The 72,089-nt window shown below is 40.8% G+C and overlaps 1 protein-coding gene and 1 long non-coding RNA gene across 3 annotated transcripts; one reads left to right on the plus strand and one right to left on the minus strand.

Annotated features, from left to right (window-relative positions):
- Positions 1-32,377: 32,377 nt before the first annotated feature.
- Positions 32,378-33,966, minus strand: LOC131694180 (uncharacterized). Of its 2 annotated transcripts, XR_009306427.1 has the most exons (4): positions 33,665-33,966; positions 33,542-33,597; positions 33,142-33,488; positions 32,379-33,075 (listed from the first exon to the last, which is right to left on the minus strand). It is a non-coding gene; the product is annotated as an uncharacterized LOC131694180 (long non-coding RNA). The 2 variants fall into 2 exon arrangements; XR_009306426.1 differs by having other exon boundaries at positions 32,378-33,075; positions 33,142-33,597.
- A 13,494-nt stretch (positions 33,967-47,460) lies between these two features.
- On the plus strand, positions 47,461-50,373 carry LOC131696335 (uncharacterized). Its single transcript, XM_058984882.1, has one exon. It carries the CDS (start codon positions 47,461-47,463, stop codon positions 50,371-50,373), a length of 2,913 nt encoding a protein of 970 aa, XP_058840865.1.
- The last annotated feature ends 21,716 nt before the right edge of the window (positions 50,374-72,089 follow it).

Consider the following 72,089-nt stretch of genomic DNA (forward strand, 5'->3'; position numbering starts at 1 on the left):
GCTTCGTTGTTAAGAACCAATATAGTAACACAAATGCGTTGAAAACAGTAAAATTCTCGTGCTTGAGCACAATGAAAACTCGAATCGAGTGCCCCTATTGTTGCGCTACCATTTGACTCAATGCGTTGAACAAAGATGGCAGACACTGCTCTAACCAACGGCTTCAAATGGGTAGGGTGATAATAGAAACATGGCGCAAATAGGCTCATCACCCTATCTAGAAGGTGCTACACGCTCATTTCAAAACGCCACATCGAAGAGTTATATTGCAGGTTAGCAGAAGTCGAATCATATTGAAACAAACTGTCGAACGAAATTTTATAATTGGATTCAGAGATGAAAATTGTTTTCGTTCGTTAGTTTACCTATGGCTATCAAAATGAGTGAAGTTTAATTTACTCACAATTTTTTAGTTATTTTTACATGAGGAAAAGTTTATATAATCACAGTTTGTTCCCTTTTCTAGTTGTATCTTCTCACAAAGAACACCACAAGCAAGTGGAATTTTATTTATATTTTTACTGCTTTTGAAAGAGTTCAAAACTAAGATTGAATAAAAAATTGTAAATGAAGCCATGCCATATAGCCTAAGTAACACTTTTAAATATGACGGCAAACTGTTACAAATATTCTCATTTTGATCGTTATTTAAATGTTATCGGAGCTTGCTTGTATTGTTTCGTAATCTATAATTTTCTAGCATATCTTGAACGATTTGCATTTCCGCTGTAGTACAAATCTTCGTTTAATTCTTTATGATAGAACAGATATGCACAGGGTATGAAAGAGCTGTGAACAGAGTTAAAAATAATCGAAGCTCTTTGTTGACGGCTGAAAATGAACCTGATGCGACTCGCGGTGAATAGAAAAAATATTCGTTCAAATATCCATGTTATTCATTCAGTTGAATATCGTACAATATATTCATTTCGGTATTTATCTAGGAAAATGTTTTCAAATGCTGGTAAAGCATATGAAACAACAATCATCGCTTACATTGTGCCAGGGCCTACTTTGATGCGTTTGATTCGTTGCTGGACGGGCGCTCCGTGTAATAATCGGAGACGAATGAAAATCTGCATGGGCGGTTTGGTCGTTTGACGTTTTCAGCTGCGTCACTGTATATTGAAAATGAATGCGTCTGAATATGATCAATTTTCATTCAATGAATTTGAATATTTTTAACTCTGGCTGTGAACGCTGAGACTATACAGATGACTTGGCAAAATGACGCAAAAGGTTGAATACGAAAAAATCGCTTAAATCGTGTCGGAACTTAAGGGAGGTTGTGTAAGGTATTATCGGCAAAAAATTGGATACTTTAATTTTTTTCGATGCAAAGATTCTTTGTCTTTTCAGTCAGGCGCCACATCGAAATTTTGTTTTGCGGTATACACCATAACTCAAAATATACTGGACAAACGTTGAGACATTTGCACAGTTGTTTTTCACAGCATTTCACAAATAATTAAGGAAGCTTTTATTTTTTGGTCGATTTTCGATTTTTTTCGTAGTACTTTGAAACCAAAGGAGCCGTTCATAAACCACGTAGACTCATAGGGGGGACGGGGGGGGTCTAGCAAAAGTCTATGTTTGTCTACGAGGGGGAGGGGGGGGCTTTGAAAAAATCTACGTAGACTTTTATTTTTTGTTACTCTTGTATTACTAATTATAAATAGGATTTAAAGAGAGTTGTATTCACAATATCGGTCGGTACTCGTTAAGCGACCACTCAACCCAGAACCCACAATTTTTCGGACCACCTCACACGTTGTTGTTTCTTGCGTATATTTTGACATAGTTTTGATCTAGGAATAATACAAAATGACAGTTCTAAAGTCGATCGCCCCAAAATACCTCTCGACGGAAGATTTTGACTGTGAAATCATCTGAGACACCACTAGTTAGCAGACATGCATGGACCATTAAATGCATGAACCATAAAAAGTTCAAAAATGGTCAAAGTTAAGCATGAAAACCATCATTGTAACAACAAAACACCCGATTTTTAACAATAAGTGGATTATTTTTTTTACTTTTTATTAATTGATTTCGGTGGTTAAAGCAGTAGTGTAGTTAAACTTCTACAACAAAGTGTTTAGTCGAGTTAATCAGTTTCTCTTGCAATCATTTACACTGATTTCAAAATCTTTAAAGACCCGTTAAATTTTATGTCTTGACCCTACGGAACTCCGTGCAAACCGGTTCTACTATATCTTCGAAAATATTCGGAGTTAAGCTTTGATACTCTGCGATAATACTTTCAGATGACATGGCTATTAATTACAAAAATAAATATTTTTGGGAAGATTTGAATAGTTTCGTTCCCTTAATCAAATAAGGCAATTTAGATTATCTTATTATCTTAGAAATATTGAAATTTGTTCACGAAAAGTGAAATTTGTGTACATGTTTGGTTTATTATTTTAGTCTAGATGATAGTACACATTAGGGTGGGACAAAAAATAGATTCCAGCTCCGAGCAACTTTTTAGGTACCATTTGGGTCCTAGAATAACTATGCAAATTCTTAGCTCGATCGGTGAAACTATATTTTTGCGCCCACTGTTTAAAGTTTACATGGGATTTTGTATGGGAAAGTTAACTTTTACAAAATAATTCCTCCAGGAGTCGCCCATTACTTCCCAAAAATAAATCGTTATGTGGCTTGTATAGGAAATTTAACAAAGAAAAAAAGTCTCGAAAACCACAAAACAATCTGATGCTTGATAAAAAAGTTATTAAGCAGAAACCGATTGATGCTCTGACGATTGATAAAATATTCGTTTTTTCTAGCACCACTGCTGTTGGTTGTCCAATAGACCTTTCTCGTCAAAAAATTTTATATGATAGGATGCTTCCTTTTTTATCCCCAATTCGTTACTGCCGATTGCCGCGATGATTTGGTACCTCGAACTATTGAAAAAATAAAAAATAGTGCAAGCTACTCATTTAACCCCATATTCTGAATACCTATCTTGCCTTGTTTCCCCGTATTTTTACACCATTTGGATGAATTTCCTGTGGGGAATACTAAAAGGATGCCAGATCTGCATATATTAGTAAATCTGCAGATTTTGCATTTTCACTGCAGATGTTTTGCAGATTACAAATATTTAGCAGAACAAAGCCTATGCCAGCCAATTTATACACAAGCCTTCAACATTTTTGATCATTTAAAATATATACATACTACATTTCTATGTCAAATTTATTGAAGATTTTTGTATCAATCTGCAGACTTTTATATTTTCACTGCAGGCGTTTGTTTAAATAGACCTGGCATCACTGATGCTGAAATGATTCATTCATATACCTGTCAAAAACATAGAGCATTGCATGAAAATGTATAACCTCACTTTTCTGACAGTTCAGTGTGCTTGTTTACCTAAGACTTGTTTACATGGACTTTTAAAATTTACATTACTTGAATACTTTCGATGCTCTTTGAAAGACTATCAACTCAAGAGGGATGAAGATTGGAACAATGGGAACCTGGTGCCACATTATGCAACCAATTCGAATCGACCTTTTCACACAAGCTTGAATACAATAAACCTTTCGTTTCGAGATGCGTAATGTCACCCCTGGTTCATACATTGACCAATCGGCGCTGGATGCAAAACCCGGTGGCATATGCTGAAGCATTGGGCTATAAAACGATTGCTTTCTGGATGATGGATAAGGATTTGTACACATTTCCACATAGATCTTTCATTAGGGCCTAAATCGCAAATGTAAACAAACTGCGTTTTCGCTATTATGATATTATGCAACAAAAATACTACAAGATTGAGGTGAAAATTAGTTAAAATGGTTTTTAGTTCGATTTATAATTAAAGAAAACAAAACGGCGAAACATATATTTTCTTCAAGGTTTCGACTTAGACCCTTCTTCTCATATAGAATTTCGCAAATGGTGGTTGCTGAAGTGCGAAATCACGACTGGGATGCAAATTGGGCGTAAGCATTTTTTTAGTTTCTACCCACTAAAAGCACATAGGAATTAAATTCTTTGTTATATTGTCATAAGGTTCAACCAAAGATGCTTCCGGAAAAACATGACCATAAAGTAATTTATACCTACAATAAAAACTATTTAGAAAAGCGTCGCCGAATATTGAAACTGACTTTTCTCCATTTGAGTACATTGCGACTTAGGCCCTAATGAAAGATCTGTGTCGATTTGTTTGTTTGTCCACCAGTCACAGGTGGAGGAAAACAAATCGAAAATAGCTTTTCGGTCGGATTTTTTTTATGATGGAACCTAACCAACCGGTATAGACTTATCCAGCTGCGTTGGTACTGTTCCGTTTTGACGTTTGGATTGGGAGGAAAACAAACCACTCCTGCCCGGTTAAACCATTCGGAATTTGATTCGGAATCCTGAATGGAGTCAGTATGGATTCCAAATCAAATGCAACAACCGTTTGATGCATTTGGTTTGGAATCCATAATGGCTCCATTCAGAAATCCGAACCTGTTCCGGAATGAGTTTAACTGGGTGGGCTTAAGGGGAGGGCGGTAGTATAAAATTGCGAGATCTTGGTGTGCGGTATTTCAAACGTCAGATATCTACACAGTACGTCTCATGAATAAGTTTTACAGCGACACAGCATTTCAACACCATTATAAATACTTCAGGCGAGCTAATTCGAACGTTTAAATTGGCCGAGTTTTGTGTATGTCAGCTGGAGGAAAACAAAACCCCAAAAGTGTGTGTGAAAGGAATTGCATAGAACTCTACAGCGACAAGGTCTACCCTAAAAAAGTTTAGGCAGACTTCAATTGGACAAAAAATGATTAGAACGGGAATTTGAAAAATATTCAATTCTCTTGTATTGTTGGACATACAAAACGGCGATGAACACGGTATGGATTTTAGTTGCATTTCTCGCTCATTTGTTTATGTACTTTCTCACATTCACAGTTAAGTGGCCACATTCCTCCCACATCTCCGACAGGTGTGGTTTCTGCGCTGGCCTATGTAAAGCACTCTTTCGGCGCGTGCTTGCCGTTACAGAAGAACGAAAGGAACAAATCAGGTGCACCCTGACGATGCCAAATTTCTCCATTGCCTCGCTAGTGCAATCTAACTACATTACATGTTACAAACGCCGCCGAACCCTCATACAGCAGATAATTATTTCCGAAAGCTGCTTTCAGATTTGGCCTAGCGCGGAAGAAGTTGACATCCAAGTGGATTCAGAGATAGTACACGAGGACGCGGACGATGAGCGATCAGATATCGAAAACGCTGTGGAAGACGCTGATGAATTAAACATTTTCCTTTGGAACCAAAAACCGAAATGCGCATCAAGGGAGAGAATGGGAAGATTTACGTTATTAGCGGGATGGGAGAGGAAAAAGTTGAAATGGGTGATTTGCAGAGCGTTTTCGTCGATTTATGGATCCGGATCGCAACATGAAACAAAATAGTTCAAAGGGAGAAAAGGAATCTACTGGTTTGCCGCTAAAGAAGGATCGTTCATTACCCATTCGGAACCGATGTCCATATTGTAATAGAGTTTGCGGACAAGTACCTGATGACGACGCACATTCGATGGCACACGAGTAGGTTAAGGTTTTACTTATTTTCTTTTCTGTAAATTCCAATTATATACTGTTTACTGTTACAGGTAAAAAGCCCTTCAAATGTGTTCCCACTGTTCGAAAACATTCACTCAATCGATAACGCTGAAGATACACGTCAGGTTTCACACCCGGGAAAACATGAGAATTTGCATGCCACCGGGAAACTGTTCGATTGTCGCGATTGTGGTAAAAAGTATAACACATATGTGTCCAAACGCAAGGTTTCTAATACAAACGTAAAGGAAAAGATGTACTCGTGTAAAATATACAGCTAAACATTCAAGCATCAGCAAAGCAGGGTGTACCACATGAGCAACAAAACCAAACACAAACGGTTCGACAGAGGTTTTGAGAGGTCTGAAGACGGACGAAGGAGAGGGGATTTGACGAAGCTAAAATAACTTTCTCGTTTCCAAATTGTTAAAGCTACCAAGCACAACACCGGACTACTTGAGCAATTTGTCCTGAGCATGTTTTTGGCAAGTGGTGAGGATAGTGTATCCGTTTATTGGGTAGTATTTGGCGCACCAACATTAGTAGCGTAAATATCCAGCGCCAGACGCAGGTTCCGTTGATGGATTCGATGGAATCGCTATCGACAGACTCTTCATCATCTCGACTTCCATGAGCTCATTCAGTACTTTATGATAAAATAACAATAGTCTAGACAGGCTACGGTCCGACCCGGATGTAGAATTCAACTAGATACATTCGACAATAATACCACGCAAGACTGGCAGTATACTCGACTGCTGTATGCTTTTCAAGAGCAGCTGATTTTTGGTGAACTATCGGAAAGGATTCAAACGAAATGGCATTTGCTTACATTTCAGCATGTATCAAACAATTGAATTCAAATAGTTTGTACCTTTCCGATTTATTTGAGGCATGATTTTCCTGGAAAGACAAATACCAACAGTATCAAAATAGCGCCGATTTTTTAACGTGGCGAATGAATTTTTTAAAGTCACGTAAATAAAACAATCAATCAATCAGCCGAATTTCAAACCTTAACATTTTTTTCGTTTTGGCAACAAATTCTGTCAAAACACATCAGTTTCGCGTACGGCGTATTTTGCTATCCTGAATGAGCAAAGCACGTTTGTCAAACTTCTCCATCAACAAGTTTGACAAATTTCTCTATTAACAAGTTTGACAAACTTCTCCTTCAACAAGTTTGACAAAATTTTCTATCGACAAGTTTGACAAACTGCAGCGTTACGCTGTTTGAAGTTTTGACAAACTGGTCAGTACACTGTTTGACAAATAGACAAATAATCGCTTTGACAAACACGAATGAAATATTTGGTAAACTGTATTTGATCAAATATTTGAAGAGCCAGTACACAGCAGTTCAAATTTATTTCACGAAAGATGCGAAATATTTGACGTTATTACAAACAGTGTACTGGTAGCTTAACAAGATGATCCGATTTATTACTCATTTTTAGGTGGTGAAGTTTACCTGAACTTTATAGGTAACGAATTCGGTCGATGATAAGTTGAAATGATCGTTTAATGCCCATACCGAAAAACGTTTCCATTGGTCAGAATGCCTATCAGCGTATGATAGCTGCAAACATGAGGACAACAAGGTTATCGCTTTCGAATGGAACAATTATTTATTATTCGTGTTCAAGTTCCATTACAGCAAAAGTTTCGTCGATTGACGATTATCGCATTGTCGTTGCTGCTGCTACTCTATCAGTCTCCTAGCTGCTGCTACTCTATCAGTCTCTCTCTCGACTGAGGACTACAATTTCGGTCGACCAAATTGTGCTATGAAAATTGTACTTCCTGGAATTTCACCTAACGAGATCGATTCATTGTGAGGAATTTCGCTGCGTTCCAATATTACTTGCCTCTGTAGGTAATGATGTGTGTGGATTCACTTCGGCAGCCAGGTCTTATGTTTTGGGTAATTTTGCTATCTTATTCTGCTGAATAAATCATCTGGCTAAAGCCTCTACGTTATACTATGGTCACTTTAAAAACGCATTGCTATTTAATCTTGTAGCTCTTGGCAAGTCAGTCCTGGCACTGTTCTCGACTAATCCTGACACTATACCGCTGACGTCGCACTTATTACGGTGATCAAACTTGGCGAGAGCGGCAGTGGTTTCGTCGGAATTGTTCACTCGACAAGCAGGAAGTGCAAGGACTCTGCTACTTATGCCTGAGCCCCTCGTTGAAACCTTCGTCCTGTCGGAGTGTTAGCTTCGTCCGATACCGGAGCGTATTGCTGAACCGAAGCAGTTTGCTACTGGCGCTGCTTCCTTCGAATCGGAATCGCTGAATATTCCCGTTAGCCGAATGTCCAACGTGGCCGAAGGCAAACCGATTGCAGCAACACCACCCACCGTAGCTGAAATTTTGGCCTTTAATCCAAGTCCTTGCCATTGACATAGCGACAGACGAGTGCGGCGCAAGTTGGACCATCGGTTGATTCGGTGCCGGACAGGGCGAAACAGCTACAACAGGACCGGACCTAGTATGGGGTGTAAAGGTCATCAATTGCCATAGATCACCAAAATGCTCAGCGACTAGCATTGTGAACAAAACAAACCAAACCAAACGAAATTGATCGCAACAACGATAAAATAATCTAAATTCTACCCAAACATTTGAAAAGGAGAAAAAGGCAAAAGAAGTTTTAGTCGAATTCATTATAATTCTATTTAGAAATTGAATACTGTTTTATTTAGTTTGATTGCGCATATTGTTTACATCAGACACACCCCTTAATTCATTGAGTACGTATTTCACTGCCTTTATAATCCTTTTGGAATCAGTTACAAAAATCCTTTATAATCATTTTATAATAAGCGTATTGCTAGTTAGGACTTTTATATCAGCCGGGCTCTTTTATAATTTGTTATAAAATCATTATCAAAATCTTCATAATCCATTGTTGCGTAATGTTTATGTACATAGCCAGATAGATAGTTTTTAACTGGGACGGAACGTGTGGATACGAAAAAACCTAATGTCAATTGTAGCCAGGGGGAGCTGTCAAATGCAGCCAAAGGGAACCGTCAAATGCAGTCATGGGGGACTGTCAAATGTAGCCAGTCCATTTAAAATATGTGAGGAAGAAAGAGTGGCTATGCAAGACAAGAAATTTTTTTTTTCAATTTGTTTATTTGATAAGGCACGTATGCGTTAGCTTAAAGGTGCCATTTTTTCATTGTTTTACATTTTGAATTTCTTAAAACTAGGGGGATACACATTTCAATATTATTTTGTTTTATATAATAAAACTAAAAAAAACTACAGCTAACTTATACATATAAAAGAGGGTATAGTATAATATTCCTAAGATTTGGGGGACGGGTCATTTGTGTGTTCTTTGTATAGTAATTCACTTTATGATTTTTAGAAGGGAGATTGTAGAAAAAATAATTATTAACTAAGCGGAACATTTTACAAGCTTATTAACTAGAGATAACTAGAAAGAGTGGTTCAAGATTAAGGGGAATTAATTAGGACTATTTTAAAGTAGTGGTACTGTTGCGCATTTCTTAACGAGATTAAATATTGTTCAACTAAAACTAGAAGATAGGGGGGCACATAAATTTTGGGAAGATATTCAAGGGGAGAAGGGGGTGAAGTCATACATCTGTGTATCAGAGACATGGGAGGGTGGGTTGGACAAGGCTGAAGGGGGGGGGGGGGGGGGTGAGATATAAACTTTCAGTTTCCGGCATCAGGAATTAACGGCCAGGATTACAGATTCGAATGGATTGATCAACTAACACTAGAAGATAGGGGGGCACATAAGTTTTGGGAAGATATTCAAGGGGAGAAGGGGGTGAAGACATACATCTGTGTATCAGAGACATGGGAGAGAGGGTGGACAAGACTGAACGGGGGGGGGGGGATATAAACTTCAGTTTCCGGCATCAGGAATCAACGGCCAGGATTACAGATTCGAACGGATGTATCAAGTATTGGGACGCCGGGCGGTTTTCCTCGAGCCGGCAGGGGTTCCTCCAGACGATTTCGTAGTACGGCTCAGATACGGATCGGGAACACACCGCGCTGCGCGTGTGATGTTGTACTGTAGATCTCGTGTTGTTGGTTCATTCGACAGATGTTTTGTCTCGTCTTGGAGTCGTATCAAACCATCGTTGGGGTACGGTAGGCGGAAGAGGGCACTTCTGGGAATGATAAGAGAAAAGATAGGGGCATTTAAATTTGGATATTGATGGTTTTGAGGAACGTGTATATAAGGGACATGTAGAGAATATCGCGGCTTGCTAGTACATCTCGAACCGGGACATTGGGTGATCTTCCTCGGGCCCGAAGGGAATCGAATAGTTGAGATCTGGCAGAACAGTACTCGGCACATGCCCAGACAACATGTTCGATTTCGTGATAACCGTTGCCACAAGCGCAGATACCGCTATCCACGAGCCCAATACGCCGGAGATGTGCGTCCAGCGTGTAGTGATTGGACATGAGCCGAGACATCACGCGAATGAAATCCCGACCCACATCCATCCCTCTGAACCAAGGTTTCGTCGATACCTTAGGGATTATCGAATGTAGCCACCTTCCCAGTTCACCATTGCTCCATGATGTTTGCCAACTTTCGAGAGTTCTCTGATGAGTAATACTGAAAAATTCGCTGAAGCTAATTGGTCTTTCATATATGTCACCTTGTAAAGCGCCCGCCTTAGCTAAAGAGTCCGCTTCTTCATTACCTGGAATGGAGCAATGCGAGGGAACCCAAACTAAGGTAATCTTGTACGATCTTACAGACAAAGCACGCAGGCGCTCCCAGATTTTCCCCAGAAAATATGGAATGTGCTTTCTAGGTTTCATTGAACGGAGAGCCTCGATTGAGCTGAGGCTATCCGAGACAATAAAGTAATGATCGGTGGGCAAAGTATCAATGATCCCAAGGGTATACTGAATAGCAGCAAGTTCTGCGACGTAAACTGAAGCAGGATCATTGAGTTTGAATGAGGCGGTGAGGTTTTGATTGAATATACCGAAGCCAGTGGAGCCGTCGAGGCTTGACCCGTCGGTGTAAAACATCTTGTTGCAGTCGACTTCTCGAAATTTACTATGAAAGATGCTTGGGATCACTTGCGGGCGTATGTGATCCGGGATTCCACGAATCTCGTCTTTCATGGATGTGTCAAAGAAAACAGTTGAATCAGAAGCATGAAAGAGATTGACACGGTTGGGATAGTATGAAGAAGGATTGATATTTTGTGCCATGTAATCGAAGTACAAGGACATAAATCGGGTTTGAGAATTGAGCTCGATAAGCCTTTCGAAATTTGCAATTACTAACGGGTTCAAGATATCGCATCGGATGAGCAATCGATAGGAGAGTTCCCAAAATCGATTTTTCAGCGGAAGGACGCCCGCCAGCACTTCTAAACTCATCGTATGAGTCGAGTGCATACAACCCAAAGCAATACGCAAACAACAATATTGGATTCGCTCTAGTTTGATGAAATGTATGTTCGCAGCGGAGCGGAAACAGAAACTCCCGTACTCCATCACCGACAATATTGTTGTTTGGTACAGCCTGATCAGGTCTCCTGGGTGGGCACCCCACCATGTTCCGGTTATTGTACGGAGAAAGTTGATCCTTTGCTGGCACTTCTGTTTCAGATACCTAATGTGACATCCCCAGGTTCCTTTAGAGTCGAACCAGACCCCGAGATATTTGAGAGTTGAAACCTGAGCAATAGTTTGACCCATTAATTGAAGCTGTAGTTGCGCTGGTTCACGCTTCCTTGAAAATACGACTAGCTCAGTTTTCTCCGTGGAGAACTCGATACCTAGCTGGAGGGCCCAAGCAGACAAATTGTCCAAGGTATCTTGCAATGGTCCTTGCAGATCGACGGCTTTGGGACCTGTAACAGAGACCACACCGTCATCTGCAAGCTGCCTTAGCGTGCAGGAATTGACAAGACATTCGTCAATGTCATTCACGTAAAAGTTATAGAGAAGGGGGCTTAGACATGAGCCCTGGGGAAGACCCATGTAGCTAATTCGTGATGTCGATAAATCACCATGCGAAAAATGCATATGTTTTTCAGACAGCAAGTTTAGCAAAAAGTTGTTTAGAGTCGGTGAAAGACCATGCTGGTGCAGCTTCTCAGAAAGAATTTTGATAGAAACTGAGTCAAAAGCCCCCTTTATATCTAGGAAAACTGATGCCATCTGCTCTTTGCTAGCATAAGCCATTTGAATTTCTGTTGAGAGCAACGCAAGACAATCGTTCGTCCCTTTGCCTTTGCGGAAACCAAATTGTGTATCTGACAGTAAGCCATTTGCTTCAACCCAATTATCGAGGCAAAACAAGATCATTTTCTCGAACAACTTTCGGATACAGGACAGCATCGCAATCGGTCGATACGAGTTGTGGTCGGAGGCTAGACAAGAGATAAAATGAACAGAAAAAAAGAAAAAGAAAACATCTATCCACAGGTTCTGTCCCAGGATTTTAATAGAGAACAGAAATTCGATTTGTTTGCATTTGGCAGTAGACCTTTTTCAACTGTTTGGCTAGAAATTCCTTGCTTCTTCACTGAATCATGTACAAGAAAAGTAAAAATGTTAAATTTAACGAAACAATGTATGATGCCGACATCAATTAAAAAATACAGCTGAGCGACCTTGTTGGGAAAGTGTTAACATTTGGCAGCGAACCAAACCAAGTTTCTCATACTATGATCGAATCAACATAAATTCCAAGATCATGTAAACAATCTATTTGAACTGTCAAAAAAGTGAGGTTAAACATTACCATGCAACGTTCTCCACCGAGAGGTTCACTTAAGTTTGTTTACATAACCAATGAACTTTGTACCGCGACTCACCACTTCATTTGCCGCGTTGCCAGGAAGCCAAGCAAAAATATACAAAACAGTGCTGCCCAAACACATATTTTGAGTCCCACCATTCTTGCAAAGGTGAAAAAAATACTCAACATTCTTGCATTTTTCAAATTTAAAAAAATCATTAAAAAATCACGATAGCTCTAAAAAGTCTCATTTCAGCGGAAATATTCTTAAAAATGTGTAGTCTTTTGAATAAAAATAAGAAAAAAGGGGGTTAGGTCGGACGAGAAAGGTCTATTATACGCAATAGACCTTTCTCGTCCGACCTAACCCCCTTTTTTTCTTATTTTTATTCAAAAGACTACACATTTTTAAGAATATTTCCGCTGAAATGAGACTTTTTAGAGCTATCGTGATTTTTTAATGATTTTTTTAAATTTGAAAAATGCAAAGATGTTGAGTATTTTTTTCACCTTTGCAAGAATGGTGGGACTCAAAATATGTGTTTGGGCAGCACTGTTTTGCATATTTTTGCTTGGCTTGCTGGCAACGCGGCAAATGAAGTGGTGAGTCGCGGTACAAAGTTCATTGGTTATGTAAACAAACTAAAGTGTACCTCTCGGTGGAGAACGTTGCATGGTAATGTTTAACCTCACTTTTTTGACAGTTCAAAGAGATTGTTTACATGATCTTGGAATTTTTGTTGATTCGATCATAGTATGAGAAACTTGGTTTGGTTCGCTGCCAAATGTTAACACTTTCCCAACAAGGTAATTGATGTCGGCATCATACATTGTTCCGTTAAATTTAACATTTTTACTTTTCTTGTACATGATTCATTGAAGAAGCAAGGAATTTCTAGACAAGCATTTGAAAAAAGCCTACTGCCAAATGCAAACAAATCAAATTTTGATGTTCTCTATTAAAATCCTGGGACAGAACCTGTGGATAGATGTTTTCTTTTTCTTTTTCCTGTTCATTTTATCTCTTGTCTTGCATAGCCACTCTTTCTTCCTCAAATATTTTAAATGGACTGGCTACATTTGACAGTCCCCCCTGACTGCATTTGACGGTTCCCTTTGGCTGCATTTGACACCACCCCCTGGCTACAATTGACATTAGGTTTTTTCGTGTCCACACGTTCCGTCCCAGTTAAAAACTATCTATTTGGCCATGTACATAAACATAACGTAACAATGGATTATGAAGAATTTTGATAATGATTTTATAACAAATTATAAAAGAGCTCGGCTGATATAAAAGTCCTAACTGGCAATACACTTATTATAAAATGATTATAAAGGATTATTGTAACTGATTTCAAAAGGATTATAAAGACAGTGAAATACGTACTCAATGAATTAAGGCATAAGTAGCAGAGTCCTTGCACTTCCTGCTTGTCGAGTGAACAATTCCGACGAAACCACTGCCGCTCTCGCCAAGTATGATCACCGTAATAAGTGCGACGTCAGCGGTATAGTGCCAGGATTAGTCGAGAACAGTGCCAGGACTGACTTGCCAAGAGCTACAAGATTAAATAGCAATGCTTTTTTAAAGTGACCATAGTATAACGTAGAGGCTTTAGCCAGATGATTTATTCAGCAGAATAATACTACGTTCACACTACGAGTTAAAACGTGTTTTAACGCTATCTTGATGACATTTTTCTTGTTGCTAATTATTATAACATGTTTTAACTCTGTAGTGTGAACGTAGTATAAGATAGCAAAATTACCCAAAACATAAGACCTGGCTGCCGAAGTGAATCTACACACATCATCACCTACAGAGGCAAGCAATATTGGAACGCAGCGAAATTCCTCACAATGAATTGATCTCGTTAGGTGAAATTCCAGGAAGTACAATTTTCATAGCACAATTTAGTCGACCGAAATTGTAGTCCTCAGTCGAGCGAGAGACTGATAGAGTAGCAGCAGCTAGGAATTTTCTTTCGAAAGCTAGCAGCGGTTTCGCGTATCCTGCGCTAAGGAGAGAGCGTTAAGACATATCTCCGAAACATGTCAAGTGCTATCAGATGAAAAAAAAAAACGTCGCATCTATGACCAGTACGACAAGGACGGTCTGCTGACCAACGGTTCCGTCCGGTACCACCATAACACACGGCACCGGCGACACAAATATATTCACAACATACTAATTACTTATCCTTCCGAAAAAGTAAATAAATTGACTATGCAATTTATCATTCGCTGCCTAGTTATTTCCTGCCAATTTGAACACGACAGCAGTTGCAGAAAGCTTTATTGCGGTGCAAAAATGATGGCAACTCGGGATATAATATAAATTTACATATAATTTCTCCTCCCTGATATTCTTCCAGAATGTATAATGCTCTGCATTCTTATCACTCCTATCAAATCCTTCTTACTTCTTATCGTCAGTGCCGAGCACTGTTTTGCATTTGCCGGCTAAATCAACGACAATGCGATAATCGTCAATCGACGAAACTTTTGCTGTAATGGAACTTGAACACGAATAATAAATAATTGTTCCATTTGAAACCTTGTTGTCCTCATGTTTGCAGCTATCATACGCTGATAGGCAATTCTGACCAATGGAAACGTTTTTCGGTATGGGCATTGAACGATCATTTCAACAACTTATCATCGACCGAATTCGTTACCTATAAAGTTCAGGTAAACTTCACCACCTAAAAATGAGTAATAAATCGGATCATCTTGTTAGGACTTAACCAAATGAGCAAACAAACAAATGTGTACAAATCCTTATCCATCATCCAGAAAGCAATCGTTTTATAGCTCAATGCTTGATCTTACGATTCAGCATATGCCACCGGGTTTTGCATCCAGCGCCGATTGGTCAATGTATGAACCAGGGGTGACATTACGCATCTCGAAACGAAAGGTTTATTGTATTCAAGCTTGTGTGAAAAGGTCGATTCGAATTGGTTGCATAATGTGGCACCAGGTTCCCATTGTTCCAATCCTCATCCCTCTTGAGTTGATAGTCTTTCAGCATCAGCATCGAAAGTATTCAAGTAATGTAAATTTTAAAAGTCCATGTAAACAAGTCTTAGGTAAACAAGCACACTGAACTGTCAGAAAAGTGAGGTTATACATTTTCATGCAATGCTCTATGTTTTTCACAGGTATATGAATGAATCATTTCAGCATCAGTGATGCCAGGTCTATTTAAACAATAGCCTGCAGTGAAAATATAAAAGTCTACAGATCGTTACAAAAATCTTCAATAAATTTGACATAGAAATGTAGTATGTATATATTTTAAATGATCAAAAATGTTGAAGGCTTGTGTATAAATTGGCTGGCATAGGCTTTGTTCTGCTAAATATTTGTAATCTGCAAAACATCTGCAGTGAAAATGCAAAATCTGCAGATTTACTAATATATATGCAGATCTCCTTTTAGTATTCCCCACAGGAAATTCATCCAAATGGTGCAAAAATACGGGGAAACAAGGCAAGATAGGTATTCAGAATATGGGGTTAAATGAGCAGCTTGCACTATTTTTGATTTTTTCAATAGTTAGAGGTACCAAATCATCGCGGCAATCGGCAGTAACGAATTGGGGATAAAAAGGAAGCATCCTATCATATAAAAATTTTTGACGAGAAAGGTCTATTTTGTTTTAATCCTCTCTTAACGTATCTAAATCGTTTATCTATACTATTTGGCCACTTCGCAAGGTTTTGAGGGATAAATTGAGGCTTCTTTTGTACTCATCAATCTTCAGGGCATCAATCGGTTTTTGCTTAATAGCTTCTTCCACAAGCATCAGATCGTTGTGCAGTCTTCTAGACTTTGTTTCCTTGACAAATTTCCTATAAAAACCAGACATCTGTTTATTTTTAGAAGATAACGGGCGACTCTTGGAAGAATTAATTTGCAAAAGACAATTTTCCCATACGAAATCCTATGTAAACTTTAAACCGTGGCCACAAAAATATAGTTTCACCGATCGAGCTAAAAATTTGCAGAGTTGTTCTGGGAGCTAAATGGGACCCAAAAAGTTACTCGGAGGCAAATTTTATTTTTTTCAGATAACCATGTCCCACTCTAGTACACATCGACAGTATTATTTTGTAATTGTTTCTTATATTTTAACAATTTTGAATGCACCAAAAAGTGTTTAGCAATTCTGCATTGTTGGTGTAGGTCGCACTTCGGTCAAAATTTGAACTAGTTATAGCAATACACTGCTGGTCAATAAAATAGGTGTGTGATAGATTATTTTGTTTTTCTCTCAATTACGCATACCAAGTTGCAGCAGTCTCAGTCACACCTACCGCACACAGAAGCCTTGGGATCTGTCAAGTTACTAGTGGGTTGTTGGCGTAGATTATATTTGCAATCTTTGTCAAGATGCAAAACAAGACTACCGCAGGCTTTTTCGTGTGGTCAATATAATAGGAGTGTGAAATATATTAACGTGTTATTATTTCACATGATTCCATTATACGTTTTATTTGGTGAAGTTTGAATTCTGCGTGTTAATAAATGTATTCAAATGTTGAATAAGTCAAAGATTTGTTATAGAATGGGTCGAGCATCTTACTGTACTCAAGTAGAACGAAGTACAGTGCTAAGAAATTTTGTTCAAGAAGATAAGACGTAAAAATAAATCGCGAATACACTGCGGTGTTCCGAAAACTTCGTTACAAATGCCTTAAAACCTTTGAAAAAAGGAAACACGCAAAAAACCCAAGAAAACATCTACAGCAGCTGACCATCGTATTGCAATTTTAGCGAAATCTGATCCATTCGCGTCATCCAAAACCAATTCAGCACAAATTGGAAAAGTGGCAGGTCCGAGAACAGTTCGCTGTAGGCCGTAAAATTCCAATCTTCCAGAAAGAATTGCTAAGAAGGTTCCACTATTTCGAAGCCAAATCCTTTGAAGAAAAATGCAATTTGCTTTTCAACAGCGTTAATAGGCCTGGTTCAAAAGGAATCAAAAAATGGCGACATATCCTTCGGAGGGACGAATCAAAGGTAAACCTGTTTTCCTCCGATGCACAACGAAACGTTAAACGTCCAAAGTGTAAACAGTTTGATCTGCGACACACGCAAAATATGGTAAAGCACGGAGGCGAGAACAATGAGGTTTGGAGCTTGCTTCTCGTGGAATTGCGCAGGTCCTATTCAATGTCAAGACAAATGGATAAAATTTGGTTGAATAAGGGAGTTTACACAGGTTACTAGTTGCTAAAAATGTTGAAGTCTTAAAATCATTGGATTTGAAAAATTTTAATGCAATGGATTACAATACACCTATTTCATAGACCAGGTACTTTTTTAGATTTCATAGAGAAGAAAGAGTTACGATAAAGCATAACATTTAATTTACAAATAAAAGTGTTCTTTTTCATATTTACGACTGTGTCTAACTATAAAATATTTGAATATAGAAATATTTTTAGAGAAAACTCAAAATTTCATGTATTTTTATCTCACACCTATTTTATTGACCAGCAGTGTACTACCCATGATCGCATAGTTGTCCCGTTTTCTATGGGATTTCCTATCTTTATGGGACTGATATGCGATCATGGGCAGTGTATATCTGTTTACATATACTTGAGTGACTAACCTTGAAAAGAAATATTCCGCTACACAAACGTTGGAAAGCATCTTGAATTGGCGTCAATTAATTTGATCAGTCATAGACAAAAAACCTTTCTTTAATATTTAAAAAGCTTGAAATACATCTGAACGCTAATTTTAATTTGAACATTATAATGTGCTTTTTGCTAATTTCACATTTCCCGCGAATAAAAAAATAAAAGTCTACGTAGGCTTTTGGCGCGGGGGGGGGGGGGGTTAGTAAAAGTCTACTAAGGTCTACTAGGGGGGAGGGGGGTTAAAAAATCTCAAATTTTGGTCTACGTGGTTTATGAACGGCTCCAAAGTCCGATTATTGCTAAAACAACGATTAACACGTTATTGTAAAATAATAATATTTAGCAGTTTGCAAAAAGCTCTTATAGTTGCCTGGGCAATGATGTGAAGAAGAATTGTGCAAAATTCAGAACGATTGGTCCAAGAAATTTTGTCTGCATCCAGTATCAGGTTCAATTTGTAAATTTATAATTGTCAATTCATTATCAGACAGATGGCAGACTATAAGTAGTAAATAATTATAATTTTTATTAATTAAAATTACTGGACTTTTGGTATTCCAGGCATGATTGGATAATCGTGCTGATAATTTGAATTGCTTCATTTTCAGCAAAGTAGGTCTGCCAAATTCTATATGCATGATTAGTAGACTAGTTGGGTAGGATGGTATAATAAGCCCCACCAGGCTAAAATTTCAGATTTCCATTCCATGGACGACATAGTTATCTGAAGCAAATAAATAATTTTTATGGCATTTTTCATGTGTTGCAGAACAGTAACTGATACAAACTTTTCAAAAGATGTAAGCTTCCACTCTTTTTCTATAAGCATTTGATTTAATTTGGAACAGTCAGATTTGGCTGAACTGACAAACTACTAAGTGTAATGTTAGAGAAGCTATTCAAGCCCTTGGAGTGGCTAGCGCCTAACAATACAACTCTATAACGTTCTCGATAGTATGCACCATTATTAGCAAAAAAAAACTTTTTAGTCAATTATGGATCTTAAATAATAAATTGTTTAAACGGTTACTCCACTGTAGAATTTTAAAACAATCGATTTTTTATTTATTATTCTAAAATGTGCTTTAGGATGTAAAAAATTATATCCCAAAACATGGAGAACGAAAACAATTCAAAAATATAATTTTCAATTTTGCCGCAACGCTTCTTATGTATAACCCATGTGTACTGCAAACTTTAACCGCGTTTTTCTCGAAACCACTGGCCGGAAATGTAACTCGAGCAAATGATTTTTGGTAGTTTTGAAATTTTGACAGTACATTCAAAATTGATTTTTCTAGTCACGTACGCAGGATTAAATTTTTTATTGCTTACCTTTTTATTGATTAACGATTTTGTCACAGAGAACAGACATCCATGATCGAACAAAAATATTTAAAAAACGTGTGTAAACATTTGAATTAATATACTAAAAACACCAGCGCCGCCACACCAACCTATCCCAACTATCCGTCAAATCGATTCCGGAACCGGTTCGAAATCCTGGATGGATTCTGCATGGAATCTAGCTCAAAGAAAACAACCGATTCCGACTCTATCGGTTGACGCATTTGAGCTGGAATTCATGCTGGAAGTCCGAATCGGTTCCGGACTAGTTTGACTGGGTAGAGGAATAACCGCTGTCAATTCTGTCGCACTCAGCCACAAAAAAACATGACGACAGTAGCGCACCTGGTTTAGATATCCAAACTACCTTCGAAACCGTTAGAGATTTTACACAAGTTGAATGCTGAAGATGGACGTCTGTTCTCTGTGATTTTGTGTAGATTTTTATGACATTCTCTACGTTTTTTCACTCAAAACTGCGCCATTTCGCTTAAAATCAAAATATCGAAAAATCCTATGTACATCGCTATTGACATAAGGAATCAGAAAAACTTTAGTTTTTGGCGCTAGGTAAAAAATCACGGGAGATAGATTTCCGACCGTGGAACCCTTCCAAAAAAAACGCGCATGAGGTGAAAATGCTGCAGAGCCGCCATCTTGTGATGAAATTGCTCGAAAAAATTATTTTATTTGATACAATACTTATGTTATAAATCCCATTCAACAAGATGTCGATTCACCGTTTTATTGAGCAATAAAAAATTCTCGATATAATCAGACTATTAAATGGCATAAACAGTGAATTTTAAATTAACTTTATTGTACAGTTTTTTAACATAGCCGTTTATTGCTGATCAGAACGCAGCAATGCAAATGGCAGCATCATGTTACCGGAAGAAGACAAAAATATGCAAAAATTTGTCATGCTTCTCTTGCATACATTTCGTTATTTTCAATCCGCTCTTGGGCTTTCTTCTGGATAAATATCTCTTTGCTCGCTATAAAGATGGCAATAAATAAGCCAGTTCATCAGGTAGGAAAGACAAGCACTGTCGAACTACACTAATAAAATAAAATACCAATTAATGCGTAGAAAACTACGCATTTTCAATAAAAGTGGAACAACCCATTAAGTGGGTAAAGAGTTCGTATCCATAAATGAATACAGCTCTTGTACGTCAACTTGGGTATGTTTTACCCTTTTTTTTCGCAGAACTGTTACAACAAAACGCGTGAAAAATATCCATTCATGAAAATCGCGCCAGAATGAAAAATACTGTCAATACAATTATTTCTGAATTAAAAACGCTTTTAATCCACCTAACAGTGTGATGAGACATTTCTTATAACTCTTATCACTCTCTTCGGATATTATATCGTTTGAGAACATTTAGAACTTGATGCTTCGCGATGTTTTTGATAACACATACTACATGGGATAGTGGCAGGACTCAGAGAATCGCTCAAATCAGCATAGGACAACATCAGTGCTAGAAATCTCAAACCAAATCAATGGGAAAGCGAAAAAATGGCCCATAAAAAAGACATACCAACGAATTATTGTTAATGCTCTGTTAATAAAATATCTAAATTGTGGTGGGAAAACTGAATTTTCCTAAAGGGGTTATATATTGTACTGAGCCAAAAAAATCGAATTTTTTTTGAATCGATTTGAAGTTTATACTTTACTCAAATTTCCAACGCGACTGAGAACTAAGAAATCAACGCTTTTTCTTGAAAAGGGCGATACTAGCAGTGATACCATTCAAAGAAAATCAACAGTGAATATTTCCAGACTTGGTTTTATTTCATATTTAAGAACTATTGTGTTTTTACATCCTAGATTACATGATTCAGTGATCGAAACCCAAAACTTCATGAAGTATTTGAAATGATTAAATTAAAATTTGTTTTTGCTATTGAAATTGACAAAATGATAGTATCGCCCCTTTGGAGATTGTTTACTTTTTCGATCCCACCTATCAGCATTGAAGTATCGCCCTTACGGTTTTTAACAATAACTACCGTTCTACACCACCGATTTCGTCCGTATTTTTTCAATAGCGATCATTGTTACTATTTACAGCTGGTATCAGCTTGATAATCCTAAAAAAATAAGAAAATAACAGTTTCGCCTCTAAACTGCAAGCAAAAAAAGTATCGCCCTGTTTATTTGCATGGAGCGTGGAGGGCAAAACTTTAAATAAACAAACAAAAATACAGTTTCGCCCGTTGTATTTTTTGCTTTAGTTTAAGAAAGCAATAGGTTTGTTCCAGTACCAGGAGAAACTGGAAGTACCCCGGAGCAAACACGGAGAAAATCGTTCCTGTACTATCTTCTTCTCTTTTTTCTTCTTTTGGTGGCAAGCCGGAGTGAAAGAGAGCAAGAATTTTTTGCTCCGGAGCAACAGGGAGTAACTTGCATGTACTGGAACAAGCCTAATATCGTAGAATCAAAATTTTTAGGTTAATTTGTTGCGTTTCAAAGCCCTCATTCGCATGTATGAAAAAAGCCTTATGTTTACATTTGTAAGTATCGCCCTTTTCACAAAAAAGCGTTGAAATGAAATCGCAGCTTCTGATATCACGCTATCTCTGAAGTGCATGCGTGCATAGTTCCAAATTTTACTTTGACATCGACTTTTTCTAAAGGTGACTTCCCAGTAGTATCCTTGATTTGAATTATTATCGCTAATCCTAATGTCAAAGAACAAATAAAAACCTCTCGAAAACGAACCGTTTGGGAAAATCATCATCATTACTGGAATTTTCATTTTCACGAAACTTTTCGATAACCTTCCGTCACTTGGGTAAATGCACTGGGTGCACAGTGCTCTGAAAATCTAGCGAAATCGTCTTAGGGCACCAGCGGGTCTAATTCAGAGCTATCTGCGCGGCGAGTTTAATCTGTAAAGAATACTAAAAATTAATTTCTATTCCATAATTTTCAGTTCAGCAATTCGAGAGATCGTGCTCACCGCAGGCCATGAAAAATAGACTACGTTGTGAAGCGATGGTCACTATTTATTAAAAAATCACGGTTAAATAAAAAAATACACTATTAAAAAATTTCAAATAGTTTATAATTTTCACAAACTTATTAGGAAAAATTGTTTAATAAGCTTTCGTAATATTGTGTAGGAAAAAAGCTGAAAATTTCAGTATTTTCTCTATCTGCAACATATAAACCCTTAAGTATACAAATTAATTGGTATACGAATTGGAATAGGTTCGCCAAATTTTGGAAGAAGTCATTAAATAACCCTTTGAAAACTACCTAAAAATTGTTGTAGCTCGATGCAATAAAAAATCCCCAAAAATGAAATGTACCTATTAATGTGAAGCACAGTGACTAATACATACAGACCCATTTTTATTAATCTCATGGTGTATTTTAGGCTGACAAAATGGGGACATTGACTAAATCGGGCAATTTTTTTCTTTATAATAAACTGAAGCTGTTAAAATATTCTTCCCGTCCCTTAATGTAGTCTGATAACTATCTCTGATTATGATGAACTTTTTATTTTTGCATATTTCCATCTTCGTGATAAGGAAAACATGCTCAAGAAAGGATTTACTCGAATTCAGTCTTGTTCGTCTGCTAGAGCCCATCAAACATATGTTCATATTTGGCTGATAAAATCGGGGTTTCAATGTATTATAATAGATATTCAGCATTCGAAGAAGTTTCTTGTGAACGAGTGTAGAACGACTTTGTTTCTACTTACTTGAAGTCAGCGGCGTAGCCAGAAATTCGGTTTTGTGGGGGTTTGATGAAATTCGATCATACTGTCCAAACGGCATAATTCCGAAACCGTAATTTTTGAAGTTTTAAAATTATGCAGAATTAATTTTTCAGAAAATAGTGACAGAGTTCGTGTCTTTAGCGAAATTTTTGAGACTTTATTGTAGTCATGAATATTAACCTGAGAAAATTCACCATAAATACTTCTTGGACTATATACTGTCAAAATTATTTTATCAAATGATGCGCTGTTTAACGTTTGTAAAACTCATCGAAGATACTAAACCTCCGAAATTGGTGGTTTCAAAATGATGCTATCTTGACCTTAAATTACTGTTTTTAAACATTTGACCTATAAATATAATTGGTCATATAACAAAAATTAAATGCTCATCAAAATCGATCAGGAACTGCTAGAGTCGAATGGAAATCGTCATTTTTCATAAATTTCTCGCTACATTCGGAAAGTGTTATCCTCGTTATTAATCATATTACGTTTTCGTCTCAACTCGACGCATTCCCAAAATAAAAACCTGTTTTAATCCACCTAGTGGTGCAATTGTGCTTGTCTCATTTGTCCAGACTACGATTCCATGGCTGGTTATGTTCAATACAATGGTGGAAATGAATATTACATGTTCAGTACGATTTGCACATACATTCAATGGATCGACAGCCACGATCTTGAGATACTATGTGATACTGAAACATCGCTTGAAACCAGCGGCAGATCATGGAGAAAGATCCGGGAGGTCCAGGTCCTGCCGAAATTTTTCAATTTTTCAAATTTTTGAAGATTTTTAGGGTGATTGCATAACCTTTCTATATGAGAAAGGCAAAAATGTACCAAAGTCTAAAAAAGTCAATTTTTGTCAAACATCTCAATATTTCATGCATTTTAAAGTCATTTGGCATCAAAAATACAAATATGATTTTTTTTTTCATTTCAGTTTATATGGGGATTTGTTGCGTGATTGCACTCTTCAACTCGTAACCCCGGAACCGGAAGTCCAATCAATAAAAAAATTCAATAGCAGCCGATGGGAAGGTTGTACCTTTCATTTGAGACTAACTTTGTGCAAATCGGTCCAGCGATCTCTGAGAAACAGAGGTCACATTTTTTTCCACATACACACAGACATTCTCTGGTCTCGACGAACTCAGTCGATTGGCATATGACACGGCCCTCCGGGTCGGGATTAGATTGACGAATTTTAGAGTGAATGAGAAAGACAAAAACATTTTTAGCAAATGTTGAATGTTATGCATTTTTTTTGGTGAGCAGTTCTATGTCTCATAGACATTAAATCAATTTTAACTTCGCTTCCTATTAAATAAAGACCCTTATTACAGTACATCTCTACAAAAACGAGCTCAATTTGAAAATAAATCTGAGGATTATGATTATTTTCTATTGGAATGTTTTCAAGCAGGAATTTGATATTGATGCTATTAGACAACTGTGAAATCAAGACCAATAGATCAGTTACATATCAGGAGGACCCCATTCCGACAATTTATCAATAGTTCTCATGATGCTTAAAACAACAGGTCATCAAACTACGGATCAGATAATTGTTATTGTAATATTGAATTAAATCCGTCTGCATCAATAAATTTTCAACTTCAATTCAATTTTTTTTTTGGGTGTGGCGGGGGGGAGGGGTGGTTGTATGGTGGTCAATCCCAAAACCTTCTCTTGGCTACGCCGTTGCTTGGAGTTAATTATTTCGCTTCTCATTTTCCGATATGTTTCAGATCGATCCGATGGTTATAAGTAAGAAAAATTGCAGTCAGAAGGTTCGCACAAATGAACATTTTTGCACTGATAAGTTATCAAGTTCCTTCCAGACAACTTGGAAGTGTTCGGTGATTATTTCTAGCGGTTGTAGATACAAAAATGAAATACAAAATTCGTTTTATCGAAACACTGTTTGGCTTATTTCAATGGATTATTACTATATTAAACAATAAATAGGCGACAAAGAGTAATCCACAAACAACAAGCCATAACTTTTAAAGTATTCAAAAGAGATATTTGAAGTCTTCAGTAAAGTTATTCGCAAAAGTAAGAGCTACAAATTTGCTGAAGGCATCATTTCGATATAATCACTTCCAAGAAAATTTGTGAAAATATCTCACTCATAGGGTGATTAATCAGCAAAAGCACAATACCAAAAGAAAGGGCATATTGCCTGCATTATATTCTTCGGAGATACTATTGACCTAAAATAAGCCGTTTTGGCGTTAATAATAGATTACATGTTTTTGGTCATATTTCTGGCAATGGGAAATGATAAAAATCTTTCGTCCGCATTTAATGTTTAATATCTCTTTTGATAATAGTCCGATTTCAACAATCTATAGCTTGTTCGAAAGGTATTTGTTAAAGCTATCTAAAAACATATAAATTGTTAATCTATTTTGTCAATTTCGGCAGATAATTTAAAAAAAAACTGCCAAAAACGCCATTTTTACGCATTTAATCATTCATATCTTGGAAACTAAACATCAGAATCAAAAACAAATTAATAGCGTTCATACTGTTTTTTAGTTCTTTCATTTAAAATTGGTTTGGATAAGATCGGTTCAGCCATTGCTGAGAAACACGAATGAGAATTTGTCCGTTACATACACACACAGAGACACACACACAGACATTGTCCCAAATCGTCGAGCTGAGTCGATTGGTATATAAGACTCGGCCCTCCGGGCCTCGGAAAAAATCTTGAAAGTTTGAGCGAATTCTATACATTTCTTTTATAAGAAATGTAAAAAACATAAAATAACATTCATTTCACATTATTGTCTCCTTAACTACCCTAATAAACATCTTATGATCCAAGAGCCTAACGACCTGTTCAGGGTATAATCCAAACAATATGTGGAATCGTTGGAATATATGGGTTAAAGTTCGCGTATATTTTTTTTATTAGGGTACTTAACAAAATAAAACCGCCAACTGGATATATTTTTAATGCCTGGATCTTTTGGCTGCTCTAAAAATGCCAAACGCATATTTGCAACATCCTCAGTAGTTACAGTAGCCGTTTTTTTATGAGCATTGCCGAAATGTTCCGTTTCCGCAACGTACTCAGATGCAGGCCGGTAATTTGCAGCTTCCGCTACGAACCTTAGTTTGCAGGTTAACTCGCTTAAAATAATTCTTAATGACTTTTCACTCATTATTAAGATCAGTATATCCACAGAGAACAGACATTCATGATCGAACAAAAATATTTAAAAAACGTGTGTAAACATTTGAATTAATATACTAAAAACACCAGCGCCGCCACACCAACCTATCCCAACTATCCGTCAAATCGATTCCGGAACCGGTTCGAAATCCTGGATGGATTCAGCATGGAATCTAGCTCAAAGAAAACAACCGATTCCGACTCTATCGGTTGACGCATTTGAGCTGGAATTCATGCTGGAAGTCCGAATCGGTTCCGGACTAGTTTGACTGGGTAGAGGAATAACCGCTGTCAATTCTGTCGCACTCAGCCACAAAAAAACATGACGACAGTAGCGCACCTGGTTTAGATATCCAAACTACCTTCGAAACCGTTAGAGATTTTACACAAGTTGAATGCTGAAGATGGACGTCTGTTCTCTGTGGTATATCCATTGACATTATCTCATCTAGTAGTTGTGAAATGAATAAAAAGCACCAATTGTTATAAGCAATAAAATACCTATTTTTTGACAGCTCATAAAATGGGTAAAGTTATTTTACCGTGTTTATCTACCCGCATCTTTTTATTTCCTCGTTCTTTCCTTCTCTCTACACGCTTGATTCCAATTGCACATCAAAGGGTTACAGTAGAGCACGTTTGGATAAATTGAGATCTATTCAATCAATTTAGATCAAAGTTGTTTTTGTGAATTAGAAACAGAACTACATTAAGAATTGTTTTGATTCTTTTCTTTTTGCTTATCGCTAAGAGAATAAGCGGGACCATTTAATTTGGTCATATAAATCGATAACATATTTTCACGAATGATTGCCCATATATCTATTGTATCACACATCAAAGAAAGTAAATAACGGAAGAAAATTATTGTTTTTAGAGGATAGATCCAAACAAATGACAATTGGATATAGATCGTAAAATGCAATATTTTATGAATTTACTTACACTGGTCGTTAGCAAATAGACCTTTCTCGTCCGACCTAACCCCCTTTTTTCTTATTTTTATTCAAAAGACTACACATTTTTAAGAATATTTCCGCTGAAATGAGACTTTTTAGAGCTATCGTGATTTTTTAATGATTTTTTTAAATTTGAAAAATGCAAGAATGTTGAGTATTTTTTTCACCTTTGCAAGAATGGTGGGACTCAAAATATGTGTTTGGGCAGCACTGTTTTGTATATTTTTGCTTGGCTTCCTGGCAACGCGGCAAATGAAGTGGTGAGTCGCGGTACAAAGTTCATTGGTTATGTAAACAAACTAAAGTGAACCTCTCGGTGGAGAACGTTGCATGGTAATGTTTAACCTCACTTTTTTGACAGTTCAAAGAGATTGTTTACATGATCTTGGTGTTTTTGTTGATTCGATCATAGTATGAGAAACTTGGTTTGGTTCGCTGCCAAATGTAAACACTTTCCCAACAAGGTCGCTCAGCTATATTTTTTAATTGATGTCGGCATCATACATTGTTCCGTTAAATTTAGCATTTTTACTTTTCTTGTACATGATTCATTGAAGAAGCAAGGAATTTCTAGCCAAACATTTGAAAAAGGCCTACTGCCAAATGCAAACAAATTGAATTTTGATGTTCTCTATTAAAATTCTGGGACAGAACCTGTGGATAGATGTTTTCTTTTTCTTTTTTCATGTTCAACTCTTGTCTTGCATAGCCACTCTTTCTTCCTCACATATTTTAAATGGACTGGCTACATTCGACAGTCCCCCTGACTGCATTTGACAGCTCCCCCTGGCTGCAATTGACATTAGGTTTTTTCGTATCCACACGTTCCGTCCCAGTTAAAAATTATCTATCTGGCCATGTACATAAACATAACGCAACATTGGATTATGAAGAATTTTGATAATGATTTTATAACAAATTATAAAAGAGCCCGGCTGATATAATAGTCCTAGCTAGCAATACACTTATTATAAAATGATTATAAAGGATTATTGTAAATGATTCCAAAAGGATTATAAAGGCAGTGAAATACGTACTCAATGAATTAAGGGGTGTGTCTGATGTTAACAATATGCGCAATCAAACTAAATAAAACAGTATACAATTTTTAAATAGAATTATAATGAATTCGACCAAAACTTCTTTTGCCTTTTTCTCATTTTCAAATGTTTGAATTTAGATTATTTTATCGTTGTTGCCATCAATTTCGTTTGGTTTGTTTTGTTCACAATGTTAGTCGCAGAGCATTTTGGTGATCTATGGCAATTGATGACCTTTACACCCCATACTAGGTCCGCTCCTGTTGCAGCTGTTTCGCCCTGTCCGGCACCGAGTCAACCGATGGTCCAACCTGCGCCGCACTCGTCTGTCGCTATGTCAATGGCAGGGACTTGGATTAAAGGCTAAAATTTCAGCTACGGTTGGTGGTGTTGCTGCAATCGGTTTGCCTTCGGCCACGTTGGACATTCGGCTAACGGGAATATTCAGCGATTCCGATTCGAAGGAAGCAGCGCCAGTAGCAGACTGCTTCGGTTCAGCAATACGCTCCGGTATCGGACGAAGCTAACACTCCGACAGGACGAAGGTTTCAACGAGGGGCTCAGGCATAAGTAGCAGAGTCCTTGCACTTCCTGCTTGTCGAGTGAACAATTCCGACGAAACCACTGCCGCTCTCGCCAAGTTTGATCACCGTAATAAGTGCAACGTCAGCGGTATAGTGCCAGGATTAGTCGAGAACAGTCTGACTTGCCAAGAGCTGCAAGATTAAATAGCAATGCATTTTTAATGTGACCATAGTATAACGTAGAGGCTTTACCAAGATGATTTATTCAGCAGAATAAGATAGCAAAATTACCCAAAACATAAGACCTGGTTGCCGAAGTGAATCCACACACATCATCACCTACAGAGGCAAGCAATATTGGAACGCAGCGAAATTCCTCACAATGAATTGATCTCGTTAGGTGAAATTCCAGGAAGTACAATTTTCATAGCACAATTTAGTCGACCGAAATTGTAGTCCTCAGTCGAGAGAGAGACTGATAGAGTAGCAGCAGCTAGGGATTTTCTTTCGAAAGCTAGCAGCGGTTTCCCGTATCCTGCGCTAAGTAGAGAGCGTTAAGACAGATCTCCGAAACATGTCAAGTGCTATCAGATGAGAAAAAACGTCGCATCTATGACCAGTACGACAAGGACGGTCTGCTGACCAACGGTTCCGTCCGGTACCACCATAACACACGGCACCGGCGACACATATATATTCACAACATACTAATTACTTATCCTTCCGAAAAAGTAAATAAATTGACTATGCAATTTATCATTCGCTGCCTAGTTATTTCCTGCCAATTTGAACACGACAGCAGTTGCAGAAAGTTTTATTGCGGTGCAAAAATGATGGCAACTCGGAATATAATATAAATTTACATATAATTTCTCCTCCCTGCTCTGCATTCTTATCACTCCTATCAAATTCTTCTTACTCCTTATCGTCAGTGCCGAGCACTCTTTTGCATTTGCCGGTTAAATCAACGACAATGCGATAATCGTCAATCGACGAAACTTTTGCTGAAATGGAACTTGAACACGAATAATAAATAATTGTTCCATTCGAAAGCGATAACCTTGTTGTCCTGATGTTTGCAGCTATCATACGCTGGTAGGCATTCTGACCAATGGAAACGTTTTTCGGTATGGGCATTGAACGATCATTTCAACAACTTATCATCGACCGAATTCGTTACCTATAAAATTCAGGTAAACTTCACCACCTAAAAATGAGTAATAAATCGGATCATCTTGTTAGGACTTAACCCACGAGCAAACAAACAAATATGTACAAATCCTTATCCATCATCCAGAAAGCAATCGTTTTATAGCCCAATGCTTGATCTTACGATTCAGGATATGCCACCGGGTTTTGCATCGAGCGCCGATTGGTCAATGTATGAACCAGGGGTGACATTACGCATCTCGAAACGAAAGGTTTATTGTATTCAAGCTTGTGTGAAAAGGTCGATTCGAATTGGTTGCATAATGTGGCACCAGGTTCCCATTGTTCCAATCTTCATCCCTCTTGAGTTGATAGTCTTTCAAAGAGCATCGAAAGTATTCAAGTAATGTAAATTTTAAAAGTCCATGTAAACAAGTCTTAGGTAAACAAGCACACTGAACTGTCAGAAAAGTGAGGTTATACATTTTCATGCAATGCTCTATGTTTTTCACAGGTATATGAATGAATCATTTCAGCATCAGTGATGCCAGGTCTATTCAAACAATAGCCTGCAGTAAAAAAATAAAAGTCTGCAGATTGCTACAAAAATCTTCAATAAATTTGACATAGAAATGTAGTATGTATATATTTTAAATGATCAAAAATGTTGAAGGCTTGTGTATAAATTGGCTGGCATAGGCTTTGTTCTGCTAAATATTTGTAATCTGCAAAACATCTGCAGTGAAAATGCAAAATCTGCAGATTTACTAATATATATGCAGATCTCCTTTTAGTATTCCCCACAGGAAATTCATCCAAATGGTGTAAAAATGCGGGGAAACAAGGCAAGATAGGTGTTCAGAATATGGGGTTAAATGAGCAGCTTGCACTATTTTTGATTTTTTCAATAGTTAGAGGTACCAAATCATCGCGGCAATCGGCAGTAACGAATTGGGGATAAAAAAGGAAGCATCCTATCATATAAATTTTTTTGACGAGAAAGGTCTATTGATAGCAAAAACGTCAAGGTGGCTCGTACTCCAGTTGGAATCGTAGGGGAGGTTAGAGATAGAAGTTCTGTATCAGGTGAATCGCCACATAGTGTGGCCTTATGTTGTAGTAACCTGGAAGTCTTAAATGCATTCACCCGAATTATTGGGTCACGATGATGATGATGCGCAGCTATTTGAATGCTCTGATTACCAGTCGAATCAAATAGTCTCGAGAGATGAAACACCCAAATAATCATCTTGTCGAACTGAATGAAATGGTAGTGTAAATAGAGAAAACCTTCCATGATATCGATCCTCAGACCATACACAAATTGTATGCAATCGAAGATGTGCGTTCTGTGCGCCTTTAAACTGATTTCTAACGATCAAAGATTAAGTATCGTCTACCATCAAACACGCAAGTTTTCTGTAAGTTTTTGTCTTCAAATCACCGCCGGGCCCGAGGAAGACCACCCAACGTCACGGTTCGAGATGTGTTGGCAAGCCGCGATGTCCTCTATATGTCCCTTCGTAAAAACCATCAATATCCAACTTTAACTGCCCCTTTTTCCTTATCATTCTCAGAAGCCCTCTCTTCCACCTGTACCATACCACGATGGTTTGATGCGACTCCAAGGTGACACAAAACATCCCTGTCGAATGAGCCAACAAACACGGGACCTACAGCACGAACATCACACGCACAACTCGAAATGTAGCCGATCAACATCTGAGCCGCACTACGAAATCGTCTAGAGAAACCCCTGCCATCTTGAGGAGGATCACCCGGCGTCCCAGTACATGATTCTTCCTGATGAAGGCCACCCTGATTCTGTAATCCATCCGTTGATCTCCCGAAGCCTGAAACTGAAATAATGTTCTCCCCCTGCCATCTTTGTCCTCCCTACTTCCCCTGACTCTTATACACAGAAGTAACACCCCTCCCCCCACCAATATCTTCACGAAGCATTTAGCTCTAAGGCACAAATCCCCGACTATGTACGGGGAACGTGCCATTTGAGCCAATATATTCTGATTCTGATTAGCTCTTCCTGTCTTTTCTAGTTATAACTATTATATTATATGATCTCGTTGAAAATGCCCAACTCTACTACTACAGAAAACAACTCTAATTAATGTCTCCGAATCTTTACAAAATTTAATCACGCCCGCTAGTTATTTCTACTTTTAAGATAGTCGTAAAAATTTTCCCCCTTAGTTAAACATTATTTGCTCCAATAATCTCATTGCTAAAAATGTCAAACCATATTACCATAAAAACTAAATGACACCCCTAATCTTACGAAAATTATATTACCCCCATGTGTATATGTATAGCTATAAATTAGCCTTAGTTTGATTTCAAAAATCAATATGTTATCCCCTAGTTTTAAGTAATTTAAAATGTAAAACAAAACAAAATTGGCACCTTTAAGCTAACGCAAACCTGCCTTATCAAATAAACGAATTAAAAAAAAATTATTTAATGCAACATTTTATTTTCGATTAATGTAAATCTTCAAATTATCGCAAAGCAATAGAGCAGCTTTCTAAGGATGAATTTGTCTTACCGACATTGCAAACTATATCTTCCCACATTTTGATGAACGACTAATTTCGATGGCTGGGAAGGTTTCCTAGAACCTACGGACCCACACAGTTTCTACGATTTGCATCAGCCTTCGCGGCCACTCTACTGCAACCTAGCTCTACGTTGGTTATTTTACCGGAAACTGGAAGACTATGGCAAGAGCAGTAACCAATTTCAGTATTGGTTATTGTATTTGAGCTTGAATCCATTCAGGATTCCGAACCGATTTGTTCGGGGCAATCGCTCTGCCCATCAAAGTAGGGTGAAGTTTAACCAGGGCTCAGAGAAGAGTGCTATCAGTCAGGGTGCACAAGCGATTATCACTATCACTGTTGATAGCATGATGGTCATTTGTTCAGTTGTCGCAGCACCGAACATCTCTGAAAGTAAAAACACCAACAGCCACTGCTTTTCACGATCGACAGCATTCCATCTGATTCAAGCTTCAAGACTCGCGGGCTCTCAATTCTGTCCACACTAGTTTGGAAAAGTTTGCATTCGTGAACTAAAATAACCAAAGATTGTTACCATTTAATAAAAATGAATGAATAAAAAATATATTGTAACATACGATTTTTGAATTTTTTCGTGCCACAATCTTCCAATGTTGTTATGACATTTGCGTTGTTGGTATTAGTGATTGCACTGGCTCCATCGACAAAATTTTCGGTGCCAAATCTCTGCCCCGAAATTGCACTGGAATTGTACTTTTTTATTGCAGTTCCAATCAATGGAACATGGTGTCGGTGTTTTGACAACAATGCTGCAAGAAAAGTGCAATTTCAGTGCAGAAAACTACACCAGTTCCTTCAATCGAAAACTCTAAAAGAGAACACAGTCCTTAGGCTTTGGCAAAGTTCAATGTGAGCGTTCTGGAAACGTCTTTTCCATCTATAATCGTTTTGCCCGTGATACGTACTAGAAATTTTTTTGTTATTTTACCAACTAACTAACTTGTTCTGTTATTTTACCAACTAACGAGACCAGAGTTATAACACAACTTGTTTTCATAACAAAGCAACACAACCTGAAAAATTTTGTTTTTTCTTTCTGATAGGGAATACAAATCAAGTCAAATAAAAAGAATCAATAACCTGTTCATAAGAAACGGTTCTATCGTTTGATTCGTTTATTTACCAGCCGCAAGCCAACCTGTTACTCAAGAACCAGTCATTTGGCTGCCTCCGTTGAGCGGGTTTATTCACTTTTGTCTCGACTGACCTAGTTTAATAAGAGCTATCTGCTACGGGCTCGAACACTCACCGATGTAACATACCACCTTCTTCGCTACTTTTGAATCTTATGCTTAAATAACTCTGCCTATTTAGCGTTTAGGGTTCTCATGCCAGCAGCAAATAAATAGAATGAATACAAAAGCGAAACTTTCCTCACATAGTTCTCGAATGCAATCGATATTTTTGTCATTTGTGTGTCAAAGTATTATATTACCAGACAGGCATTTCAAAAAATGTGGTGAAAATATATTTTTTGCGTAACTCCAAAGCATCATTAAACGCACCATCGCGATGAAAATTGTATTCTTTTAATTAATTATCTTATATAAAATTTTAACAGAAGAACAAAAAACGGTACGCAAAACTGATCATCTGATTCTTCAAATTATTACGCGTAGTGTAAATGCGCTCGTTTGAATACGCTTAAATAAATGATTTATTTACGAAATGATAATGGGGAAACTTATATATTTTTGGAAACTCCACCTATTTTTCATCACTGTTTATTTTTCGATTTGCCATCACATTATATTATATATTTGTTAAAAATTGCCTAAAACGATGCATTATTTTCAATGTGCATCAATTATGTTTTTGCCTTTTATGAAATAAATAAAATTTTCACTTCGTGACTCTTCCAGTACAATTTTTATTGTAATTTTCCTCCCTTGAAGGGGTTAAATGCATTTCATGATCTGTACATCATATTGACAATCTTGTTCTTTGCTGCCAAATAATTGCGATTATGTATCCATTTTCCGCAAAGGCAGAATTAATTTTGGGTACATAGATGCCTATTTTACTCAATAGGAACGCTCTGATGTTGTTTTTCGTTCCATTGACGAATGCGGTATGAAGATGGTATTACATTCCGTAGCGGAATTTGCCCTTCTATTTCGAAAAGTCTCGCAACTGATTCTGATGGGATTTTCGATTGATTGTCACCGGTGTACTGCCCATGATCGCATATCAGTCCCATAAAGATAGGAAATCCCATAGAAAACGGGACAACTATGCGATCATGGGTAGTGTAGTGTAGTGCACTGGTTTTGCACTTTCTAGCAGAAGTATCAATGAAACATACCCAGTTTTCTGCACTTCTGCTAGAAAATGCAAAAACGTTCCAGTGCACTCCACTACACCGGTGTCAATCAATCGAAAATCGGATACATCACGACATTATATGGCTAATGTTTTTAGGGTGATTAATCAACAGCTATCTTTGAAAATGGGAAAACCTCGGTTATGCAACTAGTTTTTCAAATCTTATTTTCATGCAAATAATTAAGCAGTCTTCATTTCGTTATATTCTAAATTACACACATGCTCTTTGATTTGGGGGCATTGTAAAGAAACACGTATTCGCCGGTTGATGCCAATCGAGCTGACATTTCTTTAGACTGAGCAAAATAATTTCTTTGTTTAATGTTTATTTGACTAACTAGGAATCTAGTCTACTGGGTATTTAATGCGCGATTGTGTATGAGGGTTGAGAATTAACAATGCGCAAGAAGAATTCAAAACCAGTTACCATTTTTCGGCAGTCATATCAGCACGAAGAACAAATGTTTTATCAAACTCATTGGTTTACGTTTGGTCTTCTACTGGCGAGGCCTATAATTGAGCATTTTTTTCAGGAATACAGCATCTACTGGATATAGACACTTTTTGCCTTTCTCTTCTCAATAGAAAGGTATTGCAATTGCTCTGAAAAGTGACTGTCAACCGGAGGCCCGAAGGGCCGAGTGACATATACCATTCGATTCGGCAAATTGTGTGTGTGTGTTTGTGTGTGAGTGTGTATGTGTACGCGAACACAATCTCACTCACTTTTCTCAGAGATGGCTGAACCGATTTTCACAAACTTAGTCTCAAATGAAAGGTGCAACGTTCCCATAGGCTGCTGTTGAATTTTTAATGGATCCGACTTCCGGTTCCGGAATTACAGGGTGATGAGAACGATCACACAGAAAATGTTGATTTTAACAAATTCTGCAATGAATATATAAAGGTGAAAATATTTCCAAAATGTGGCCACATCTGCTCGGATTTGTAGTACTGGCTTGGTAGTCACATTGGCCACCATCGTCGATTCCGGAAGCCCCGGTGGAAGCACCCAAAATCTGAATAGCAAACACATCTGTTTATCGGAGATGGCTTAACCGATTTAACCGATTAGTGTCAAAGAAAAGTTGTTTTGTCCCTGTAAATGGCTATTAAATTTCATCCCGATCCGGCTTCCGGTTCCGGAGTTGGGTTGGGGCGTGTGATCACAAAGAGAATTCCGATTCAGACCGATACCTCGATGAAAGCAAAAAACGTAAAAAATTCGCTAAAATGTCTTTCAGTCAACTTACATTTGCAGTTCTAGGTCACTGACGGCTAACTGAACTTTCGTTGACTACCTTGACCACCATAGACGGTTCCGGAAGTGCCCGGAAAGAGCGGCCATCTTTCAAAATTAACGAACTCACATCAGTTTCCCGGAAATGGTTGGTCCGATTTTCACAAACTTAGTCCCAAATTATCCCCACAGATGTCTATAAAATTTCATACGGATCGCTTCTACGGCTCCGGAAATATATATTAAACCGTCCGGTCACATATGAAATTCCCATATAAACCGGAAATTTTTTTTTTTTTCAAAGGGGGACCACATGAAATTTCAGAAATTGAATTCGTATTTTTGATGCCAAACATCCTTAAAATGCATGAAATGTGGAGATTTTATGGCATCGCGAAAAAAAATTTTTTTGGTAAAAATCGACTTTTTGGGACTTAGCCGATTTCGAACCTTTTTGCCTTTCTCAATAGACAGGTATTGCAATTGCTCTGAAAGCAGATCTTCTAACGGAGGCCCGAAGGGCCGATTGAAATATACCATTCGATTCAGTTCGTCGAGTTCGGCAATATCTATGTGTGTATGTGTGTGTGCTTTTTAAGAGCAGTAAAATTTTTTTTAAGAAAACCCTGAGACAGGTAAAATGTACAAAATCCCTAATGTCTCAGGGAACGGGCTTTGGGCTGCCATCACCCGACCACGCTAAAAAAACTTAATTTAAGTTAGGTCTTGTGCCCTTAACGCACAAAGTGGTTTAGTCCAATTTTTCCCTTTTGGGAATTTATTGCATACTAACAGGCGTTTGGTTCTTAAACCAAAAGACAAGAGTTCGTCTTCACTTTCTCGTCAGCAAACCAGAGCTATATTTGCTTCCCGGGAAATCACTCGGGACATGTGGCTTTAGGCGTTTACATTTGTCGTGTGAACTGTTTGGAATTTTTTGTGTCTAACTAGTGCTAATTTGGGTACTAGTTTTAGATACATCGTCTAACTAGACACCCAGATGGTGCTAGTTACTGACGAGATGAATTCGAAACACAAAAAAGCAAAACTTAATTTAAGTTAGGTCTTGTGCCTTTAACGCACAAAGCGGTTTAGTCAAATTTTTCCCTTTTGGGAATTTATTGCATACTAACGGGCGTTTGGTTCTTAAACCAAAAGACAAGAGTTCGTCTTCGCTTTCTCGTCAGCAAACCAGAGCTATATTTGCTTCCCGGGACATCACTCGGGACATGTGGCTTTAGGCGTTCACATATGTCGTGTGAACTGTTGGGAATTTTTTGTGTCTAACTAGTGCTAATTTGGGTACTAGTTTTAGATACATCGTCTAACTAGACACCCAGATGGTGCTAGTTACTGACGAGATGAATTCGAAACACAAAAAAGCAAAACTTAATTTAAGGTAAAATGTACAAAATCCCTAATGTCTCAGAGAACGGGCTTTGGGCTGCCATCACCTGACCACGCTAAAAACCACTGCTCTTGCCCAGAACCTGATTCCTCCCCGGCACTACCTTACGGCATTACTTCGGGGAGGGGTTTTTATGTGTATAGCATACACTGTGATTCAACTACTTACTAGTTCGTTTCATTCGCAGGGTTACAGCGCCACTTCTTGACACACCAGCAATTCTCCACCATCCACACAGACTGGCAATTTTTGCATGATAGTCGGAAAGCTGACTGTGAGTCGAGACTTAGTGCTCCTCCCCTACGAAGACAACCTGGGCGACAATCTTCAGATTGTCTAGTTCACCGAACGCTTGGATTCCTTTATGCCATTCAGCACCACGACTCGGCTCCCTTGTGCCAGTTAGCACCGCAGCTCCCTTTTCGTACAATTCATCGCCATTTACTCGTTAAGCTCCCGACTTGTTCGCGAACTACTAGTCTCCTACGGTGGACTTAGCCTACTCCGACGGAAAGATCCCCGGCGAGAGAAGTTCTCCCGAAGCCGAGCCAGCCAGTCAGGTGTCGAGGTCAGTTCGGCGATTCCGGTGGAGCAAGGTGTCCGGTTCGCTGATGGTGTCTCTTCGCGGTCTACTCAGTCTGGTCCCCGGCGGTGAATCTAGCTCACGCCAACGAAGAGTTCCCCGGCGAAGGAAGTTCTTCCGATACCGATTCTTCTTTGGTTTTAGCACCACAATTTCTTGAGCGCTTAGGTTCCCTCTCGTTCCATTTCGCTCTACTTTCCCGATGAGCCATTCAGCTCCCGCCCTCACTTGTTCGCGAACTACTCGGTCTAGTCCCCAACAATGGATCTAGCCTGTTCTCCTGAAACCGAGCAGTAGATTTCTCCTCATACCGATGTTCGTTTATGTGAGCCATTTAACTCTCCGCTTCGTCCCGATCTACTCGATCTAGTCCCCGGTGGTTGATCTGGCCTACTCAACGGGCCATCCAGTAGGTGCTGAGGTCTATCCGACGATTCCGGGTGGAGCATAATTTCCGGTTCACCAGCGCCCCAACGACCCACTGCTAGCTGTGCGACGCGGTCTACTCGGTCTAATCCCCGGCGGTGGATCTAGATCTCACGAGCTACCCGGTAGGGTGTCGAGATCTGTTCGGCAATTCCGGTGAAGCTTGACGTCCGGTTCACAGGCGCCCCGACGACCCAAATTCAGTGCTACGTCACGTATTACTCAACCAGGCATGTCCAAACACGCCACGGCACCGCGTCCTGCATTTTAACACCGCAACCGAGTGTATTGAAATGAGCACCCCAAGCCAGTGCTCGATGCGAAGCACCGATGCACGATAAACGAAGCACCCGTGTCGGTGGCGGTGTAATATTTTCGACCCGGTGCTTGGATGCTTCGGAAAACACTCGGGCCGGGTGCTTTAAAATTTCTGAAGCACCGGAGCCGAGCGCTTTCAACTTCGGATAACACCTCGGAAACTCTTTGACTTTGCACCCGTATCAAAGTGAGAATGTTTAATCCCGCTAGCATATGCACAAAAAGAAAGAAGAAAAAAAAAAGATTTTTCGGTGCGACGGAATAAAAGAGAACAGCAAATATAGGGTGATGAGCCCATTATCGCTATGTTTCTATTATCATTTGAAGCCGTTGGTTAGAGCAGTGTCTGCCATCTTTGTTTAACGCATTGAGTCAAATGGTAGCGCAACAATAGGGGTACTCGATTCGTTTTTTCGTTGCGCTCAAACACGAGAATTTCACTGTTTTCAGCGCATGTATGTTATTATCTTGGTACTTAACAACGAAGCACAGCTGTTGATGCCAATTTGTACGCATTCCATTGTTTGTAGGCCGAGTAATTAATGAATCAGTGAGGCGCCCTCCTTAGTATGGTGAAAATAGGCACTTCACCCTACTTCTATAATCACGGTAGTTTGATTTTTAGTTAGATATGTAATTATAAAATATCCAAAGTCGATGCAAGTATAGATCGCGGATAGTGGATTTTTTTTTAATTTTGCGTCTTGGAAATACTAGTTAACGAAAATTCTATTTCTTTATCTTCTTGCAAATGTATATCTAATTGAAAGCAAAAGATATGAACTTTGCCATCGATAAACATCTTTTTATTTTTTTTATGATCCCAATCTATACGGATAACGCACATATGGTGCTTAGCTCAATTTGAATCTATTCCTATTGCCGCCATTTACTTTGTATTTCTATACAATTCAATCTTATTATGGCGTTAGAATTGAGCACACGTTTCAAATTTTCGATCAATCAATCACAAGTATTTCACAGTATTTGGATAATTTTTATTATACAAAGCTTTGGTACCAATTTTTAGACATTCTATCTGTCTGCGACCTGCCTTCAACTACATCCCTGGTGCAGACAGTTTAAAACAGTGCATTGTTCTGCTGTAGGATCGCCTTACCCGTCTAGACAGTCAAAACAATACGGCATCGATCGTCCGGTGCCCTTGATACAAAACGAACCAGTGATGAGAAGCGGTGATGTCATCAATAATCTGTCGGACTCTCCGAGAGATTAGCAAGGGAAGGAGAATTCTGCTGATTACACTACCACATGCTGCCGCTTCGATCCCGAACGGACTGATAAAGATCGGTCTTGCGATGCTGTGAGTTAGTGTCCAGCTAAATCGCGCCGAAGTAACACCGTGCGGCCCGCTCGTGGGCATTAAATTATCATTAGGATTAAGACATGTAGTTTACAATAAATGTTCGATTGTGTTATTTTAAGAATAAATGTTCTTTTTCGGATAAGCTAAATTATAATTGTTGATGTGCAATAAACTATGGTGCGTATTAAGGTTTTGTGATTTACAATCGGAGAAGTCCTGGCGTGTGCTGGCGTAACTGTGAAGCCGGTTGGATTCCACTGTTTCGGGGAAACATATTAATTCGATGTTGGGATGCTGAGTTTGGTCCACGCTATCGCTATCGAAGACATTGGTAAGCCGAAGACTCAGGAACCCATCATTCTGGTCCTTCGAACCGGATGCAATTCGGTCGGACCTTGGAAAGACGCCGTCGATGCTAGGGGCATTGGACGCGTGGATACTTTTGTCCTATTCATCTCGTACCGCTATTGTATCCGGGTATATGGAGCCATCGACACGCCGAACAATTAAATAGCGCCCATTATTACGGACATTGTACTTTCGGACAATTGGACTTCAATTACACCGCGCGCTTGGCGTCATTTTGTGGCTTGGCGTCCTTTTACGGCTTGGCATCTATTGGATGGAGATAGTGCATGATCAATTTTGGAGGAACAACACATCATAGTGCTGCTGCAATTTGACGTCGGTGAACATTAAAATTTGGAAAGCAGTGACGGACGGTAGCTGCTAGTGAAAACTCCTTCGTTGCGGTGAATTTCGGATATTCGATTGGATTTTCTACGCCGATTGGACCCTGAACAGGAGAATCAACCTGTTCTTCCAGGTAATAGGCCTATAATTGAGCATTTTTTTCAGGAATACAGCATCTACTGGATATAGACACTTTTTGCCTTTCTCTTCTCAATAGAAAGGTATTGCAATTGCTCTGAAAAGTGACTGTCAACCGGAGGCCCGAAGGGCCGAGTGACATATACCATTCGATTCGGCAAATTGTGTGTGTGTGTGTTTGTGTGTGAGTGTGTATGTGTACGCGAACACAATCTCACTCACTTTTCTCAGAGATGGCTGAACCGATTTTCACAAACTTAGTCTCAAATGAAAGGTGCAACGTTCCCATAGGCTGCTGTTGAATTTTTAATGGATCCGACTTCCGGTTCCGGAATTACAGGGTGATGAGAACGATCACACAGAAAATGTTGATTTTAACAAATTCTGCAATGAATATATAAAGGTGAAAATATTTCCAAAATGTGGCCACATCTGCTCGGATTTGTAGTACTGGCTTGGTAGTCACATTGGCCACCATCGTCGATTCCGGAAGCCCCGGTGGAAGCACCCAAAATCTGAATAGCAAACACATCTGTTTATCGGAGATGGCTTAACCGATTTAACCGATTAGTGTCAAAGAAAAGTTGTTTTGTCCCCGTAAATGGCTATTAAATTTCATCCCGATCCGGCTTCCGGTTCCGGAGTTGGGTTGGGGCGTGTGATCACAAAGAGAATTCCGATTCAGACCGATACCTCGATGAAAGCAAAAAACGTAAAAAATTCGCTAAAATGTCTTTCAGTCAACTTACATTTGCAGTTCTAGGTCACTGACGGCTAACTGAACTTTCGTTGACTACCTTGACCACCATAGACGGTTCCGGAAGTGCCCGGAAAGAGCGGCCATCTTTCAAAATTAACGAACTCACATCAGTTTCCCGGAAATGGTTGGTCCGATTTTCACAAACTTAGTCCCAAATTATCCCCACAGATGTCTATAAAATTTCATACGGATCGCTTCTACGGCTCCGGAAATATATATTAAACCGTCCGGTCACATATGAAATTCCCATATAAACCGGAAATTTTTTTTTTTTCAAAGGGGGACCACATGAAATTTCAGAAATTGAATTCGTATTTTTGATGCCAAACATCCTTAAAATGCATGAAATGTGGAGATTTTATGGCATCGCGAAAAAAAATTTTTTTGGTAAAAATCGACTTTTTGGGACTTAGCCGATTTCGAACCTTTTTGCCTTTCTCAATAGACAGGTATTGCAATTGCTCTGAAAGCAGATCTTCTAACGGAGGCCCGAAGGGCCGATTGAAATATACCATTCGATTCAGTTCGTCGAGTTCGGCAATATCTATGTGTGTATGTGTGTGTGCTTTTTAAGAGCAGTAAAATTTTTTTTAAGAAAACCCTGAGACAGGTAAAATGTACAAAATCCCTAATGTCTCAGGGAACGGGCTTTGGGCTGCCATCACCCGACCACGCTAAAAAAACTTAATTTAAGTTAGGTCTTGTGCCCTTAACGCACAAAGTGGTTTAGTCCAATTTTTCCCTTTTGGGAATTTATTGCATACTAACAGGCGTTTGGTTCTTAAACCAAAAGACAAGAGTTCGTCTTCACTTTCTCGTCAGCAAACCAGAGCTATATTTGCTTCCCGGGAAATCACTCGGGACATGTGGCTTTAGGCGTTTACATTTGTCGTGTGAACTGTTTGGAATTTTTTGTGTCTAACTAGTGCTAATTTGGGTACTAGTTTTAGATACATCGTCTAACTAGACACCCAGATGGTGCTAGTTACTGACGAGATGAATTCGAAACACAAAAAAGCAAAACTTAATTTAAGTTAGGTCTTGTGCCTTTAACGCACAAAGCGGTTTAGTCCAATTTTTCCCTTTTGGGAATTTATTGCATACTAACGGGCGTTTGGTTCTTAAACCAAAAGACAAGAGTTCGTCTTCGCTTTCTCGTCAGCAAACCAGAGCTATATTTGCTTCCCGGGACATCACTCGGGACATGTGGCTTTAGGCGTTCACATATGTCGTGTGAACTGTTGGGAATTTTTTGTGTCTAACTAGTGCTAATTTGGGTACTAGTTTTAGATACATCGTCTAACTAGACACCCAGATGGTGCTAGTTACTGACGAGATGAATTCGAAACACAAAAAAGCAAAACTTAATTTAAGGTAAAATGTACAAAATCCCTAATGTCTCAGAGAACGGGCTTTGGGCTGCCATCACCTGACCACGCTAAAAACCACTGCTCTTGCCCAGAACCTGATTCCTCCCCGGCACTACCTTACGGCATTACTTCGGGGAGGGGTTTTTATGTGTATAGCATACACTGTGATTCAACTACTTACTAGTTCGTTTCATTCGCAGGGTTACAGCGCCACTTCTTGACACACCAGCAATTCTCCACCATCCACACAGACTGGCAATTTTTGCATGATAGTCGGAAAGCTGACTGTGAGTCGAGACTTAGTGCTCCTCCCCTACGAAGACAACCTGGGCGACAATCTTCAGATTGTCTAGTTCACCGAACGCTTGGATTCCTTTATGCCATTCAGCACCACGACTCGGCTCCCTTGTGCCAGTTAGCACCGCAGCTCCCTTTTCGTACAATTCATCGCCATTTACTCGTTAAGCTCCCGACTTGTTCGCGAACTACTAGTCTCCTACGGTGGACTTAGCCTACTCCGACGGAAAGATCCCCGGCGAGAGAAGTTCTCCCGAAGCCGAGCCAGCCAGTCAGGTGTCGAGGTCAGTTCGGCGATTCCGGTGGAGCAAGGTGTCCGGTTCGCTGATGGTGTCTCTTCGCGGTCTACTCAGTCTGGTCCCCGGCGGTGAATCTAGCTCACGCCAACGAAGAGTTCCCCGGCGAAGGAAGTTCTTCCGATACCGATTCTTCTTTGGTTTTAGCACCACAATTTCTTGAGCGCTTAGGTTCCCTCTCGTTCCATTTCGCTCTACTTTCCCGATGAGCCATTCAGCTCCCGCCCTCACTTGTTCGCGAACTACTCGGTCTAGTCCCCAACAATGGATCTAGCCTGTTCTCCTGAAACCGAGCAGTAGATTTCTCCTCATACCGATGTTCGTTTATGTGAGCCATTTAACTCTCCGCTTCGTCCCGATCTACTCGATCTAGTCCCCGGTGGTTGATCTGGCCTACTCAACGGGCCATCCAGTAGGTGCTGAGGTCTATCCGACGATTCCGGGTGGAGCATAATTTCCGGTTCACCAGCGCCCCAACGACCCACTGCTAGCTGTGCGACGCGGTCTACTCGGTCTAATCCCCGGCGGTGGATCTAGATCTCACGAGCTACCCGGTAGGGTGTCGAGATCTGTTCGGCAATTCCGGTGAAGCTTGACGTCCGGTTCACAGGCGCCCCGACGACCCAAATTCAGTGCTACGTCACGTATTACTCAACCAGGCATGTCCAAACACGCCACGGCACCGCGTCCTGCATTTTAACACCGCAACCGAGTGTATTGAAATGAGCACCCCAAGCCAGTGCTCGATGCGAAGCACCGATGCACGATAAACGAAGCACCCGTGTCGGTGGCGGTGTAATATTTTCGACCCGGTGCTTGGATGCTTCGGAAAACACTCGGGCCGGGTGCTTTAAAATTTCTGAAGCACCGGAGCCGAGCGCTTTCAACTTCGGATAACACCTCGGAAACTCTTTGACTTTGCACCCGTATCAAAGTGAGAATGTTTAATCCCGCTAGCATATGCACAAAAAGAAAGAAGAAAAAAAAAAGATTTTTCGGTGCGACGGAATAAAAGAGAACAGCAAATATAGGGTGATGAGCCCATTATCGCTATGTTTCTATTATCATTTGAAGCCGTTGGTTAGAGCAGTGTCTGCCATCTTTGTTTAACGCATTGAGTCAAATGGTAGCGCAACAATAGGGGTACTCGATTCGTGTTTTCGTTGCGCTCAAACACGAGAATTTCACTGTTTTCAGCGCATGTATGTTATTATCTTGGTACTTAACAACGAAGCACAGCTGTTGATGCCAATTTGTACGCATTCCATTGTTTGTAGGCCGAGTAATTAATGAATCAGTGAGGCGCCCTCCTTAGTATGGTGAAAATAGGCACTTCACCCTACTTCTATAATCACGGTAGTTTGATTTTTAGTTAGATATGTAATTATAAAATATCCAAAGTCGATGCAAGTATAGATCGCGGATAGTGGATTTTTTTTTAATTTTGCGTCTTGGAAATACTAGTTAACGAAAATTCTATTTCTTTATCTTCTTGCAAATGTATATCTAATTGAAAGCAAAAGATATGAACTTTGCCATCGATAAACATCTTTTTATTTTTTTTATGATCCCAATCTATACGGATAACGCACATATGGTGCTTAGCTCAATTTGAATCTATTCCTATTGCCGCCATTTACTTTGTATTTCTATACAATTCAATCTTATTATGGCGTTAGAATTGAGCACACGTTTCAAATTTTCGATCAATCAATCACAAGTATTTCACAGTATTTGGATAATTTTTATTATACAAAGCTTTGGTACCAATTTTTAGACATTCTATCTGTCTGCGACCTGCCTTCAACTACATCCCTGGTGCAGACAGTTTAAAACAGTGCATTGTTCTGCTGTAGGATCGCCTTACCCGTCTAGACAGTCAAAACAATACGGCATCGATCGTCCGGTGCCCTTGATACAGAACGAACCAGTGATGAGAAGCGGTGATGTCATCAATAATCTGTCGGACTCTCCGAGAGATTAGCAAGGGAAGGAGAATTCTGCTGATTACACTACCACATGCTGCCGCTTCGATCCCGAACGGACTGATAAAGATCGGTCTTGCGATGCTGTGAGTTAGTGTCCAGCTAAATCGCGCCGAAGTAACACCGTGCGGCCCGCTCGTGGGCATTAAATTATCATTAGGATTAAGACATGTAGTTTACAATAAATGTTCGATTGTGTTATTTTAAGAATAAATGTTCTTTTTCGGATAAGCTAAATTATAATTGTTGATGTGCAATAAACTATGGTGCGTATTAAGGTTTTGTGATTTACAATCGGAGAAGTCCTGGCGTGTGCTGGCGTAACTGTGAAGCCGGTTGGATTCCACTGTTTCGGGGAAACATATTAATTCGATGTTGGGATGCTGAGTTTGGTCCACGCTATCGCTATCGAAGACATTGGTAAGCCGAAGACTCAGGAACCCATCATTCTGGTCCTTCGAACCGGATGCAATTCGGTCGGACCTTGGAAAGACGCCGTCGATGCTAGGGGCATTGGACGCGTGGATACTTTTGTCCTATTCATCTCGTACCGCTATTGTATCCGGGTATATGGAGCCATCGACACGCCGAACAATTAAATAGCGCCCATTATTACGGACATTGTACTTTCGGACAATTGGACTTCAATTACACCGCGCGCTTGGCGTCATTTTGTGGCTTGGCGTCCTTTTACGGCTTGGCATCTATTGGATGGAGATAGTGCATGATCAATTTTGGAGGAACAACACATCATAGTGCTGCTGCAATTTGACGTCGGTGAACATTAAAATTTGGAAAGCAGTGACGGACGGTAGCTGCTAGTGAAAACTCCTTCGTTGCGGTGAATTTCGGATATTCGATTGGATTTTCTACGCCGATTGGACCCTGAACAGGAGAATCAACCTGTTCTTCCAGGTAAATATTACATGTCCAGGTGTATGTCCGGTCGAAGCTTTCTTGTTACAAAACTAATGCCATCTTTCGATATCTGGACCACTGCAACCTAATCTCATCACGGGGGAGGCTCCGGTCTGCAACAACGGAAGGAAGGCTGCATGTGGATTACAACTTTATTACTACATCTGGAGTTTGATGGGCGTGTGTCCCATATCGGTTCGTCGATATATACTGAGAGTATTGTTGCTGGTTTCATCGGTATCCTGAAGACGTTTATGCATGCTAAGACCTGGGAGCCCCAACATATTTTTCTCCAGGTTAGTAAATGCACAGTATATGCCCACCGTTGTCTAGGCATCAGATAAATACACATTTGGTGATTGAATTTTCGTTCTGTACCATACTGATCCCTGAGCATAACTGCAGCACGGTTGTGCATTCACAATTATTGGTTGTCATCTTTCATCGGAATATTTGGGAACTTCGAATCTTCTATTGTTTTTCGTGGTGAGTGACCACAGTATATGTCCAGCCGTCGCTGGCATTCTCTTTGATACTACATACTCGCTTCCTCTCCTCTGCCCTCGCACATTGGCTGGTTATACATCGTGCACCAAGTGTTACATGTGCATGGAGTTAGTGTGACGTCATTGCATTGCTTGTAGTTTGGCATTTTAACGCTCTGGGGCGCATCTATAGTTCCTGTAAGGTCAGTGCTGCAGATAGTATATGCCTAGCGAAGCTAGGGCCGTTCACAGGGTATTGCACTGAAATCATCTCTCATTTACCGGTTTCCTGAGTGAAATAAGCACCATGCCTCCTGCCGCATCCAGCACGAAGAAGTCTCCATCGTTGAAGTTGCTCGTTACCAAGCTGAAGGATGTCCAATCTTCCTTTGACGATATTTATCGTTTCGTCGAAGACTTCAAGGAAAATACAACTACTACCCAGATTGAAGTGCGACTGGAAAAACTCGACGAACTGTGGGAAAAATTCAGCGACACCCTTATAGAGTTGAAATCTCACGACGACTATGCAGCAAAGGGTGATGACTACGAGGATGAAAGGTTGGACTTCAGCGATCGATACTACAGGGCAAAATCGTTTCTTGTGGATATGGCCAAAGAAAGACAAGAGGCACCAGCCATGGAACAATCGATACGGGTCGGTGATACGTCGGTGCATAGCACAATGGACCATGTGCGGCTGCCTCAAATAAAGCTGCAGACGTTCAACGGCGACATTGACGAATGGCTAGGATTCCGGGATCTCTTCACCTCACTTATACACTGGAAGGCGGATTTACCAGAGGTGGAGAAATTTCACTACCTAAAAGGATGCCTTCAGGGTGAACCTAAAAGCTTGATCGAACCGCTACAAATCACTCGGGCTAATTACCAGGTGGCTTGGGAAATGCTGGTAAAACGCTATAATAACAGTAAACAATTGAAGAAGCGTCAGGTCCAATCGCTCTTCAAACTACCAGCACTAACAAGGGAATCCGTTGCTGATCTCCACTCCCTATTGGAAGGCTTCCAAAGGGTAGTTCAAACACTGGATCAAATTGTGCAGCCGCATGATTATAAGGATCTTCTATTGGTAAATTTACTTTCTGCACGTCTCGACCCGATCACGCGAAGAGGCTGGGAGGAGCACTCATCGAATAAGGATCAAGATTCGCTAAATGATTTGACGGATTTTCTTCATCGGAGGATTCAAATTTTGGAGGCGTTACCTTCAAGGGCCGTGGACACTAGGGGTGTCCAGCAATCACAACCTCCGTTGAAGCCGAAACCCTTTGCAATTAAAAATAGTTTCAACACGGTTCAAGCAAACCACAGTAACTGCGAAGCGTGCAAGAGTAGCCATCCACTCTATCAGTGCGGTAAATTCCAAGAAATGCCGGTTTCAGAGAGAGATGTGTTGTTGCGCAACAACTCACTCTGTCGCAACTGTTTCCGCCAAGGGCATCATGCGAAGGATTGCCAATCAAAATATTCCTGTCGCCATTGTAAAGGACGTCACCATACATTGGTTTGCTTCCGAGCTGGGAGGAATGAGAAGCCCAAGGATACAGCTGGTAGTCAAGGTTCCAATGCTTCCGTTTCACAAGACAATTCAAGTAGCTCTATCGCTACACCGTCCTCCTCCTCGCAAGTGGCTAATATGGCAGCCACTGAAGTTACGTTAGTTGGATCAGTACATCGACACTCGTCGCAGGTTTTGTTGGCTACAGCGGTGGTCATCATCGAGGATGATGGTGGCACTCAGTACCCAGCACGGGCTCTACTCGACTCAGGTTCAGAGAGCAATTTCATTTCGGAGCGATTGAGTCAACGTCTAAAGGTGGATCGAGATAAGGTGGACATCTCGATATTAGGGATTGGTCAACGGACTAGCAAGGTAAAGCAGCGTATACAGGCCACAGTGTTGTCACGAGTTACTGATTTCTCTCGGGCGATGAGTTTTTTGGTGCTTCCGAAGGTGACGGTAAATTTACCAACGGTTAACATCGACCCAATCGGTTGGCCGATTCCACGAGATGTTGAGTTAGCAGATCCTGCTTTCGGTGTTTCTCAGAGTATTGACATCGTACTAGGAATCGAGTCATTCTTCGAGTTTTTCCAAACCGGACGCAAGATTCCTTTGGGAGAACGATTACCCTCATTAAATGAATCCGTATTTGGATGGGTTGTGTGTGGCGGTTCATCTGTGCCCGATAAGACATTGAATATTAGCTGCAATGTTTCTACTACGGAAGGCTTGGAAGAGCTGATGGCTCGATTTTGGACCTGCGAAGATATGGGATCAACCAGGAACAATTCACCGGAAGAAGCACGCTGTGAAGAGCTGTTTGTGCGTTCGATTCAGCGTGGGGAAAGCGGCCGCTACACTGTATCATTGCCAAAGGATGAGGACAAACTAAAACAATTGGGCGATTCTAGGGGGATCGCATTCCGACGTCTCCAAGGCACGGAGCGGAGATTGGAAAGGGATGCTGCATTACGGGAGCAGTACAAGGCATTCATGACCGAATATGTGCGTCTGGGTCATATGCAGCGAGTCGATACTACCATTCCCAACACGGATAAACGGTGTTATTTACCACATCATCCGGTGGTTAAAGAGGCGAGTACCACCACCAAGGTTAGGGTAGTATTCGACGCCTCCTGCAAAACGGCCTCAGGAGTGTCGCTGAACGATACATTGCTGGTAGGTCCAGTAATACAAGAGGACTTGAGGTCGATTATTCTCCGTTGCCGAACAAGGCAGATAATGCTGGTTGCTGATGTCGAGAAAATGTTTCGTCAAATTAATGTGAACCCCGACGAACGACATCTTCAATCGATTCTATGGCGCTCATCACCAAGGGATGAAGTAGTTACCTATGAGCTGAACACCGTTACTTACGGAACCAAGCCTGCTCCATTTTTGGCCACAAGGACACTGAAACAGCTAGCGATGGATGAGGAGCAACGATATCCGCTCGCTGCCAAGGCAATTACGGAAGACACATACATGGATGATGTACTCACGGGTTCCGATGATGCAGCGGAGGCACTTACGATGAGGATACAATTGGACAAGTTGATGGCTAGTGGGGGATTCCAGCTCAGGAAGTGGGCATCCAATTGTGTCGAGGTTTTACGTGGTATTCCTGAAGAAAATCTGGCGATCCGTGGCTCAGAAATCGAATTAGATCCAGACCCATCGATCAAGGATTAGTGTGGCAGCCTAGAACAGACGTCTTCAAATTTCAATTCAGCATACCTTCCATTGACGATAATCTGCTTATTACCAGGAGGCAACTTTTGTCGATCATTGCGACTCTGTTTGATCCTCTGGGTCTGGTTGGTGCAACCATTACAATGGCCAAACTTTTCATGCAGCAATCTTGGATGCTGCGTGACGAACACGATCAGAGATTTGGCTGGGACCAGCCGTTACCTTCGATGGTGGGTGAGACGTGGCGGAAGTACCATCAGCAGCTTCATCTACTTAATCAAATACACGTGGATCGCTGTGTAATCATCCCCAGGGCAGTCGTGATGGAATTCCATTGCTTCTCAGACGCGTCACTGAAGGCCTACGGTGCGTGCCTATATGTTCGAAGCATCGATACAGCAGGAAGGGTGAAGGTTCAATTGATCGCATCGAAGTCAAAGGTGGCTCCGGTTAAATGTATGACGATCCCGAGGTTGGAGCTTTGCGGAGCGGTATTAGCCGCTCAACTATTCCAAAAGGTGCAACAGGCAACTCGCTCGATCGCACGTGCATATTTTTGGACAGATTCAACGTGTGTGCTTCGATGGTTGCAAGCTTGTCCGGCCACATGGACTATATTCGTCGCAAATAGAGTGGCAACAATCCAAACTATAACAGAGGGGCATGAATGGAGACATGTTCCAGGAATTCATAATCCAGCCGTTCTTATCTCGAGGGGAATCTCTCCAGAAGAAATAATTCACAATAATTTCTGGTGGGATGGCCCAAGCTGGTTAACGCACGACCATGAGGATTGGCCGAATAGTTTCGATAATTCGTCGAGTGAGGGGATTGAGGAAGAGAGGAGACGCACAGTTGTTGCTAATACGGCCTCGGTTGTGGCGGAATTCAATGAATGGTATTTATCCAAATTCGCTACATACTCCAATTTAATTCACCGTACAGCAATATGGCTCCAATTCATTTCGTTACTTCGTACCCCGAAGAAGGATCGACGATCAGGATGGATCACGACAGCAGAGCTGAAAGCAGCCGAATGTTTACTTATACAACGGGTGCAACGAGAAGTCTTTCCTGATGAACGAAAGGCACTGTTAAAAGGGGATATGGTTCCAAGGAAATCTCCTCTGCGATGGTTCAATTCATTTGTGTCAGAAAAGGAAGAGCTTATAAGAGTTGGCGGGCGGTTGATTCATTCAAATGAAGCAGAAGATGCTAAACATCCCATTGTGCTCCCAGCTCGACATCGCTTGACACGCATGATTCTTCAGCACTACCACGAACGTTTGCTTCACGCAGGGCCACAATTGTTGCTGAGTGTAGTCAGACTTCGCTACTGGCCTTTAGGAGGACGCAATGTAGCCAGGGAAACCGTTCATCGTTGTCAAAAATGCTTCCGATCAAAGCCCACTCCATTGCAGCAATTTATGGGAGACCTGCCAGCAGCGCGAGTGACTATTTCTCGTCCTTTCTCAAGGTCGGGAGTGGACTATTTCGGACCAATCTATGTGCGCCCTGTACCACGACGCGCAGCAGTAAAAGCGTACGCGGCAATTTTCGTGTGCCTTTGCACGAAGGCGATTCATCTGGAGTTTGTCGGGGATTTATCTACGGATCGATTCTTGCAGGCTTTGCGTCGGTTCGTTGCCCGTCGAGGAAGGCCAACCGATATTTATTCCGACAACGGTACTAACTTCGTTGGAGCTCGGAACAAACTGGAAGAAGTGTTACGTTTGTTGCGGAATAAACAGCATCAGGAGAAGGTATCCAAGAAATGTGCAGAAGAGGGCATTCGCTGGCATTTTAGTCCTCCGAGTGCACCTCATTTCGGAGGCTTGTGGGAGGCGGCTGTGAGATCGGCCAAACATCACCTCTTGCGCGTGATTGGGGACAGCGTCGTGTCGCCCGAAGATATGAACACGCTTCTTGTGCAAGTGGAAGGCTGTTTAAATTCTCGACCACTTACACCTACATCAGACGACCCGAACGATCTTGAACCGTTAACTCCTGCGCATTTCCTGGTTGGATCGTCGTTGCAGTTACTTCCAGAACAACATATGCAAGCAGTTCCCATAAACCGTTTAAACTATTGGCAACGTATGCAAAGGATGCTCCAGGATTTTTGGAGAAGATGGCAGAGGGAGTACTTGTGTCAGTTGCAGGGTCGAACGAAGCGCTGGCAACCACCAATAGAAATCGAAATCGGTAGGCTAGTCGTCATTTTCGAAGAAAACCTACCTCCAACTCGCTGGAAAATGGGTAGAATACAGGAGTTACATCCAGGACCAGACGGTATTGTTAGAGTGGTCACTCTTAAGACCGCTTCTGGAACATTGAAGCGTCCGGTGGAGAAGCTGTGTTTGCTGCCTACACCAGAATTCAACGAACAACCTAGTAGCCGCCAGCAGCAGTAGCCTTGCCTATCCCATCCTAGTCGAGAGGAGTTTCTTTTCTTTATTTCAGAAATAGCGAATATTTCAGGGTGGGTGAGGATGTCTGCGACCTGCCTTCAACTACATCCCTGGTGCAGACAGTTTAAAACAGTGCATTGTTCTGCTGTAGGATCGCCTTACCCGTCTAGACAGTCAAAACAATACGGCATCGATCGTCCGGTGCCCTTGATACAGAACGAACCAGTGATGAGAAGCGGTGATGTCATCAATAATCTGTCGGACTCTCCGAGAGATTAGCAAGGGAAGGAGAATTCTGCTGATTACACTACCACATGCTGCCGCTTCGATCCCGAACGGACTGATAAAGATCGGTCTTGCGATGCTGTGAGTTAGTGTCCAGCTAAATCGCGCCGAAGTAACACCGTGCGGCCCGCTCGTGGGCATTAAATTATCATTAGGATTAAGACATGTAGTTTACAATAAATGTTCGATTGTGTTATTTTAAGAATAAATGTTCTTTTTCGGATAAGCTAAATTATAATTGTTGATGTGCAATAAACTATGGTGCGTATTAAGGTTTTGTGATTTACAATCGGAGAAGTCCTGGCGTGTGCTGGCGTAACTGTGAAGCCGGTTGGATTCCACTGTTTCGGGGAAACATATTAATTCGATGTTGGGATGCTGAGTTTGGTCCACGCTATCGCTATCGAAGACATTGGTAAGCCGAAGACTCAGGAACCCATCACTATCTATTACTGGTCGTAATAATAAAGTATTGAGTCATTTTATGTCGAAAACTCTATTACAATATTTAGCTAAAATAGTGATGAACTGCCTCATAGTGCTTTTTAGGCTGACAAAATGGAGACACTGAAAAAATCAGTTTATACGGTGATGCTATTACCTGTAAGTCGATTATTCTGGGAAAGTGAATGGGTTGCCAGGTTGTTTTGAAAAAAAAAAAAAATTAATTTCAATTAGAATGTCAATCTACAGTACTTATTTTATCATTGCGGTCAATAAAACGTATTTTCAGAGGAGCTAATCTCATATAAAATTGTGGCCCTTCGCTAAAACAAGGTCATGCATAAGGTGATCATGTTTCTCAAATATGTTATATTCATTCCAAGCACCCCCGCCTGGTACGTTAAAAGGGAGGGAGGCTTTGCTTTACTCTAATGGAACTGGAATTGTTCATATCATTTGTAGCAAGTTACCCACTGCAGAGAACTTCAATTTTCAAAATTACTTGAAACACGTTATCGTATGTAAAGGCGTTAGGGCACAATCGAGGTGCGCCCATACGATTTATTTCCGCATTATACGTCATTACCAGTGCCATTACAAAACTACTAACACAGCACAATGCATAGAAATGAATTTTAGCCAAACTTCATTACTTTTCTGGCACATCCAACGGCGTCCTTGTGTTGAAGTGTCGTTTGGTTCGCTGTACTATAGACTTATAGAGCATTAATTTAGAAAAATCTACGTTATCATGAATATCGCTAGCTAGTGTCCTAGTCCTTATCAGTTCTTCGATAGTTATACTATATAAGCTATATTCATTATTCCGCCTGTAAACTCAATAAAACAAAGAGAAATTTAGTTGACAAGATGGTAAGTGATCACCCAAACCACATTCTGAAGTGATGCAGTTTGAAATCTGAAGATTAGATTTTTGTCTTGCTATATTCTGCATTTTTAATAATTGATAAGATACCTTATCCTTTTAATATCTATTCTGCTTTAAGGTATAAAAAAGCCAGCTTCAAATGGGTTTTTACAATTTGATCGGCAAAATTTAATTTGTGCATGCATTTTAGATACATAAAATTTCATTTGACTGTCTAAGGAGTTTTCAATTGGTCTGTGTTAAGTCAGACCGGACTAAGTCGCAAAGCATCAAAAAATGAGATAATGACAACACTGGTTAAAGAATTTCTTTAGCTACATACAACTTTTGCCATATTTGAGATATGTAACCATAAACAAGAATTATGGGAAACAATAATTTCAAATTATAACGTAGAGGATGCTGCGATTCAAACTTTAAACCCGTTTTTCTCGAAATAAATATTTTGTCACTTAGTCCGATCTGACTTAACACCGACCAATTCATGCACAGTATATTGGGTTGGTAGATTTACCAGTCATAGAGAGTATAACTGTACTGGAAACAGTGATCGATGTAAGGATATGCGATGATTTTTGCTGATACGGTCGGGCATCTATCATCGACATAACTTTTTATAGTCCATCGGAGATGGCAAACATTAGTTGGAGAGTTTGTGAAAACTAAAAGCATATTGACCACCAGACCATCCAGTACAATATTGGTCAATGAAGTTATGCTTTGTGTAAGCACTACACACAGGAAGAGACTCCTCTCACTTGAACGTCGGGAAGTTAGCTAAAGCATGTAACACCACAACACCAACGAAACGCTCATTAATTTACTTTATTTTTTTAGTAGCTGAAAAATTAATTGATTTGCACCAGAAAATCGAATAACAGACAAATGATTTCCCGGATAATGCGACCTGCAATGCATTAAATACACCTTAAGTTTGTTTGAGAATTCATGCACAAATAGCTATACAAAACTGAAATATATCATGAACCAATGTTAAATAAATAAAAAGCAACTGAAAAGACGTGTGATTTGGAATTTTCCAAATTGAATAGAGCCAAATTGATACATTTACATTTAACATATTTTATTTTAGATTCGATTACCCGGGGTAAGATTTTTTAAATCCCCGGATATTCGAATCTGACCTGTTTATTATTTGGAAGAAAGTTCCCTTATTCCACAGTAAAATAAAAAAAAAAATATGTGTGCATACTTTGCATCTATAAGATGTGAACAACATTCTTAAGAAGTGATACTTGAATTTGGCTTGGTTCGTCAATAGACCATCGGTATAATTTGTGTTGAGTATGTGTAAGTCATAGAAATTAAAACGCGTATGTAAATGATATGTTCCCACGCGAGTTGACTTTATTCGCTTGCATATTATCGTATGAAAAGTTGTTTCTTTTTTACTTTTACTGTAAATTTTGACAAATGAACAGTTTATTTGATTGAATTTATTAGAATGACAAAATAGGATACAGATGTAATCGGGGGTTGGTCTGATTTGTCTTGAACAAAAACCAAGATCTAAAAATTGCAATACAAACTAGTTGGACCCACTTACATTTGCCCGAAAGGTAGACTGAAAATATTGGTCCTAAAGTTTTTGTTTAATTCATACATGGGACTCATGAAGTCGATGGTAGCTGAAGCCGCCACTTTTACTAAAATACTACAATTTCATGTTTGATTTTATTCTTGCACAAACAAAAGACAATTTCCATAGATTTTAAATAATGATCTTGCTACCTAGAGTTAAAAACTAAAATGTTTTCTCAATCAGTGACATATTCACTTTCCAGACTGATGGCTGGAAACATAATTTCTTTTTGAAGTTATGACTAAAGCTGAATACTTTACAGGATACTTAACGACCTTGACTTATACTACTTTTTCAGAAATCATATTTTTATTAATTTTATAATGACAGGACATTATTTTGAGCATTTCGAAACAAATGAAAAATACAACCGTCAAACTGGGAACTTGCAACACTTCTGACTTCCTCTGTTAATGTAAATTTGGCAACGGTAATAATAATTTTAACAATTTGGAGTCAAAAGTCTTAAAATTATGCAAAACATATGAAAGGTATTGACAAAATAAAAATATTTAAAATCAACATTCTTTTCTATCACGCATTCCTATTTGCTTTTCAATTTAATTTAGGCGCATATGTATTTCCATACCTGAATAAAATTTTCAAACTGAGCTATCTAGTACTAAGTAGCGGAAATTTTTGACACTTTAGTCTTGCAATGATACTTTTAGTAATACAAATGTGGAGGTTACAATCCAATCGCTATTATTCTTTAAATAGTTAGTCTGAATATTAAATTTTTTAGTTTTTAGAAGAGAATTTTCTCTTATTTTTAAAGAATACAAATGACAGGACGATATTAAAATTTCGAAGTGCAAAAAAGTCTTTTTAATTTTGATACTGAATAAAGGTCCGTTATGGTCTTCAAACGTAATAATAATGAGATTGTTTGAAGTAAGAGTTGGCTAAGATGTACAATTCGACTCCAGTACCAACACTAATTTAAATCCATTCATTCATTCATTTATAATTCCTACTTGCATACCTACTTAATCCTTCCTTACTGTATAATGCACTACAGATTTTTCACAAAGTACCAAGCTCGTTCATGCATATGAACGCACCAAATTGCTTTGAGCCACTTACCAAACGACAGCAATAGCGCGGCGATAATCGCTACCGAAATATAAGCTGCCGTGTTTTACGAATTTAAAAACACTCGATACGGTGCCTGCCGATGTCAGAAATACCTCGGTTGCGGTGCCTGCCAATGTGAGATGCACCTCGGTTACGGTGCCTACCGAAGTCAGAAATACACGGGTCGGTGCTTTGCCGAAGCAACGAGCACGGTGGTTAAATATCATGCGCTGGCACCGACACCGGTGCCTTGGTATCGGCGACCGGTGTCTGCTGTTGAGCACCGGTACGGCGTGCCAACTTCAATGCTCTTGGTGGCGTGTTTATTGGTAGAAGTGCCCACCGTGCAGCACCGTTCGCTGCTTTTGCCATGCCTGATTACTCAACTGGTCCCCGGTGGTGAACCTAGTCTACACAGTCGGAGAGTTCCTCGGCGGCGGAATTTCTCTCGAAACCCGATTTGTGGCTTCTTGTTGGTCCCTTTGCCACTTCCTCTGCAGCTCGGAGAGTATGCTCGTAACCACTCTGTTGACAGCGTCACAGGTATGTTCATCACGGTACATCTCTTCGGTGATGTTGTCCACTGTCATATACAGGTATACCCCTACGAGCTTCTTCGAACCTAGGGCATTCGAAGACCACGTGTTCCGGTGTCTCCTGCACAGTCGCACACTCCGGGCAAAGGGGTGACGAAGCATGTCCAAACCGATGCAAGTCAAATGGAAGTTCACCTCTCCATGCTTCCGATGTACACAAGCCGACACATTTGGGATGAGTCGGTGGGTCCACCTTCCTTTCTCCGCTTGTCCCACTTCTGTTACTATTTAGCCAACGAGTCTGCTCGGACCAGGCTCTTAGCGTTACGTGCATTTCTCCGCTGATAGCATTCCACGTCCCCCGCCAGGGTGATGCAGATGGGGATCATCCCGGCGATAACACATACTGCCTCCGACGATATTGTTCTGTAGTCACTCGAGACTCGCACGGCCGATAGCCGGAATGTCCTGTTTAGCTTTTCACGGTTCCTCTTGGTTTTCAGCGCAGCAATCCAGGCAGGAACCCCATATCGGAGTATCGATGACGAAACAGTAGATAGCAGACGTCTCGTGCTCCTCCTCGGGCCGCCGACGTTTGGCATGATTCTCGCTATTGCGTTCGTTGCCTTCGCCGACAGCCGACGGCGTGGTTGTTAAGGCTCAGCTGAAGGTTGCCGATTATAGCTCCCAATTGCTTCAGTGCACGCTCCGATGCAATTACGTGCCCTCTGACGTCGATCTGCATCCGCTGAACCGATTTGCAGTTACTGACCAACAACACCTCCGTCTTGTGGTGAGGTATATGCAGCTTGACGCCGTTCATCCAGCTCTCGATCGCTTCTATTGCTTCCGTCACCGACACCTCCACTTCTTCAAGTGTCTCACCCATCACTGTTAGTGACACGTCATCCGTGAAACCTACGATTTTCACTTTCCTAGGCAGCTGCAACGTTAACACCTCATCGTACATCCCGTTCCAAACAGTTGAACCGAGAATGGAGCCCTGAGGAACACCCGCTGTGACTCGCATTGACTTCTGCCCTTCGCTCGTCTCGTACAGCAGCACTCTGCTCTGAAAGTAGCTCTTCAGGATCTGGCATAGATAGTCGGGAACCCTCATTCTATGCAGCGCAGCAGCGATGGCTTCCCAGCTGGCACTGTTGAACGCCATCGTGACCACAGCGCAGTATCGATCTCTTATTCGCTTCTGTTTAGATGACTTCTCGGCACTCTCGAGCACTATCCGAATTACATCCTCTGTCGATGCTTCTTTGCGGAAACCGAATTGCATCTTGAACAGTCCGCGCTCACCTTCCGTGAATTTCGTCAACCTGTTAAGAATGACCCTTTCCAGGAGTTTTCTGAGTGTATACAGCAGGCATATGGGCCTGTACGAGGCCGGCTCGCCAGGTGGCTTCCTTGGCTTTGGCAACTACACCAGCTTCTGGACCTTCCACATTTAGAGGAAGTTGCCTTCATTTAGGCACTTCTGCAGCACTATCCTGAACATGTCCAGATATGCCAGGATCGCAGCTTTCAGTACCACGTTTGATATTCCATCCAGACCTGGGGCTTTCTTTGATTTTAGGCGCTTCGATGTTTTTGCTAGCTCGTCGTTAGTCACTTGCCGATCCGTGTTTGTTCCTTCTTCTTCGCCGTACGGTATCGGTGGCCATATAGTTGGATCGTGCTTCGGGAAAAGACCCTCGACGATTATCTTCAGCTTGCTCGGACACATTTCGGCTGGCATCGTCGGGCCCTTCGTTTTCGTCGTCACGACTCGGTATGCGTCACCCCAGGGATTGGCGTCTACTTCTCGGCATAGCTCCTTGTGACAATCTGACTTGCTAAGTCTGATCTCCCGTTTTAAAGCAGCCCTAGCTTCCTGAAACGCTGCCTTACGCTCTTCTCTATCTGGTTCCACCATTGCTCTTTGAGCCCGCCTTCTGGCTCTGAGGCAAGCATCGCGTAACGTATTAAGTGTCTCGTTCCACCAGTAAACTGGACGCCGTTTGTTGCGTGGTTCCAGTTTTCGCGGCACTATGGCGTCACAAGCCGAAGTGCCTCAACAAAGAGATCTTTGTTGAAGGCTTTCGTCTTCCACTTTCGTTCGCCGGTCATCCTTCTCCGTACTGCCGCGGGGTACTGTTGACCAATACGGTCGCTTGGTGGTCACTATGCGTATACCTTTCGCCTACTTTCCAATCCATGATCGCCGTCAATGAGGGACTACAGAATGTGACGTCGATGATAGACTCCCTCCCGTCTCTCCGAAATGTGCTAATAGAACCTTCATTGCATAATCGTACGTATAACTTCGCAAGAGCTTCCTGCAGGATACTCCCTCTTTGGTTGTTACTCTACTGCCCCATTCCACAGCCCAGGCGCACCACCAATGACTACCGGCTTCCGACCGATCAACTGCTCGGATAACTGCTCAAGCATTAGGCTGAACTGCTCTATTGTCCACTGGGAGGAGCATAGCACCTACACACGAAGATGCCGTTGATTTTGGCTATCACGAAACCCTCATATGAACATTCTACCACTTCTTGGATGAGGATTCTGCCCATTACTTGTATCACAGCGATTCCTGATCTATCCGCCATCCAGTTACCGTTATTCGGGGGACTTGATAAGGCTCTGCGATCAAAGTGACATCACACGTAGTCTCTGTCGTAGACTGCCACAACAGTTGGTGTACGGTATCACAGTGATTCAGGTTTATCTGGGTCATCTCCATCACCGTTGGCCTGTAGTCGCCTTCTTACAGGCTGGGCATTTAAAGCCACCCGTCTGATGGTCGTTTCCTTCCGCTGGGGTGCAAAGCAAGCACTCCGGCATCTGCATGCAGTCTCTCGCAAGATGGCCCGTCTCTGCGCATTTCCAGCACATACCGGATCTTTCCCGGCCTTTGCAAGTCCCTGCTAAATGCTAAACATTTGAAGCATTTTTCCGCTTGTTTATTTACTCGTGGGGCGGCTCTCTGTAGGCATCTCGACCATCCAACTGTAACTTTACCTACCTCCAGTGCCTTGTCTGCAGCGGTTACCGATAAACGAATCATCGCTGTCTGCATTCCTCCGTATCCCTTCCTTAACTGGATCGTCATGTGCACCTCGCTCAGGTTGCACTGCTGCTTCATTGCACCTCTCAGCTCGTCTTCAGTCGTGATTTCATCAAGGACCTTGCACACAATTACCATCTCCGGGCTTAAGGCTTTAACTTCTACCTTTCCACCCATTGATTTAGTACTAGTCTCCCGCAAGGTCGAGCTACTAGTCGTAGTATTCTTCTTCAGCTCGAGGAGCATCTCATTTTTTGGGAACGCCTTACTCTTAACACGTTTTCCCCCAAATCTTTCAGCTCCGGGTCCTCTCTGACCTTTTTGAGCAGCACTGCGTACGTAGTCTCTTCATTTGCTTTGACGGGCACGACTTCTCCCTTAGGCGCCTTCTGACGAGCCGAGGGTTCTGATTTCCTCTTCTGCTCCCCTTTTCGCTCCTCCTTCTTTTTTGCTGTTTCCCGTGTTTCTCCTTCCGACCTACAACGGTACTCCAGCTTTCACCCTGTCGGGTGGCTTCCTATTCTTCGGCAGCAACAGCGTTCTCGATCGTCTGCCTCTTTGGCGAGAATCTTGTCCTCTTTGCAGTTATGGGAACTGGCGTGTTCTCCAATCCAATCTGCCTATCCTTACCCTTAGGGCTAGCCTTAGCCGACACCAATGCTCGCTCAGCGGCATCCGCCCACTGCGTTGCCGCATCCTACTCTTTCACGGCAGACAGTAGCGCCTTCCGGATTTTGATGACCATTTCCCTACTGTCCTTATGGACACTTGTGGAGCTCCTCCACCAAGTGCTTCGCTGCCACTACTTTTGGCGTTTGTGGGGTGTAGCTCATTCCGCTTTGCTCTGGCTGTTTTTGCTGCTGCTGTTGCTTCGGCTTCCTCTCCTCCTACTCTTGCTAAATGACTTGAGCTACTATTGGTGGTGGTGACCTCACCAGCCCACCTCTGGCGAACGGATTCACCGTGCCTGCTCCGTTTATATTAGTTGCCTATTTTTTCTCCATTTTATTAGGTCCCAATTCCGCTATCTCCAATCGCTGCACACAGTTGCCTCTCGCGATCCCATGATTATCTATGCTGCCAAAAAGCAGCAGTGAGGTCATGCCAGGATTGATACCATCCTTCATGGGGAGTAAATCGGGAATGCTACAACCGAACCTAGTACCACCAACCAAATGATGACGAGTTTCGAACGTACCTGGAGACCTGCCAGGGTTTTGTTAGGACGGAGGCAGCCATGCTGTTAGCCCACTCGCTATTTCAAGTCGGTGTCATTCTTCCTTACTCAGGGAGTAGAAGAGCACGCCTGTCAGCCCAAAGTCGCCATCCTATTCGTGATCCGTGTCCTGTCCATTGACGTTCGCCATGGCCAGTATACTATAACCAAGATGCTACTGGCGTCGATCCTGATGTGCCGGTTAGCACTCCGGTTCGGCTAGAGTGCTTTTATTGCTAAGATCTTAGATTATTGGAATCTTAGCAGAAGCGGCACATAGTTTCATCTGAAAGGTATAACGTTCCCATAAGCTGCTATTGAGTTTTCAGTTGATCCAACATCTGGTTCCGTAGCTACGGGTTAAAGAGTGAGGTCACACTGCAAATTCCCATATAAACTGGTACCGTAAAACGGGGGAACATTGATCACTTTTTAAAAAGTTTTTCAAATAACTATCTTCGCTTGAAGTAGATGTAACTGTTTGCATTTTTAAAACAGTACTGGTACTCATAGATTGATAATGTTCAAATAGTTGGGTACTTTATTTTGGTTTACTATAAAACTAAAATTACTTCGTTAGAAATTTTCATTCGTTTGGGATTGGAGCAACTTCGATTTACAAAATATATCTATCGAAATGAGAGATACCGTTTGAAATGTTGTGTAAATAGCATATCTGTAGGCAATTTCATGGCCCGATATTGTGACGTCTCGAGCGAGAACAAAATTGCCTAGAAGGATACAGTTCGCTTTTATCGAACTTTTTCAGGAAATATGCGAAATGAATTAGTTAACAACAAAAATCTCGGATTTTTTAAATAAGTTACTGGACAAAAATATTTACGGTTTCTAAAAAAATATCAGTTTAGTTGAAGTTGACTGATTTCTTTAAATTCAAGGTATTGTTTGAACAGATTGAAATGATGCATGAGAGTTGTATCATTTTCAATTTGAATTTGTGCTCATAAATAGTACATGAAAAGACGAGTTTTGACTGGTGTTCGTCGTGGTATGAACCGAAGAGAAGAGAAGGAAAAGCATATCAGAATAAAGTAGTGAATGGAAATTGGCTGTATAGTGGTGGTGTAGATAAATGGAATCGGAGTGTAATTAGAGAATTGCAAATGTGATAATGCTAACGACGAGGGAACGCGAGTAGCGCAAAAATAAAAGTGCTGAGGGGGATATGTGCCAACAAAGAATAAGAACGGCGTAATTTTTGTGTTCAATTGGAATTTGCAATAAGAACTGCTCGCGCCAGTGTTAATGCTATCTGTGGGTGGGTGGTCCATCTTCGAAAGGAGAATCCTAGCAGTCTCTTGTGCTGGTATGAACTAGCTCTGCATCTGCTCAATAGGAAAGGAGTTGAGGGTCAATGACTGCAAGTCAACACATTGATGTGCAGCTGACATTCAAGATAAGTTGATTCTTTTCATTTATTCTCAGCGTGTTAAACTGAGTGTACGAGTGAATTGGTGTGGTTTACAGCGCAGTAATAGCGGGCACTGAACGAACAGTACATATCTCCTGCGTTTTTTTTTGGAAAGTGGGCGTGCTGTTGGGATTCGCTTTGGGAGGGAATTCGAACCGTTAATCGCTGATTATGAATCACAGCGACAGACGAATGAGAAAACTTTTCTCTTTCATAAAATGTTGGCATTCATTCTCGGCGAGTTACGGTTTGTTCGGAGTTTTCTTTCGGGGTGGGTTTTTTTTTATTCATTTCGTTTATTTGATAGGCACAAATGCGTTAGCTTGGCGGTGCCAAATTCTTTTGTTTTTACATTTTGGATATCTTAAAACTAGGAGGTTACAATGTTGAAATATTTTTTTATACAAGAAAAAAAAAGTTTACCGCTATCTTAAGACTAGAAATAAGATTCAATATACAAGAGAGGGCCAAAAGATTTTTTTATGAAAAATTTTAAAACAAGGGATTCAGTTTGATATACAAGAGGGGGAGTAATAGTATTTTACGAAATATTTTACAGTTATCTTAAAACTAACAATATAGTTCAGTACACAAAAGGTGGAACAAATATTTATGATAAATTTCACAGATATCTTAAAACTAGGGATACAATTCTATTTACAAGATGAAGGACAAGAGTTTCAATAAAGAGTAAAAATTATAGCTATCTTAAAACTAGGAATAAAGAATACAAATTTGATTTTTTAACGAAGACTTATGCTTGGTCAAGATATTCAGAGGGGGGCTTATTTCCACATCAGTGAAGCAGCAGGTGTATCGAGGACAGGGGAGAGAAGACGTATATGGTGACAGGGAAAGAAGAGCAAAACTTGTAACTATCGCGCAAACGGGAGATCAGCGAAACAAATTTGCGCCTCAGTCTAGTAAGTCGTCGAGTACCGGGTTGGCGGATGGTATTCTTCGGACCCGCGGGGAATCCTTCGAAAGTCATCGGACACCAAGTCGCTCTCGCTTCAGTTTCCTTCTATGCAGGCGTAGTGGTAAAGGTGACGGCGGTTACATAGTGGCACTCTGCAGCTGATCGGTTCCACAAAGCAAGAGGAAATTTCTAAAAACAAGAAATAAAAGAGAGGGGCTGAATTGGGATATTTATCGTTTTAATGAAATAGTAAATAAGGGACATATAGGGGTGATCGCGATTTGCTAACATATCTCGGACTGGGACATTGGGTGGTCTACCTCGGGCCCGAAGGGAATCCTTTAACAGAGACCTGGCGTCACAATACTCGGCACAAACCCAGACAACGTGGTCTATGTCGTGATAACCCTCGTCACAAGCGCACAGACTACTCTCCGCAAGCCCAATACGCCGCAAATGTGCATGCAACGTGTAGTGGTTAGACATGAGCCGGGACATTACACGAATGAAGTCCCGACCCACATCCATCCCCCTGAACCATGGCTTCGTTGATACCTTCGGGATAATGAAATGTAGCCATCGTCCAAGTTCACCATTGCTCCATGAGGTTTGCCAACTGTTGAGTGTCCTCTGACGACAAATACTAAAAAAATGGTTGAAGCAGATTGGTCTTTCGTATATGTCACCATTTAAAGCGCCCACCTTTGCTAATGAGTCGGCCTTTTCATTGCCCGGGATAGAGAAATGAGAGGGGACCCAAACAAAGGTAATCTGGTAGGATTTTTCAGATAACGTATACAAGGACTCCCGTATCTTCCCCAGAAAATACGGGAATTGTTTTTTGGGCTTCATCGCACGAAGAGCCTCGATAGAGCTGAGGCTGTCCGAGATGATGAAGTAGTGATCTGTGGGCAGAGTGTCGATGATCCCAAGGGTGTACTGAATAGCAGCTAATTCTGCGACGTAAACTGAAGCGGGATCATTGAGCTTGAATGAAGCGGTGATAGTATTATTGAAGATACCGAAGCCAGTGGACCCATCAAGATTCGATCCGTCAGTGTAGAACATTTTGTCACAGTCGACTTCTCGGAATTTATTATAAAATATATTGGGGATCAATTGTGGGAGTATGTGATCCGGTATTCCACGAATCTCTTCCTTCATGGATGTGTCGAAGAATACAGTAGAATCAGAAGTATCTAGAAAACGGACATGGTTGGGATTATACGAAGAAGGATTGATGCTCTGTGCCATGTAGTCGAAGTACAAGGACATAAAATGGGCTTGAGAATTAAGCTCGACGAGTCTTTCGAAGTTTTCAATCACCAACGGGTTCAAGATATCGCATCGAATGAGCAATCGATATGAGAGTTCCCAAAATCGATTTTTCAACGGGACAGCACTTCGAGACTCATCGTATGGGTCGACTGCATGCACCCTAAGGCGATACGCAAACAACGATACTGAATTCTTTCGAGTTTGATGAAATGTATGTTCGCGGCGGAGCGAAAGCAGAAGCATCCGTATTCCAGTACCGACAGTATCGTTGTTTGATACAACCTAATTAGGTCTCCTGGGTGGGCACCCCACCATGTTCCAGTTATTGTCCGGAGAAAATTGATCCTTTGTTGGCATTTTTGTTTCAGATACCTAATGTGACATCCCTATGTACCTTTAGAGTTGAACCAGACCCCGAGATATTTAAATGTGAAGACCTGATTGATCGTTACACCCATGAGTAGAAGCTGGAGTTGCGCCGGCTCACGCTTCCTAGAAAAGACGACCAGATCAGTTTTCTCCGTGGAGAACTCGATACCCAGCTGAAGAGCCCAAGCAGACAAATTGTCCAAAGTATCTTGTAATGGTCCTTGCAAATCGGCAGCTTTGGGCCCTGTAACAGAGACCACCCCGTCGTCTGCAAGTTGCCTTAGCGTGCATGAATTGGCAAGACAATCGTCAATGTCATTCACGTAAAAATTGTAGAGTAGGGGACTTAGACATGAGCCCTGGGGAAGACCCATGTAGCTAAATCGCGATGTTGTTAAGTCGCCATGCGAAAAATGCATATGATTCTCAGACAACAGGTTTAGCAAAAAGTTATTTAAAATCGGCGAAAGACCATGCTGATGCAGCTTCTCTGAAAGAACATTGATAGAAACTGAGTCAAAAGCCCCCTTAATATCCAGGAAAACTGATGCCATCTGCTCTTTACTAGCATAGGCCATTTGAATTTCTGTTGAGAGCAACGCAAGGCAATCGTTCGTCCCTTTGCCTTTGCGGAAGCCAAATTGTGTATCTGACAGTAAGCCATTTGCTTCGACCCAATTGCCGAGGCGAAACAAGATCATTTTCTCGAACAACTTCCGGATACAGGAAAGCATTGCAATCGGTCGGTACGAGTTGTGGTCGGAGGCTGGTTTTCCCGGTTTTGCGATGGCGATGACCTTCACTTGCCTCCAGTCATGAGGAACAATGTAACCCTCAAGGAACTTGTTAAATAAATTCAGCAAACGCCTTTTAGCAGAATCAGGCAGATTCTTCAACAAGTTGAATTTGATTCTGTCTAACCCCGGGGCGTTATTGTTGTACGATAAGAGGGCAAGTGAGAACTCCACCATCGAAAACGGTGTTTCGTTCGCGGTATCGTGAGGAGACGCGGCGTGGTATGTTTTCTGTACCGGGACAGAGTCCGGACAGATCCCTGGCGAAGGCGAATATCCAGCGGTTTGAATATTCCACGTTCTCGTTGATACTGTTTCGGTTACGCATACGTCGAGCCGTACCCCAAAGAGTGCTCATCGCTGTTTCTCTCGTTAACCCGTCGACGAACCGGTGCCAATAACTGCGTTTCTTGGCTTTCATCAAACACTTCATTCGCTTTTCTAGCGACGCGTATTGTCGATAGCTATCGGGTAACCCGTCGTCCCGGAAGGCTTTATACGCAGTGGACTTTTCCGCGTACAGTTCTGAGCACTCTTTGTCCCACCAAGTGGTGGGAGATCGTCCGTGGGTGTTCGCGCCCGGTACTGGTTTAGTCTGAGCTTGATTCGCACTGTCGAGAATCAAGCCAGCCAAAAATTTGTACTCTTCCTCCGGAGGAAGTTCTTGAATGGATTCGATTTTAGCGGATATCGCGGTCGCGTAACTCTTCCAATCAATATTCCGTGTGAGGTCATATGAGACATTGATTGTTTCTGATGGTCTTGAACCGTTGGCAATTGAAATTACGATAGGCAAATGGTCGCTACCGTGGGGATCAGGGATCACCTTCCACGTGCAATCTAACTGTAGCGAAGTCGAGCATAGAGATAAATCCAACGCGCTTGCGCGTGTTGGTGGTGTAGGAATCCGTGTCATTTCTCCCGTGTTTAAGATGGTCATGTTGAAATTGTCGCAAAGATCTTGGATTAATGTTGATCTGTTATCATCGTGAAGACCGCCCCATACCGTACCGTGCGAGTTAAAGTCTCCTAGAACTAGCCGCGGTGCCGGTAGGAATTCCGTGATATTACAAAGCGTTCGGTTCCCTACCGACGCTCTAGGGGGAATGTAGATGGAAGCAATGCTAAGGTATTTGCTTTTGATCCTTATTTCACAAGCGACAACTTCAATGCCTGGTGTCGAAGGGAGGTTAATTCGGTTGGAAGAATAGCACTTTTTAATCCCCAAAAGTACTCCTCCATAGGGGTTTTCTCGATCCAGACGAATTATATTAAAGTCGTGGAAGTTGAGATTTATATCGGAAGTTAACCAAGTTTCACATAATGCGAAAACATCACATTTCAAACTATTTAGTAAAAATTTAAAGGAATCGATTTTCGGGAGGATACTTCTGCTGTTCCACTGTAGAACAGTGATCGAATCAGTGACCTCGTTCGATGACTTAGCCATCGAAGGATACGATCGCTGCAAGGAGGGGCCATTTAGTAGTCAACTGCTTCAAAAATGTTTGCACTATAGGGAGAAAACGTATCAGAAGGCTTTTAAGATGATCGGTAACATTGAAAGTTGTGAAAATTAAGTCCACGATGTCAGAAAATTTCATTAGTCCATTACTGGACTGAGTGTCTGTTTGAAAAAGAGGGACACTTGGGGTTTCTGGTGTCCCTGGAAGTGGTGGGTACTCCTTGTTTGAATTAAAATTTCCAAATCCGGGAGCAGATTGCTTCGGCTTTAGTGCAGCACTTCCGTTGGATTTATTAGATGTGGTTGGCGCACTCTCAGAGGAGGACACCTTGGGACCCTTACGAGGCAGTTTAGGGGAGGCAGGATTTCTCCGCTTCCTGGACTCCCCCGGGTTAACAAAAGATGTTCCCTCTTGTGGATTATCAGATTCTTGCTCAACAGGAGCCAAAAGAGCAAAGGAGTTTTCGGAAAGGACAGATGGCGAAGCATTCTTTAACATTTCTGCATAAGAGCGCTTCGAGCATTCCTTGAGGGAGCGCTTAGTTTTATCCCCGCGCTGTTTGTACGCAGGGCATGATTTAAGAGCATGCGAATGGCCCCCGCAGTAAACACACTTTTCAGTGTCTTTGTCACAAGAGTCATCCTCATGCTCTCTACCGCACTTGCCACATCGTTTTTTATTGCCACAAAAGGGGGCTGTGTGGCCCAACTGTTTGCAGTTGCTGCAGTTCATTACCCGCGGTACAAACAGGCGTACAGGCAGGCGAACCCTATCCAGAAGGACGTAATTTGGAAGAGACGATCCGGCGAAAGTCACCCGAAGCGAGGCTGATGGTATATAGGATTCTTTATCTCCAGCGAGCGTGTGCAATTTCTTGCAGTCTAATATTTTCACCAGCTTTAGTAGGGGGTTTTTAAAACAGCCAGCCCCATACTTCAGCACGTCCTCGCATGTCAAACTCGCCTCGGTTATGACCCCGTCGACCTCTACATCTACACACGGTACATACACCCTATAATGCTGCGTAAAGCGGGTACAGGAAGCAATCCCGTTTGCTTGTGCGAGGTCGCTAACAACAATTTTTAACTTATTCACGCGAACCCTTGTAATCTGGGTCACGGCCGAGTAATGCTCTGTCAGATCACGTGATATTTTCAAAATATCAAATGATTTATTGGTGGTCCGGAAGTAAACCACAAATGGCCCAGTCGAGTTCTCTGGGTATGCTTTTAGGCGAGGGGGTTTGGTAGGAGGCTTATCAGGGGATGTTTCATCATCCATATTATCATCGGTGGGCTGACCGTCGAGGGACATTTTAGCGCGAGATCAGCACTTCGCGCAAAGAACGATAAAAAGAGCAGTAACGGAGTGTATCAAGGGAAAAATAGAAAATAATAGTAGAAGGGAAACAGGTACTTATATTTTCGATGCCGATGACCTTCGCTGGGACTGGCTGACAATACCAGCACGACACACTTTGTTTTCGAAACAAAGGCCTAGCAATCACAACTGGCTTTGACACTGCACTGAGCACTGGACACAATAAAAATTGAGCCGGGGAAGGCAACTGCAAAAGCACTAGCACACGTCTTATCCGAGCGCAAGTCGAACAACGAATGGGGGTGGGTTTTGGCGGTATGCTTGTTGGGCCTTCTCGGAAGACACGCGAGATGTGAATGAAAGGTTTCGATTTCGCTGCTGTATGCGTAAGATAAGTGCGTGTGTACCACGTTCCATACATTTGGAATAGCGTGAGTGTTTCTATATAGATGTGAGAGATAGACCAGTTGCACCGACAGGGAGGCGCTGACGCTTCATTTCGGTTTTCTTCAGACGTCCTCATTGTATTATTCTCTGCCACATGTAGTCCAGTTTATCTGTAATTCGGGGCAATCTTTTTATATAAACTTTGAATACCACATCTTAGGTACAAACACACTGTTTATTACAGAGACAGGTACACATTATGACTTGAGCAATCGAACTCCATACACGTATACATTGTTCGTACACACAGTTTCATGGCATTTTTGATTCATTTTGTTTTGTGCGGATCTTCCTTGTACGCTTAGGTAAAACGATTATGATACACTACTGCAAATTGTATTGTGCGATTTAAATCGTACGATTTAAGCCGCGCGAGTTGAATCGGGTTCAGGAACTTGATCATGGTTTTCGTAAATCCTTCAGTTCACGAAATCGTGACCTTTTGTTCGTGAATTTATTAACGGATGTTTTACGTGTACCATTTCATGGCTGGTTATGTTGAATGTAATAGTGGAAATGTTCATTACATGATGAAAGATTGAGGCGTTAGGGTAAGTGAGGGGGAAGCTGCACCAAACTTCATATTATACCTTCCATTTGAGACATGTTTTGAGAAAATCGGTTCGGTCCAGCGCTGTTGTTGTAGAATATTTGCTGGTTAGTCGTCAATTTAAAGCTGGGGCGCAACGACTTGGATAGAGCGCAACAACCTGGATGGGGCGCAACGATATTGATGGGGTACGAAAACTATAACGCCACTATACGTAAAGTGGACCGGAAAATGTGCAGCGTGAATGCAAACATAACGAAAAGTACTAAATTGCTGCTTTTTGCTATGAAGGGTGCATTCCACATAAAAATTAATATCCGATTTCTTCGAAAAAAATTTCTCGCACCCTTTAAAAAAAAAAGTGTGTCAATTTTTTTTAAGTTGTTATTTGTTAAGCTTATGATTCACTAAATTGTACATATACCATAATAACCATAATGAAAACTCGTAAACTTTACAATATATGAAAAGAAACTAAAGTTGGTTTTTTATTGAACTAAAGAGTTCGGAAATTAGTATAAACTAATTGAATATTTTTATATCTCGAACCATTTTTTACTTTCTAAATATTTGGAATCATATTGGAAAGATGGTGGAAAAGATTCATATGGAAGTCTGAATACTTCATGAGATATTTCAATAATACCAATAAAACAAGGCTACTTTATAGTAGACACACTGTGATATTTTTTTATTTCGTTTATAGAGGGTTTAACCTTGAGGTCATTCGCCTCTTCGGGTTAGAAAAATTTCTTATGAAAAATTTCTAACCCTATGTGCGGGGTCGGGACTCGAACCCAGGTGCGCTGCGTACAAGGCAATCGATTTACCAACTACGCTACGCCCACCCTCAACACCCTGTGATAGAAACTTACAAAATGGTTTGTAAATCTGATGTGACGTGGTGATGGCAAAGCCCTGTTTTTAAACATACGCCCTAAACGAACCCCTTGAAACTGTTACTGTCGAGGAATTGCGGCGGTAGTCTAGCACATAATATGCTAACCCGTAACATAGGCTTTGTTTAACAAGCTGAGCCACTCTAGGGACTGAAATATACCTCAATTAAGGGTTATATACAAAGTTGTGGCGAAAAAGTGAGCTAAGTTCATGATTTTTTAAAGCGCTTTATGCAAATTTTATTCGAAAAGCGAAAGACTGATCGTTGGTACTACTATCGAAGTTCGAAAAAACAAGTTGAATTAAAAAAATTCAAGATTGGCGGAGTTCTGGCCCATCCCCGAAGCGTATTTTTGGCAGAGGTTTGCGATGAACGGTCTGCAAGTTGTTCAACTGAAATCAAAAAGGTAAACTGATTATTTAAGAAAAATATATCGTGGTGAGCTTGAACGGAGCGGTTTCCCAATAAAAAATTTCCTGCAAAAAATCATGTTGATTAAAAAATTCATTGAAAAAAATTGATAATTTTTTGGATGAAAAAGCAACCGTTCAAATACACGTGTAAATACAAACAATTAAAAAAATATATGAAAATCGGATGAATAGTTTTTGCGATATCACGTTTACCGCAACGGTACTTTTCAAAAAAACTTAGTTCCGAGATAATTGCGTTTAAATGTTTTTGTCAACTTCATTCGCGAATGAACCAGCGC

This window comes from Topomyia yanbarensis, chromosome 1 (assembly GCF_030247195.1).
Source record: "Topomyia yanbarensis strain Yona2022 chromosome 1, ASM3024719v1, whole genome shotgun sequence".
NCBI classification, from domain to species: Eukaryota; Metazoa; Arthropoda; class Insecta; order Diptera; family Culicidae; genus Topomyia; species Topomyia yanbarensis.

What these genes read in the sequence shown, in the direction of transcription:
- LOC131696335 (XM_058984882.1), top strand. Translation starts at nt 47,461, where the DNA reads ATGCCTCCTGCCGCATCCAGCACGAAGAAGTCTCCATCGTTGAAGTTG.